Source organism: Oryctolagus cuniculus, chromosome 5 (assembly GCF_051225735.1).
Source record: "Oryctolagus cuniculus isolate XC-2025 breed Fujian yellow rabbit chromosome 5, ASM5122573v1, whole genome shotgun sequence".
In the NCBI taxonomy this organism is placed as follows: Eukaryota; Metazoa; Chordata; class Mammalia; order Lagomorpha; family Leporidae; genus Oryctolagus; species Oryctolagus cuniculus.
Genome location: NC_142871.1, coordinates 62,944,946 through 63,016,270, shown reverse-complemented (window position 1 = coordinate 63,016,270; position 71,325 = coordinate 62,944,946). Strand labels below are relative to the sequence as shown.

General features: G+C 46.2%; 1 protein-coding gene and 1 long non-coding RNA gene across 4 annotated transcripts; both read right to left on the bottom strand.

The window, feature by feature from the left end:
- Nucleotides 1–14,548: 14,548 nt before the first annotated feature.
- SNX3 (sorting nexin 3) lies at nucleotides 14,549–65,725 on the bottom strand. Of its 3 annotated transcripts, XR_016233373.1 has the most exons (6): nucleotides 65,484–65,725; nucleotides 24,189–24,284; nucleotides 19,620–19,744; nucleotides 18,035–18,146; nucleotides 15,228–15,286; nucleotides 14,549–15,017 (listed from the first exon to the last, which is right to left on the bottom strand). XR_016233373.1 is itself a non-coding variant. In XM_089332346.1 (5 exons), the coding sequence occupies exons 1-4, from the start codon at nucleotides 65,643–65,645 to the stop codon at nucleotides 18,041–18,043; spliced, it is 489 nt and encodes a 162-aa protein (XP_089188472.1). In that variant the 5' UTR covers nucleotides 65,646–65,725; the 3' UTR covers nucleotides 14,549–15,017; nucleotides 18,035–18,040. The 3 variants fall into 3 exon arrangements, 2 of the variants coding, with proteins under 2 accessions (XP_089188472.1, NP_001164795.1); XM_089332346.1 differs by lacking the exon at nucleotides 15,228–15,286; NM_001171324.1 differs by lacking the exons at nucleotides 14,549–15,017; nucleotides 15,228–15,286 and having other exon boundaries at nucleotides 18,041–18,146; nucleotides 65,484–65,645.
- On the bottom strand, nucleotides 45,827–48,743 carry LOC149126529 (uncharacterized). Its single transcript, XR_016234569.1, has 2 exons — nucleotides 46,862–48,743; nucleotides 45,827–46,112 (listed from the first exon to the last, which is right to left on the bottom strand). It is a non-coding gene; the product is annotated as an uncharacterized LOC149126529 (long non-coding RNA).
- Nucleotides 65,726–71,325: the final 5,600 nt, after the last annotated feature.

Genomic DNA, 71,325 nt, shown 5'->3' with positions numbered 1-71,325 from the left:
GCAGGCAGCAGCTTAACCCATTATGCCTTAATGCCGGCCCTAGGTGTTTCTATAATGCTTTGTTTTGTAAGAAAAACAAAAGAATCCAATACAAATACAAGATCAAAGACCAAAGGTGATGATGATGGCTCAAAGCTGTTCATCTACTTGTTAGTCAAGTTTTGCTTCAATAATGCTGAGTAACAAAGAAACTCCAAAGCAGGCAGCAACAAACTTGTTTCTTGCCCACAGGACTGCTGGCACCTGAGGCTCTGCAGGGCTTCTGGGCTCAGGTGGACCTGGCTTCAGGCTGTGCTGTGGGTTCCAGTGTGTGCCAGGGGTTCCTCATTCTGGACAGCCAGCTTCCCTAGAGTAGCTTCCTATCATGGGGCGTGCAGAGGTGCAAGAGGCTAAGCAAGTTCATTGAAAATTGCTACTCTGGGGCCAGCATTCCATGCAGGAGGTTAAGCCTCTGCCTGCAGCACCGGCAGCCCATATGAGCGCTGGGTCCAGTCCTGGCCACTCCACTTCTGATCCAGCTCCCTGCTAATGGTGTGGGAAAACAGTTGAAGTTGGCAAAAGTGCTTGGGCCCCTGCCATCCATGTGGGAGACCTGGAAGAAGTCCCTGGCTCCTGGCTTCAGATCAGCCCAGTTCCGGCCATTGCTGCCATTTGGGGAATAAACCAACAGATGGAAGACCTCTCTCTCCCTCTCTGTCTCTGTCTCTGTCTCTCTGCCTCTGACTTCCAAGTAAATAAATCAATCTAAAAAAAAAAAAAAAAAAAAAAAAAGGAGTGGAGGTGAGACTCGATCCCAAGCACTCAGACAGATTCCAGCCACTCAGCAGTGGCTTAGCTTGGTGCTACAGCAGATGCCTGCCCCTGAATTACTTTTAATTGTTTTTTTGCTACAAGGGAAGACAGAGAACAGGGGATGAGTTCAGGAATTGAGACTCCCAAACTATTTTACTCATAGTTGAAGATTTTAAAGGCAATTTAGGAACCCAAGAACTGAAGCCATTGGCCAGAGACTGTGGCTGCCTTCCTTAATCATTTTCTCAAAACGGAAGCACTCCACTTTCTGTGGATCTTTCGTTGTTGTTGTTCATGGCTATTTTTCCCACTAGGCACATACAGCTCTACCCCACTCCGTTTCACATCTGTAGAAGATTCCATTCTATGAATGGGCTACACTTTATCCAACTAATTCCTTATTGATGGACTTGGGTTTCTTTCCTTCTTTTTAAAGATTTATTTATTTATTTGAAAGTCAGAGTTACACAGAGAGAAGGAGAAGCAGAGAGAGAGGGAGGGAGAGAGGTCTTCCATCTGCTGGTTCACTCCCTAATTGGCCGCAACAGCCGGAGCTGCACCGATCTGACGCCAGGAGCCAGGAGTCCATATGGGATGCCAGCACTGCAGGTGGCGGCTTTACCTGATGCCACAGCGCTGGCCACCCCCCCCCCTTTTTTTTAAGATTTAATTTTATTTTTTTGAAAGAGTAACAGAGGTGGGGGAGAGACACACAGGGAGATCTTTCATCCACTGGTTCACTCCCCAAATGGCACAATGACTGGGGCTGTACCAGGCCAAAGCCAGGAGCTTCTTCAGAGTCTCCCAGGTGGATACAGAGGCCCAAACACGTGAGCCATCTTCTGCTGTTTTTCCCAGACACATTAGCAGGGAGCTGGATTGGTAGAGGGGCAGCCAGGACTTGAACCGGTGCCCATATACGATGCCAGTGTCACAGATGGCAGCTTTATCTGCTATGCTTGGGTTTCTTGCAGATTTTCACCAAGATAAATTTACTGAAAAGAACCCATCTTGTACGTACACTTTGGTGGATTTGCAGGACTGTTCTGTTGGACAAGTTCTTCGAAGTGGTCTTGCTGGGTCATGGATATGATGCATTTTTAATTTTGATGCATCCCAAGACCCTCCCAAAGGCTTGTACTAACTGGTGCCCCTCCCTAGAGGATATCAGAGAGCCCCCTCATTGCTCAGAATTTAAAAGTGCTTGATCAGACACAGGCTTTATGGATGCTTCAGAAGCTGTTAGAAAAACGCAGAGGAAGTAGGGTGAGCATTGTGGTGCAGCAGGTTAAGCCACCGCTTGGGACTCCTTTATCCCATATTGCAGTGCTGGTTCGAGTCCTGGCTCCTCTGCGTCTGATCCTCCTCCCCACTTATGGGTGTCCTAGGAGGCAGCAGATGATGGCCCAAGTGCTTGAGACCCTCCCACCCCAGGTGGAAGACTCAGATGTTGAGCTGGGCTCCTGGCTTTGGCTTGGACCAGCCCTGGCTGTTACAGGCATTTGGGGAGTGAACCAGTGGATGCAGCATTCTCTTGCCCCTCTCTCTGTCTCTCTGTTACTCTGCCTCTTAAGTAGATGAAAACAATAAATTTCTTTTAAGAAGAAAAACACGGGGCCAATGCTGTGGCACAGTGGGTTAACACCCCGGCCTGCAGTTCTGGCATCCCATATGGGTGCCGGTTTGAGTCCCAGCTGCTCCTCTTCCGATCCAGCCCTCTGCTATGGCCTGGCAAAGCAGTAGAAGATGGCCTAAGTGCTTGGGCCCCTGAATCCCATGTGGGAGACCCGGAAGAACTCTTGGCTCTTGGCTTCAGATCGGCGCAGCTCCGGCTGTTGCGGCCATCTGGGGAGTGAACCAGCAGATGGAAGAGCCTTCTCTCTGTCTCTACCTCTCTGTCTCTACCTCTCTCTGTAACTCTTTCAAATAAATAAAATAAAAATATTTTTAAAAATAAAATCCTTAAAAAAAGAAGAAAAATATGGAGAATGCATATGTTTCTACTGGGACTATGTCCCCACTACAGTGCCCACTGGACTAGGTAAGTAGGTCTCTTCCCTGTCCCCGTGGGTCAGGATTGGTTTCCCACATTTATCAATTCAACCCACTTCTGTGAACTGCTGAGAGCAGCCGTATCACAGTGAAAAAATCGGTGGGTGAAAATGTAAAATCAGCTCAGCTAATGCTGTCCACTTCCAGGCTGCTTGGCTAAGAATCTTACATTGCCCATTATACAACTTTAAACTTTTTTTTTTTTAGAGAGAGAGAGACACACACACACACACACATACAAAAAGAGACATAGAGACAGAGAAATCTCCTATCTCCTGGTTCACTCCCCAGATGCTTACAACAAAGTCAAGAGCCAGGAATTCAACCTGAGTCGCCCATGTGGGTGGTAGGGATCCAGGTGACTGAAGCATGGACTGCTGCCTCCCAGGCTGTGTGCTGGCAGGAAGCTGGATCCGAGCAGAGTTTCCAGGACTTAAATGAGGCACTTTGATACGTGACGCAGGAGTTCCAAGCAGTGGCTCAACTGCTGTGCCACTCACCTCAACTACTTTCTTTTTTTTTTCCCTAAAGATTTTATTTATTTATTTGAGAGGTAGAGTTAGTTACAGTGAGAGGAAAAGACAGAGAGAAAGGTCTTCCTTCCTCTGGTTCACTCCCCAAATGACTGCAACGGCCAGAGCTGCGCCAATCCAAAGCTAGGAGCCAGGAGCTTCTTCCAGGTCTCCCACACAGGTGCAGAGGCCCAAGGGCTTGGGCCATCTTCTACTGCTTTCCTGGGCCATAGCAGAGAGCTGGATCAGAAGAGGAGCAGCCAGGACTTGAACTGGTGCCCATATGGGATGCCGGTGCTGCAGGCAGAGGGTTAACCCACTGCACCATGGCACCGGCCCCTCAACTACTTTCAAAAAATAATCACTTCTAGGGAAAGGCATTTGGCACAGCAGTAGGGCAGCTGCTACTTGGGAGGCCCACATTCTGTATTGGAAGGCCTGGGTTCGAGTCCCAGCTACTCTGATTCTGATCCAGCTTCCAGTTAATGGATAACCTGGAAGGCAGCAGATGATGGCTCAAGTACTTGGGTCACTGCTACCCATGTGAGAGGTCAGGACTGAGTTCCTGGCTCCTAGTTTAAGCCAAGCCCAGCCCCTGCTGTTGCTGGCATTTTGGAACACACTAGCAAATGCTAACTCTCTCTCTTTCTCTCTCTCCCTCTCTTGCTCTCTCACTCTGGGTTTCCCTTTTGAATAAAATGAAAATAAAAATAATAAAACAATCTCTCCTTTGATACTGAAGAGCGAGATTCTGTAACTGAATTACTCCAGCATGCATTCCACAAATGACAAATGGTTTATTTTCTACATGGCCTGCCCCTTAGACAGTGCCTGCAGATTTCTGAGATCCATTTTGTAGGGTGAAGTGGCTCTTTTCTCTGGATACTGCTGAGTGGCACACAGGCTGTTCCGGAGGCTTGTCCGCATTTTTAGCTGAGCGCGGCGAGACAGCTTGTGAGCAGCACGGCAGGAAAGGTGCTGATGAAGAAACCAGGATGTTGCCACATATCCTGGGCCTCTTCCTGACATGCCAAAGTGCTCAGTGCTCTTCTGGGGAACCATGAGTGTGTCAGTGCCCCGAGAAGGTCAAGGTCATGGGCTCGGTCCCCAGGCAAGCCAGGCAGCCTTCTTCCTCACTTGGCACTTGTATCTCTAACATCTGCCAATTGCTGAACGAGAGGCAGGGGAATCCCGGGATCCTGTCCAGAGTGTGTCCACCCCAGCGGCAAAGGCTCATGGTGGGATCTTGGCCCAGAAGAGGCTGTGGTCTGGTGGCGAGCCATGTGACCTCAGGCAGGTCAGTTACCCTCTCTGCACCTGTGAACAGCCCCAGGCTCAGCGATGCCTGCTTGCGCTCCTGCTCCAACTTCTCATCGTCATTATCCCTCCTGGGGCTAGGCGACCAGGAGATGAAAGTGGTCCTGGTGGCAAGAAGGGACCTAGAGATGAAGCCCCTCTCCTAGTGTGCTGCATCTCCTGGCTATGTGCCTGCCAGGTCCTTCCAGCAGGCAAGTCCTTCTTGATCTTGGCCGCAGGTGGAGCCGCCTGGGGAGCTTTGAAGACACCCCGTGCCCAAGCTGCATCCCAGCCCCATCACAGCAGCATCTCGGGGCTGAGGCTGGGGCAGCAGCGTTAGTAAGGCTCCCCGAGCAAGTCCAGCCTGCAGCTCTGGATGAGCGCTGTGGCCGCCAGGCCATCTTGAGGCTCCAGGGCCCCCTGCGCCTGGCAGCTCTGCCCGTCCTCCGCGGTGACCTTTGGAGGAAGTTAACGCTGCCCCCTCTTCTCCCGCACTGGCCTGTCATTGAACTCCCCCGGCTGATTGTGGCGCCTTTGATTGAGAACCTCTTCTGACCGCTTCCCTTTCCCCAGAAATTAACGTGATCATTAAGGCTTATAATTTTACTCACCAGTGCTATCAATCAAGGGGCTGCAAAGCGGAGTTAAGAGTCCTTTTGTAATTGGCAGAAGCCTATGATTCTGAGCAGAGCATCCAGGGTCTGTGGGGAGGCTGGAGGAGGGGAGAGCCTGGTGTGCAGGGAGGGCGGCACCCCCTGCGCTGACTTCCACAGCTTTCCCCCACCCCCAGAGGCTAGCGAGCACAGTCTTCCCGGATCGTGGAAATGAGGAAGCCGTTTCCTGCCAACAGGGCCCTGGCCCGCCCCCAGCTCCCTGCAACTGAAAGGAAGATCTGGCCACATCTCTGGAATGGAGGCAATCAGAGGATTCTTCTACTCTCTCTTTTTTCACTTGAAAGGCAGAGGGACAGAAACAAAGAGACAGGGAGAGAGGAGAGACATCTCGTACCCACTGGTTCACTCCCTAAGCACCTGCAAAAGCCAGGACCCTGCACCCACGATGCGCATTAACAGGAGCCTGGAATTGGAAACAGAGCCAGATGTGAGACCCAGGCACTCTGACAAGGGATGCAGGCATCCCAAGCAGTCTCTATCCTGAACGCCTGCCCCAAAGGATTCCTTTGAAAAAAAAAATATGTATTTTATTTATCTGAAAGGTAGTTATGGGGCCGGCGCCGTGGCTCACTGGGCTAATCCTCCGCCTTGCGGTGCCGGCACACCAGGTTCTAGTCCCGGTCGGGGCGCCGGATTCTGTCCCGGTTGCCCCTCTTCCAGGCCAGCTCTCTGCTGTGGCCAGGGAGTGCAGTGGAGGATGGCCCAAGTGCTTGGGCCCTGCACCCCATGGGAGACCAGGATAAGTACCTGGCTCCTGCCATCGGATCAGTGCGGTGCATCGGCCACAGCGCGCCAGCCGTGGCGGCCATTGGAGGGTGAACCAACGGCAAAGGAAGACCTTTCTCTCTGTCTCTCTCTCTCACTGTCCACTCTGTCAAAAAAAAAAAAAAAAAAAAGGCAGTTATGTGACGGGAGGGTGGGGAGAGAGAGAATCTTCCACCTGCTGGTTCACTCTGCAAATGGCCACAACGGCCAGGGCTGGGCCAGGCCAAAGCCAGGAGCCAGGAGCCAGGAGCCAGGAGCTTCTTTCGGGTCTCCCACGTGGATGCAGGGGCCCAAGCACTTGCGCCGTCCTCCACTGCTTTCCTGGGCACAGAAGAGGAGCAGTTGGGACTCCCCCCTCCCCAGAGGAGTCTTTATCTTGAGTAGTCCGAGTGTGGTCCTGTGGGGACCGGATTATCTGTAGCTCAGAAGTGGGGTTGAAGCTGTCAGACCCAAGCGGGTGATATATTCCTATCCAATCTGCTTGTTTAGAGGAAACTTAGAACCTCATAAACAGCCCCGCCCGGAACAAGGCCTGCCATGCCTGCCTCCCCAGCCCCGGTAACTGCCAGCCTCTCCCAGAGTGCAGGGAGCTGTGTGTTGAGCGTGGCCTTGGACAAGGCAGACTTTCCATCTGAGACAGCTGGGCTGATTCTAACACATGCACAGCCCTGTGCAATATTTTCATGGTAGGTTGTATGTGGACCAAGAGTGAGCAAGTGGTTACCTTATTTCAAATACAGCATTATAACAACATTAAAAAAGTAACTTTCATTTTTATTTATGTATTTGAAAAGCAGAGAGACAGTCAGACAGAGATCTTCCATTTGCTGGTTCACTCCCCAAATGTCCGCAACAGCTGAGGCTGGGCCAGGCCAAAGCCAGGAGCCAGGAGCTCCACCTGGGTCTCCATGTGGGTGCAGGGGCCCAAGCACTTGGGGCATCTCATGCTGCTTTTCCAGGTGCCTTAGTAGGGAGCTGGATTGGGAGTGGAGCAGTACCCATGTGGGATGTTGGCTTCCCAGGTGGCGGCTTTCCCTGCTCGCCATAGTGATGAGCCCCCTGCAGCCCCCCACCTTTAAAAATTGATTTATTTTACATTTTATTTATATTGAAATAAACTATACAAAAATCATTTTTCTTCATTGAAATAGCAACAATATTTTCTGTATTGTTTCTAAATAAACCACAAAACACTCCTTTTTGTAGGTTTTCCAGGTCTTGTTTATAAATCGAGGCAACGTGGTAGATATACAGTCATGGAAAAAGATGGAAAACAGACAAGTCAGTTCTTAGTATCCATGGCCTCTGATTCCCTCCTGATCAAATCACAATTTCTAATCAGTTTCCTATCCCTCACATTGTCTTAATTTTGACTTTCTTTTTTAAAGACTTATTTACTCATTTGAAAGGCAGGGAGAGAATCTTCTATCTGCTGGTTCACTCCACAAGTGGCTGCAACAACAGGGGCTGGGCTAGGCTGAAGCGAGGAGCCAAGAACTTCAACTGGACCTTGCATGTGTGTGGCAGGGATCCAGGTACTTGAGCCGTCACCTGCTGTTTCCAAGGGTGCGCATCAGCAGGGAGCTGGATCCCAAGTGGAAGAGCTGGGACTTGAACCAGGGATGACAATGTGTGATGCAGCCGTCCCACGTGGCACCTTTGCTCCTCCACACGCCTGCCTTCACATTTACCATCCGTCTCTGGGGCGGGCGATCAGAGACATGGAGGCATTGGGACCCAGACCCCAGATTCTGAAGAGGTCGGGCCTTGTGCCCATGGGACCACCCTCCTAGAGAGAGGGGCACTTGGGGAGGTTGGCTAGCCAGGCAGACAAGGTTTGGCCAGTTTGGATGTTTTTCTAGGGTCAACCTAGCATTCTCCTCTCCACGAAGAATAATAGGAGGCGCTCCAACGTCTTGTCACTGAGGAGTTCGTTGGAATTCATAGATTTTACTTTCAAAATGCAAATTCCGGGGCTTGTGTTGTTGGCACAGCAGGTTTAACCACAGCCAGCAATGCTGCCATCCCATATGGGCACCAGTTCAAGTCCTGGCTGCTCCCCTCCCAATCTAGCTCCCCTCTAATGGCCTGGGACAGCAGTGGAAGATGATCCAAGTCCTTCTGCACCCATGTGGGAGACCTGGAAGAAGCTCCTGGCTCCTGGCTCCTGGCTTCAGATCGTCCCAGCTCCAGCTGTTGGGGACAGTTGTGGAGTGAACCAGTGGATGGAAGACCTCTCTCTCTGACCATCCCCCCGCCCCCGCCCCGCCCCATGTAACTCTGCCTTTCAAATAAATAAATAAATAAATAAATCTTTTTTAAAAAACGCTGGTTCCCACTGGTGGGGTGCACCCCACGGCTGAGGCTCGCTGAGGACTACGGTCGCTTCCCTTCCCCTCCGCCCCTCTCACCAGGCTCCGGTACACGGCGGCTACAGGTGCTCTCGGTCTGCAGCTTTCGGTGGGGTCTGACCATGAGGGAACCGGGGAGCTGGCGGGAACGGGGACTGTGAAGCTGGCTCTTCTCTGACGGCGGCTGCATTTCACAACCTCAGGCCACGGCTCCCTGGGATGGTCCTCTCCATGCAGGCTCGTCTCCCAGAACCCGCGCGTCCTGCTAAGAGGTGGCAATGGCCACCCTAGACCCAACGTCAGGGCCTAGCCCTGTGACTTCTCCCATCTTGTCCTTGTCCTTGTCCATAGTCTTTTTACTGAACAAGGTGGTGGCCAGCTGCCTTCCACTGGAACCCTGATGCATGTGGGGGGTATTTTGAAATGGATTCAGTTTTGTGTTTGCAGCCTGCCTGAGCACTTTGCCCTTGCCCTTGTCTGGCTGAGAGATCCATTTGTCTAAAAACAAAAAAAAAACAAAAAACAAAAAAACAAAACCTATATTGTTGGAAAAGAAATGAAAAAAAAAAGCGGAAAAATCCTCTTCTCATATTAATAATCAGTTTGAGGGGTGGGCTTTGCGGCACAGTGGGCTAAGCAGGGCTCGCCCCACCCACATCCCCTACTGGAGTGCAGGTTAGAACCCTGGTTAATCCATGCTTCCAATCTAGAGTCCTGCTGATGTACCCTAGGAAGCAGTCAATGATGGCGAGGGTGCTTTGGCCCCCACACCCTATGTGAGAGACCTAGATGAATCTCCTGGCTCCTAGCCTTGCCCTAGCTCTGCCCTGGCCATTGTAGTCATTTGGGGAAGAAAGATCTCTCTGTCTCACTTCTGTCTCTTTCTGTCACTCTGCCTCCCAAATAGATGAAAATAAATATACATTTGAAAAATAGGCTTGAGGTACCAGCATCCCATATGGGCACCAGTTTGTGTCCTGGCTGCTCCACTTCCGATCCAGCTCTCTGCTAGGGCCTGGGAAAGCAGTGGAAGATGGCCCAAGTCCTTGGGCCCCTGCACCTATGTGGGAGACCCAGAAGAAGCTCCTGACTCCTGGTTTCAGATTGGCCCAGCTCCAGCTTTTGCAGCCATTTAGGAAGTGAACCAGTGGATGGAAGACCTTTCTCTCTGTTTCTCCCTCTCTGTCAGTAACTCCACCTCTCAAATAAATAAATAAATAAATCTTAAAAAAAATAGGCTTGAACAATAATCTTAGAAAGCCAAGCTACTATTCTAAGCATTCCAAATTCCTTTATTCTCTCCTTTTTCAAAGGCAGAACCCAAAGAACTAAGTGCACAGAGCTCTTGGACCATCATCCATTGCCTTCCCTGGTACAGTACTAGGAAGAGGGATGAGAGGTGGAGGAGCTGGGACTTGAACCAGCACGCTGATACGATGTGTAGCTCTTCCCAAGCCACATAACCTGCTGTCTCACAATGCCATCCCTGTTTTGATAATTTTTTAAAAGATTGATTTACCTGAAAGGCAGAGTTACAGAGAGGCAGAGGCAGAGAGAGAGGTCTTCCTTCCACTGGTTCACTCCCCAAATGGTCTCAGTGGCCAGAGCTGTGTCAATCCGAAGCCAGGAGCTTCTTCTAGGTCTCCCACGTGGGTGCAGGGGCCCAAGGACTTGGGCCATCTTCTGCTGCTTTCCCAGGCCATAGCAGAGAGCTGGATCGGAGGCGGAGCAGCTGGGACTTGAAACGGCACCCATAGGATATGCCAGCACTACAGGCGGCGGCTTTACCTGCTATGCCACAGCGCCAGCCCCCACCCCCATTTGGTTTTTAAAGGGTATACAGCAAAAGCCGTTCCTCTCACCTCTGTCTTTGAGCCACCCAGCTCTCCCCCCCCCCCACTAGGCAATCAATGTTCCCTGGGTATTTATTTTTTTCTATTTATTAGAGAGAGAGAGAGAAATAAAGAAACAAGTTACTGTCCAGTGGTTCACTCCCCAGTGCCCACAATAGCTGGGGAATGGGGCTGGCAGCCAGGAACTCAACCTCCATCTCCCACACAGGTGACAGACAGAGACCCAGCTACTTCTGAAACCAGCACCTGCTGCTTCCCAGTGTGAGCATTAGCAGGAAGCTGGGATCAGGAGTGCCACTGTGACTGTGACTCTGATGGGCGATGTGGGTGTCCTGACCGCTGTCTCCACTGTGAAGCCAACCCCCGCCCCCCCAGTCTGTTTCTCAGGTTCCAGAAACATTCAATCAATGCTCAGAGAAAACATCAACACTCTCTCCAGAACATTCCTCAGAGAGAAAGCAGGGCTGTGAGTCCCTGGCAGTGGGATTGCGGAGTTCATGGTCTAATTCCCACCAAGTGCCCTCCAGGGAGGCTGCACAGTGCATCTCCTCACCAGGGTCCCACAGCAGGTTTCACCCCATCTCGGAGTGTTGGTTCAGTTCCCGGCTCCTCCACTTCCCATCCAGTGTCAGAGAGACCTGTTTGTTGTCTAACAGCCCAGTGCACGCACTTCAGGCTCGGCCACGCTGCCGCGGGAGCAGAGGCCAGAAACCATCCAGTGACAAACACGCCTGACAACACCGACTCTCTCGAAGGCCACTGCCTCTGCGGCACGGCACACAAAGGGTCAAGGCTCACTGAGTGTTCAGATTACCGGGCCAGGAAAGACAGCAACTCAGGACCCAAATCTCCTCACCTCCTGCCGGTGAGCAAACCGGTTAAACACGGCTCCGACTTGCTGAACGTGAAAACAACTGGATTAAAGTATCATCTGGCTGCAGGGGCAAGGCTGTGCGCTGGGAAAGCCCGGGAGGGAGAGAGCTGCTGTGTGCACCTGCCAGGCAGGCCTGCTCCTTCCAGGCTCATAGCAAGTTCTTTTCCTTTAGCACAAGACAGCCAAGTCCCTGCTCACTGGCTAACGCTGGCCTCCAAGGCACCTGTGTGGCACTGGGGGCAGTGGTGTTCACAGGCACCGGCCGCCAGGGCGGATGTTCCGGCATGGGCCCTGGCCAAGCTGATCCGTATCAGGGCAGCATCCATGGCATGTGTGGGTTTGTGCGGGTGGGAGGGCGGGTAAGGTGGGAAGAATCACTATGTTCCTAAAGTTGTATTTATGAAATGCATGAAGTTTGTATTCCTTAAATAAAAGGTTCCTGGAGGAAAAAATAAAAAATTTGGGTTTGAATCCCCATTCCATTTATTGGCTATAATTTGGACAAACGAAACTCTGCCCCGGTTCTTGTCTTGGCAGAACAAGGAGAATACCCATCCAGCAGGATTATTTTGAGAATTAAATGAGATAATAGGGGTCAAGGGGCAAGGCTGAAACCTAAGCCACTGTTCCTTTTCCTCTCCTACACCCACACCCGGAACGCAGAGCCAAGGCTGCTCCCTATCAGGCTGGCTCGGCACACCCAAATCTCACTCCGTGACAGGCAGGAGTTTCACACCATGGGTGCTTCACCATTTTGTGCCAAAAATCCCTAGTCACGTATCAGTTTATAAAAGCGTAAAACACATAAGATTATATAAGAGGGGCCGGCGCTGTGGCGTAGCACGTAAAGCTGCTGTCTCTCATGCCAGCATCCCTTATGGGCGCTGGTTCAAGTCCTGGCTGCACCGCTTCCATTCCAGCTCCCTGCTAAAGCTCCTGGGAAGGCTGTGGGAGATGGCCCAAGTGCTTGGGGCCCTGCACTCATGTGGGAGACCTGGATGAAACTCCTGGCTTCAGCCTTGCCCAGCCCTGGCCATTGAGGCCATTTGGGGAGTGAACCAGCAGATGCAAGACCTCTATCTCTTCCTCTCTCTCTCCCTGTAACCCTGCCTTTTAAATGAATAAACAAATCTTTTTTTTTTTTTTAAAAAAAAAGTACACAAGAAACCAATTTGTTGAAATCCACTATAAACTAGTTTTCAAGAAGTGATCAAAATCTAGTACAAAAATGTGATATAATTAATATACCTGCACTTTTAAAGATTGGTGAGAATCCCAAGTTCCGCTAGTACTCCTGTGGTCTGCTCCTACATTCATCATTGAAGAAGTGCTAAATTTAAGTTGCACAATACTGAAGGTACAGCTTCTTTTCCCCCTCCAAATGAGTCTCCAGGCTGGGAAAGTATCATCCCACCTTCGGTTTCAAGACTACTGATAAAGGTTTTGAAAGCAAGCCAGGGGCTGGTACTGTGGCATCGCGGGTAAAGCCACCGCCTGCAGTGCCGGCATCCCATATGGGCACCAGTTCGAGACCCGGCTGCTGCACTTCCGATCCAGCTCTCTGCTATGGCCTGGGAACGCAGTAGAGGATGGCTCAAGTCCTTGGATCCCTGTGCCCACGTGGGAGACCTGGAAGAAGCTCCTGGCTCCTGGCTTCAGATCTGCACAGCTCCAGCCATTGTGGCCATCTGGGGAGTGAACCAGCAGATGGAAGACCTCTCTCTCTCTGCCTCTCCTTTTCTCTCTGTGTAACTGTGAGTTTCAAGTAAAATTAAAAAAAATAAAAAAAATAAAAAAAAGGCAAGCAAGCCAGGACTCTTGAATTTTACTTCTGACTTCAAGATTTTCTCTTGGCTTTGGTTTTCTGCAGTCTGAACACCCTGGGCATAGGTGTATTTTTTCTATTCGTGATTCTCGTGCTCTCTCAGCTTCCCTAACCTGTGGCTTGGTCAATGTTCTCAGCCATTCACTTCCCTTCCACCAGCCCCATCCCATTTTTCCTTATCTCAGTTAGATGCATGCTATGCCTTTTTTTTTTTTTTTTTTTAAGATTTATTTATTTACTTGAAAGGCAGAGTCACAGAGAAGCAGAGGCTGGTTCACTCCCCAATTGGCCGCAAAGGCTGGAGCTGCGACGATCCGAAGCCAGGAGCCAGGAGCTTCTTCTGGGTCTCCCACGTGGGTGCAGGGGCCAAGGACTTGGGCCATCCTCTATTGCTTTCCCATATGCCTTTCTTAACCTTGGGGTTCCCTGCAACAGTGATCCACCACCGTCATCCTGGGGCCCCACTGGGGCGGTGCTAAGGCCCGGGGCGGGGCCTCCCACACCAGCGTTCCTGTGAGCTCGTGATCTTCCCACGTGTTTGCAGTGGAGCGGCTTCCCCTCTGGCTCACCCCTTCCCAGGCTGCAACAGTCCAGATCTGTGCTGTTGGCGACTTTTCCTCAGGTAACATAGGAAGGCAGCGGCATGTGCTGTGGCATAGCAGGTAAAGCCGCCGCCTGCAGTGAGTCCTGGCTGCTTCACTCCGATTCAGCTCTCCGCTGTGGCCTGGGAAAGCAGCAGAAGACGGCCCAAGTCCCTGGGCCCCTGCACCTGCGTGGGAAGACTCAGAGGAAGCTCCTGGCTTCGGGTTGGCCCAGCTCTGGCCGTTGCGGCCAACTGGGGTTCCCCCCCACCAATTTTTGTAGTAAGACTTTGGTGTGGGTGTTCTGAACACATGGCGGCGGGGGGGGGGGGGGGCGGAGGCGGCTCCTCCAAGACTATTAATCCCCAGGGATGTCTCATGCTCCACCCCAGCAATTCACCCACACTTCCATGAAAAGTATTCCCAGTTTCTGGCTCCAGCAACTTGAGCTCCTGGTAGGCGGTTGCTGGCTGCACCTTTTGATTTTGGCATGGTGTGCCCTACAGCTTCAACTCTCCAACGGGCCCGTCTTTGTCCTGCTGTAAGCTCAAGGGGGCCAGCTTCTAAACCCTACCCGCGCAGGCGCTGAAGTAGCAAGAGTTCACTTGGAATGGTCACCCTCTTCCCTCCATAGAATGCCATGCCCAGGCAGGTTGGCCACAGCCCAGCTGTGCCATCAGTGAGTCTTCCCCGTGACAGTGTCCTAAGCCAGGCAGAGTGGAGAGGACCGCTGTCCTGACCTCTCCGTGCGGGTCAGCACTCTGCGCATGTATGGTGCCGGGCTGCGCTGCTGGCTCACGTCCACTTAGGGCACGCACTGACAGGAAAGAGCATCATCAAACTTCCCTTTGTACTTCCGAGTTGATGTTCCTGGCCCCAAGTCAAGGTCTTACTTCCTTAGCAAGGCTGGACTATGGCAAGCTGCACTTACTGATCGACTTACAAACACAGCATCTCAAGAACTGACAAATCCTTTTTCTCAATTTCCTGGTTTATTTTTGTGATGACTGACAGCCAGTAATATTAAATCTGACCAAATTCTTGGAAACCAAAAGGCCTCCAAGCTGAAGTGCCCAAATGGCTATTTCAGAAACAAAGGAGAAAGAGAGAAGGGGGGCGGGGGAGGGGAGGGAGGAAAACCGACCATCCCGGACCCAGTCTTGGAGAGCAACAGGTGCACAGATACATTCAGGACAAGATGGTAGTTCATTAAGCTAGCTCTTCACTCTACAGGAGCTGTCTGCACCTAAACTCAAAAAGTGAGACAAAAGCACATTCCACTTAGCCAGAAGACGCGGGAAATGGTACTGGAAAGTCACCCTTTCATTCAGTCAGTAACTGTGCTAAAAGCCAGTGGGCCCAGGCACAACCTGGAGTCTTGCATCTTTCATGTAAACCCAGTGTGTGCCTCCTGGTTCCATGGCGAGCCTCAGTCTTCTCATCTGTAAAGGAAAACACGACCTACTTCATGAACTTGTGACAGAGATCATAGTGGGAAAACTGAAGACGTACATTCTCTTGTCCTAAATTGGTTTCTAACTCCTCGCCCAGTCCAAACACTGGCATGTTGTACCCATCACGGCCAGCATCTGCTGAGCGCTGAACCCACATGCCACGCAGTATGCAAGCAGACGGAGACACACGTGTCGCACCTGTAAAAGCCTAGGGGCCAGCAGCCTCCTGCTTTCATTGGGCATGCCCTTCCCCACTCCTGTAACCAAAACAAAGGACATCGAGGCAACAGTTCAAGCAAACCCATAGGATGTAGTAACATGGAAATGCCCTGCCCTTAACCCCTCTTCTGCCCTCCTGAGCAGGAAACCAGGTACCAGAAACTACCATGACAATAGGTTAACAGGCCTTTTTTTTTTTTTTTTTTAAGATTTGAAAGTCAGAGTTACAGAGAGAAGGAGAGGCAGAGAGAGGTCTTCCATCCATTGGTTCACTCCCCAAATAGCTGCAACAGCTAGAGCTGAGCTGATTGGAAGCCAGGAACCAGGAGCTTCTTCCGGGTCTCCCATGTGGGTGCAGGGGTCCAAGCACTTTGGCCATCAGCAGGGAGCTGGATCGGAAGAGGAGCAGCCAGTACTCGAACCAGCAGCCATACGGATGCCAGCGTCAAGGGTGGCAGCTTTACCTGCTCTGCCACAACGCCAGCCCCAGGCAGACTTACAGGAGCTTAAGGGCTTCTAATCACCAACCTCCCCCTTCCCGACCCCACCACCATGCGTGCAGTTAAGAGCACCTGCATTTTTCCTTCAGAGGTTAAAGGTGTAGTTTTACTATAGACCATGGTCTCAGTTTAACACTGAAAAGCATCCTCCCCTAAATTAGGCAAAAACACATTCTCTGGAATAAGCAACGTTTTGCTGAATTTAAGTCCCATTCTCTCGCTTTGTTCCAAGTGATCAAAACCAAAAGAACTCCCAGCCGGCGCTGCTGCTCACTAGGCTAATCCTCCGCCTTGCGGCGCTGGCACACCGGGTTCTAGTCCTGGTCGGGGTGCCGGATTCTGTCCCGGTTGCCCCTCTTCCAGGCCAGCTCTCTGCTGTGGCCAGGGAGTACAGTGGAGGATGGCCCAGGTGTTTAGGCCCTGCACCCCCATGGGAGACCAGGAGAAGCACCTGGCTCCTGCCATCGGATCAGCGCGGTGCGCCGGCCGCAGCAGCCATTGGAGGGTGAACCAACTGAAAAGGAAGACCTTTCTTTCTTTCTCACTGTCCACTTTGCCTGTAAAAAAAAAAAAAAAAAAAAAAAGAACACCCAGGCGCTATGGACATTGTTGTGCCGTGGGAGGCTGTCCTGGACACTGTGGGAGGTTTAGCAGCATCTCTGCCTCCCACCTCAGATCCCAGCAGCATTCCCCAGCTGTGACAATGTATTTCCAGACGCAGTGGAACGTCCCCCAGCGGCAAACTCATCCCTGGTTGAGAACCACTGCTTTAGCGAAATTACACGTCTAGCAGCCTTACCATCCTCCATGCCCACATGCAAACGGCCAGCCCTGAGCTTATTTCTCCAGCTCACTGCAATGCAATCAGTATGCCGCTTAGCTTTGTGCTTCTTCATGTGTCGGAAGCACCCAGAATTCGGGAACTGTGAAATACTGCTTGGGCAACAAAGGGCCTAATTATAGTGCAACTCTGACTTCTTCCCATGACTTCCCATCTCCACCCTTGGGGAGCCACAGCCTAAACCAGTTTGCTCTCAAATGGCTGGGGCTGTGTCCAGGAGGCACCTCTGAAGTGCAGGATCCCCCCTCTTTGCCGGGGGGTTGTGCCGACTCGTCTGGAGACCACAGCCCCGGCTGCAAAGAGCTGGCAACAGCACAGGTCAGGGAGCAGCAGTCGCGTATTTTCTGACCTAGTCAGGGTAGAGCACTTCTCCCCTAAAGAGGTTAAGGTGTGCCACAATCCTGCGTCGAATTAAAGCAAGCACAAATGTGCTAAGGAAAGGCTTACTCCACCCCTGTGAAGATTAAACAAGTCACTCAGATAAACCAGGAAAAAAAAAATTCTTCTGAAAACAAGGAGGCATGGGGCGGACCTATCTTAGAGGCCTTTGAAAGAATCGCTTGAGATTTTATTTTTCAAATGCACAAAGTGCTTCCTAACAACCCAGAAGCTTTAAGGAATGCTTGTTTTAGTGCATCACTTTTTTTTTCTTGTCTAAAAGAAAATACCCCATTGAAAGGGTGGAGGCACACTTGATATCACCACTGCTGAAAGAGGAATGGAGTTACAGGAATGAGGAGTGTATAATTAGTAAATAATCCCTCTCAACAAGTGAGTTAAGTAGGAAAGCCAGGAGGGAGGAAAGTCGAAGGCAACACAATCGGTGCATGTCAGAAATGCATTTTAATTTTTATTTGAAAACAACTTAAATTTTTAGACAAATGATTTTAGTATATAAATTTTATTTTATTTTTGTACAGAATATAAAGATTTCCCTCATAATCTTCCATGTGAAGGGTATTACAGGCCTGAAGGAAGAAACTTTTTGCACACAAATGTGTATCTCACGTGGTTGGTTCTGGAAACAAATGGTGTAGTGCTCCTACACATAAATAAGTGACACCACACATTAAGAAGGGGGAGAAAAATATTCTAGTTAATCAGATTCAAGAAGCAAACATGACACAAAAACTGTGCAAATAAGACAGAGTAACTTTAGTTAGGACACTGCAGATTGTACTGGAAGGCTGGTGAGGCTATAGTGTGCACCACATTAAAACAGCGAGGGAGAGTCATTTATAGAGAAAGGCGGGGATGAGGGATTTTCACTAAAGCAAATTAACTTCTTGTCAACTGCCAAAACAAAAGGAAACAAAACTGAGCACATGAGTGTTAGTATACTGAAGGCATGTTCTACCAGTTTCTGTGCAGCATGCTGAAGTTAGTTAGAACTTCTTCACTGGTGCCCACGAATCACGAATGGTCACATTTTTGCCCCTTCTCACCAAATTTCAGGCATGCCTTATTTTAGAGGGAGTATAGCTTTTATCTATGATTTCATCCTGTAAAAACATGTGAAGACAACGTTCATTCTGTGCCAGAGGATGACCAGCGACCCTGGGAATAAAAAGTGCAAATTTAGTACAAGCGTTTATAAAAGGGGTAGCACTAGTAGTGGTCCAAACACACGCATATACAGTTTACTACCAACAAGTGTTGTTCTGGGCTGCCTATAAAGCTAGGCTCCTTCAACTAATGGTATATGCGCTTTCCTTTGGTTCACAAGAGTAATTCAGAACACAGTTAATTGCAGATTAACTTTGCATAGCTTCTGGCATGTGTACCCAATTAGCTTCTTAACCATTAGCTGATGTATTCACGAGAAATTTAAATGGATTGTAATGTTAAAAGTGAAATACACTCTAAAAATTCATTTTAAAGAGGAGGATATAGGACTGGAATTGGAAATACAGTGAAGCTTAGTGAAAGCCTAAACAACTAAGATACAGGCACAAACGTCCAGGTGTGTGCGTGTGTGTGTGTGTGCGTGTGTGTAATATATTTACTTGCTTTTAAAGGTTTCCATCCCTGCCTAATACAAAAGCAAACTGGGCAACCAGACTTCTAATATAACATTGCCTTTCCCCAAAGGAAGCTATATGGTCACAAAAAGACAAATGAAGATTGTATGCTACAATAGATAATAGTGAGTTAAAGGTTTTGTGTAGCTCCTTTTCTTCTATGAACCACTCACAGATCTTCAAATTACTAAGTAAAAATTTAAGTGTAGGCTCACACAACAATATTCTCTAGGCTTTGACTTTACTTGGTCAAACAAGGCCAATGTACAATTACAGTGAGCCCTTTCTTGATGTAACATTGGCTGTTACTTTGGTTTCTTGAAAACAGGTAGAAAGTATCTTCAAAATGTTCACTGACAAATGCATATTATGGTTAAAAATAAAAAGCTTTCAAATTTCTTTGCACCCAAGTAAACTTATCTTTTAATTCAATTTTCTCCAAGTGTTTTGAAGTCCCTTGGTCTAATAGTTCAAGTGGGGATGAACTAAAAGCTAGAAATACTGGCTTGGGTTTATCAAGAGTTTCTAACCTGAAAGACAAATAATCCTAAGTCTTCTTACATTTTCAAAAGAGCACATTTTCTGCGAAAATTAAAAATGTACACCTTTTACACAAGACGTGCTGATAATAACCTCGATCTGCAATCAAACAAAATGATTGCAAGTATATTGTTAGCTTTATTGTTCATGCTAGAACATACCTTAAATCAGAAAGAATCATAAGTAAAACTATTTTTTAAATGCTGTAATTTTAAATGCAATTTGCATAAATTACCCAAGAAAAATAAATACAAAACTTAGGCCAACACAAAGCTATTCATTTCAATTACTCAGGTGTGTTAATATTTATCACATGATATTCAACTTGTCAGATACTTTAAGTAATTCTGAAAAGTTAGGAAATGGCCAAAAGGAAAGGCATGCTCACAGCTGAGCACAGCATCTGAATGACCAGTAGTCACTTCAAGACTCTGTTCACACTGATCCTTGTAGAGTAGAAAGCACTTACTTGTTTATAAACTGCTCCAGTCCTTGCTTCCTTTCCTCAATAAAATTGTCATCAAATATTCCGTCATCTCCTCTAAAAGGAAGTTGGCGCAAAAATGCTTTCCCAGGGAGTGGGGGAACTACAACCTAAAAGACAGAAAGAACATTCTTGACTATGTTGGCTGGGCACAACGTGAAGGAAAGCTAGCGCACTCTCACACTAGTTCAAATACAGAAGAAAATGAATTTCGAAACAACGCTGAAAAAAAGACAGCATTTTGGAAGCAAGATAAACAAATGCAGAAAAACCCATTGGGTCAAAGCTCCTCAAAGGCTAGGTCCACAGCTTGTCTTGGACTCATCAAAGCAACAGTATTCACAAACTCAAACGAAGGGCTGCTGGTGCTCCTCCAGGACTGAGGACACGCGGGAATAAAACGCTGTGTGTTCTCACTGCGACATGGGTGGGTCAGAGTTCTGCACTTTCTTCAGCCTCTAACCATCTGCAAGTTTCGGATTTGTGCTTGAGGTGAGACAAAACATACAATCCCATTTGTCACCACTCTTCCAACTTCCTCTCCTATCCCCTATTCTGGATCTTTCCCTAACAGCCTGTCATTTTTTCCTTCCCTCACTGTCAGAACACCCAAATTACCCCCTGCAAAATCCAACAGAGGACCAAGGCACGCTGATCTTTCCCTTCTGGAAGCTATCTGAAGATCAACTCATTTCAGTCAGCACTTAGCTCTGCAGTTCACAGGTTACTGGGCTTCTCCATCCTAGGGTTCTCAACCACGGCACGGCTGATGTTTTAAGCCAGGTGACTCTGTCCTGGGGCGAGGGGCTGGGGACTGCCCAGTGCACTGCAGAATACTCCGCTGCACTCCTGCCGCCCTCTGCCCCACAGACGCCTCCAGACATCCTCAAAGGCCTTCTGGAGGGAAAGTGTCCTACTAATACCTTCAAACCAAGGACTCTGTTTTAGGTTTCTTATGGGCCAAGAAAAGGTGAGCATACAACAGAAGTTTAAATATCTTAAATGACCAGCCACTTAGCTGGCTCCTTATATCAAAACAGAAAAGGTTTAAGTGAACAATTAGAACAAGGAGAAATGAAAATAACAAACATATATTTAAAACATTTCTTTCACTGATAACACAAAGTATATCTACTCCAAGAGAGTAAAAACTTTAAGTTCTTGCTGTAATTTTTGTATCTAGAAATTTATCCTAAAACAATGATTTTACAGAAAAAAAGGAAAATTTCAGTTCAACTGCATACAAACGAGCAACAAAAATGACAACAAAGACAACATGAAACCAGATGCCTGACTTAGACATTATAATCTCTTCTGAGATTTATTACTCCAGGAGTCCAGTGATTATAAACATCTAAGGTTTTATTTCCTGAAGTCTCCTTTAATATTCATCAATTGTTTAGTTGAGTGTTAAAATCTACAGGGATCTTACAATTGAGAAATAAAAGGATCCTGACCACTGATCACTACTTGGTGGGCAGCAGAAAACACCTCTATCTACAAAGCTATAATATAAAAGCTACTACATAAAAAAGGACTCTATGGGGCCGACGCTGTGGCACAGTGGGTTAACGCCCTGGCCTGAAGCGCCGGCATCCCATATGGGTGCCAGTTCGAGACCCGGCTGCTCCACTTTCCATCCAGCTCTCTGCTATGGCTGGGAAAGCAGTAGAAGATGACCCAAGTCCTTGGGCCCCTGCCACCCACGTGGGAGACCCGGAAGAGGCTCCTGGCTTCGGACTGGCGCAGCTCCGGCCATTGCGGCCATTTGTGGAGTGAACCATTGGATGGAGGACCTCAATATCTCTCTCTCTCTCTCTGTGTGTGTGTGTGTGTGTGTATAACTCTGACTTTCAAATAAAATAAATAAATCTTAAAAAAAAAAAAAAAAGACTCTAGAGGGGGCCAGTGCTGTGGTGCAGTAGATTAATCCTCCATCTGCCGCCCCTGCATCCCATATGGCTACTAGTTCTAGTCCGGGCTGCTCCTCTTTCTCTCCAGCTCTCTCCTATGGCCTGGGAGAGCAGTGGAGGATGACCAGGAAGAAGCTCCTGGCTTCGGATCAGTTCAGCTCCAGCTGTTGTAGCCATTTGGGGAGTGAACCAGCAGATGGAAGATCTCTGTCTCTCCCTCTCACTGTTTGTAGCTCTACCTCCCAAATAAATTTAAAAAAACAAAACAAACTCTAGAATTGGTGTGCTAAATAAGTGACCATTATTAACTCATGGTAGAAATTGACAGAAAATTTAGGAAAAAGATCACTATGTGGGTAAGATACATTCAAAACAGTCTTTCAAATGGATGCTAAGACTGCATACAACAGGAGTAACAATCAACAAAAATCATGAGCGCTAAAAAGATCCTCTTCAACATTAAATTATTTTTGCTTAAATAGTCTGAAAAGATCTCATTAGAATTCTTACACCACTTTAAGTCATGTGTGAGAGACAGGAAGACACCTGGTAAGCCTAATACACTGAAAGCAAAGCACTTGAATAAAAGTTGAGGGACCGAACTATACTCCCCAGTAAAGACAACCAAGGTCACCTAGTTTAGAGCAGATCTGATCCACCTCAGTTAAAAGTATTAACATATGATAACGTGATGCTGTCGCCCTTGGCAATACTCTAACGTGAGTACAACTTTCACAGGTTCAGTCCCCAAGATACTTACCTGGTCTGTTAAATGGGAAGCACTGTGCTTCAAAGGACACCATGAAGAAAGTGAAAAATAACCCACAGACTGGGAGATTTTGGCAAATAATGTATCTGATAAAGGACCTGGACCTGTGAGAGTTCCTTTGACTTTCTATGTACAACTCCAAATAAAGAGGCAAATGGCAAAATAAATGGGCAAAGGACTTGAATAAACATTACTCCAAAGAAGACACCCAAATGGCCAATAAGTACATGAAAAGATGATCCACATCATTAGCCATCAAAGAAAATCAAAGCCAACAACAAATGAAGACAGCATTTCCAAGGCACTAGGACAGCTGTACTGAAGAGAAGGTGTACCAAAGTGGGACTCTCACATGCTGCTGGTAGAAATGAAATTGGTGCGCTGCTCTGGAACACAGCCTGGCAAAAGAGTTATGCCTAAGAGCAATGAAAACCGGTCCAGAAAAAAACGTGCATAAATGTTCTTCAGAGTATTGTATTTATATATATATATACATATATATATACACACATATATATATACACATATATATATATATATAATGTAACAATCCAAAAGGTCACTAAATGATGGACAGATAAAATATAGTATATCCACACAACAGGATGTTACTTACCAGTGCAAAAAGTACTGATACATATTACAACAGGCTGATCCTCAGGAACATGCAAAGTGAGATAAACTGCACACAAAGGATCACATATCCTGTGATTTTCCAGTTATTTTAAAAAAAGTTGAGCAAACAACAAACATAAGCTAAAATATTTGCTACATGCCATTTATATGCTATGTCCAGAGAAAGCCAGTTAGTGGATGCTGAGAGCTGGTAAGGAGCAATTGGGAAGAAATTGGAAGTAACTAATGGGAACAGGGCTTCTTCTACAGGGTGATAAAATGCTCTACAACTGATTACAGTGATGTTTGCAAGCTCCGGGAATACACTAAACACCACTGAATGATACACTTGAAATGGGTACTGCGGGGTAGACACCTGGCCTAACAGTTGAGCTGTCAGTGAGAGAAACAGACACACACATACTCTCATTCACAGCAGCCGGGGTTGGGCCAGGCTGAAGCCAGGAGCTGAGAATTCAACCTGGGTCCCCACATGGATAGCAGGGACCCAAGTACCTGAGCTATCACCTACTGCCTCCCACAGTATGCGCCTACTGCATTTTAGTCCTAAAGTCACTTTTCATCCTTCTGAGCATCCCATGCCCTTCATGGCTCCAGGTCGCGATGCCACTCTGGAACAGAGCTGAAATGAGGGATTTTAGGGTGAGGCTTCACTCCATTCAATTTATTTTGCAGCCAAAGCCATCAAAGTTTCTTCTAAGAGAAGAAATCCAACAGTGTTGTTAGACCACAGGTGACAACCTACTAGCAGGTCAGGGCCACCACTGAGGAAAAGCTAATCTAAAGAACATCTGCCTATATTACACAAAGGTAATTACTGTTTCATGAAAACTGTCACATGTACATATGTGTGGTAATGAAAAAGCATACTTGTGATGAGTCAATAAAACAAAACTGGAAATACACTGACATGAGATGTATGGAAGAAGAGAAACTTGGCCAGAGGTGCAGAGAGGGTGAGGTGGGGTAAGATGACAGAAAGGAAGGAAGTAAAGCAAGAAACTTCAAAGAAGTATCACTCCAGTGTGGGTTAACAAAGGCCTTGGTTGGCACTGAAGAAAACAAAAAGAGTTCCAAGGAAAAACTACAACAGCTCCTCCCCAACACCCATGAAATAACTGAAGATTTGAAAAAAAGAAACTGTGTCTGCTTTAACCCTACTTCGGTCAAAATCATTTTCCTGAAAGGTCTTCAACAATAAAACTTGAGATGTTTTGTCTTAAAAACAACTCTTACCTTGCTCTCTCTTTCTAATTCACTTCGCAGCCATTCAAAGTCACTGTATCTTCTTCTAACGGTAGATTCCTTCAGCTTGAAAATTGGAAGATTTGTCTGAAACAAAAAAGTCACCCCTAAGTTGAAACAGGTTAAGGAGGCTTCAAAAGAAAATGGTTGGGGGTAGAGGGGCAATCTGTCAAATTGATAATGTGAGTCTGGCTACCTTAGATTAGAAAATCATTAACTTAGTAAGACATTTTTACCTATAGCAAAACTTAGGGAAAAAAAGTGTATTGTTTAAACTAGAATACAACTTTTTTTTTTTAATTTAATTTTATTTATTTGAAAGACAGAGTTACAGAGAGAGGTAGAGCCAAAGAGAGAGAGGTCTTCCATTCCACTGGTTCACACCCAAATGGCCGCAACCCTCGGAGCAGCACTGATCTGAAGCCAGGAGCCAGGAGCTTCTTCCAGGTCTCCCACATGGGTGCAGGGATCCAAGCACTTTGGCCATCTTCCACTGCTTTCCCAGATCATAGCAGAGAGCTGGATCAGAAGTGGAGCAGCCAGGACTTGAACCAGTGCCCTTATGGGATGCTGGCACTGCAGGCTGGGGCTTTAACCCACTGCACCACAGTGCCAGCCCCTAGAATACAACTTTTAAAACATACCATTACATGTATGCTTCTGGATATCACTCTGAGGTTAGTCACATAAATATAGGTCATTTTCCCCCTTATTATTGCAGTGAGTAGGGGTAAGCAAAGCTAGCTCTATTATCCAGCTCAGCTAGTACCTTGGTACACAGTGCTCTGACAGAAAATACATGCTACCTACTTTTACACAAAATACAAGACACTGTTATTAGAACTAGATTAGAGCCAGAACAATAAAAGACACGAGTAAGGCTTTAAGTTTTACTTCTTAAAAAAGTCACAAGTAAGTATATATTTATGGGGCACAATACACGTACACATTGTGGGGTGATCACATCAGAGAAAAGAGTGAGAACGTTTACAGTTCTTTTCCTTGTCTGCAGTCACCAGGCCATGCATCGGCACACTAGAACTTACACCTGCTCACCATCTGTGAGGTTGCACCCACTGACCAGTGTCTCCCCTCTTTCCCTGTCCCATCCTGCTTCTGTTTGTTTGGCTATAAAGCATTATTTTTTTAAAGATGTATTTATTTATTTGAAAGTCAGAGTTAAACAGAGAAGAAGAGACAGAGAGAGAGAGAGAGAGGTCTTCCATCTGCTGGTTCACTCCTCAAATGCCTGCAATGGTGTGATCTGAAGCCAGGAGCTTCTTCTGGGTCTCCCACATGGGTGCAGGAGCCCAAGGACTTGGGGCATCTTCCACTGTAAAGCATTACTCTTAATGGCCTTCTAAAGAATGCCAACAACCAGGGAAGTGTTGCAATGCACATTCTCTTACCATTAGAAGGAAATTAAGAATCAAAAAAAAAGGGTTCAGCATTGTGGCATAGTAGGTAAAGCCACTGCCTGTGACACTGGCATCTGGCTGCTCCACTTCTTATCCAGCTCCCTGATAATGGCCTGGGAAAGCAGAAGATGAACCAAGTGGCCCCTGCCACCCATGTGGGAGACCTTGGTGAAGCTCCCGGCTTTGGCCTAGTCCAGCCCTAGCTGTTGTGGCTATCTGGGGAGTGAACCAGCAGATGGAAGATCTCTCTGTCTCTTCCTCTTGTAACTCTTTCACAATAAAAAATAAATCTCAAAAAAAAAAAAAAAAAAAAAAGTCAAACAAAAAAACATTTCCTGACAGGAAAAAAAAAAAAAAAGGAGAGGAAGGGAGAGAGGGAGGGAGGGAAGAAGGAAAAAGGGGAGGAGAGAGGGAGGTAGGGAACATAAAAGGAAATGAAGGGGGGCTGGCGCTGTGGCTCACTAAGTTAATCCTCTGCCTGTGGTGGCAGCATTCCATATGGGCGCCGGTTCTAGTCCCGGCTGCTCCTCTTCCAATCTAGCTCTCTGCTATGGCCTGGGGAAGCAGTAGAAGATGGCCCAAGTGCTTGGGCTCCTGCACCCACATGGGAGACCAGGAAGAAGCACCTGGTTCCTGGTTTCAGATAGGCGCAGCTCGGGCCATTGTGGCCATTTGGGGAGTGAACCAGCAGATGGAAGACCTTTCTGTCACTCCCTCTACCTCTCAAATAAATAAAATCTTTAAAAAAAAGGAAACAAAGTCATCCTCATAGATTCAGAGTTTTCCAAATAGAGGACAAGGTAAACATGTACTCTTTGTTCTTTTTTCTTTTGAAAGGCAAAAGGACACGGACATACACACACACACACACACAGAGTGAGAAAGAGAGACAAAGAATCTTTTACCCATTGTTCACTTCCAATATGCCCCAACAGCCAAGGCTGAGCTAGGCTGAGGCCAGGAGCCCAGAACACATGTGGGTTTCCTATGTGGGTGGCGGGAACCCAAGTACTTGAACCATCATCTGACTCCCAGGATACAAATCAGCAGGAAGCTGTATTACAAGTGCAGGAGCCAGACTCAAACGAGGAACTCCCACGTGGGATGTGGATGTCCCAGGCAGCAACTTAACTGCTGTGATAAATGCCTGCCCCACACCCTGCATCCCCCCCAACTTCGTCCTTTACAAGAGTGCAAACACTAATTGTTACCTCTTCTGTCAACTTCCAAAAGTAAAAAACAAGAAACATTTGTATTATCTTCTAGTGAGTCCCTCTGAAGAAAAAATATGCTAACAAGTCCAGTAAAAAGATTTATGACTAAAGACTATTAGAACTGGTATAATGCCATCATTTTATTATCAAAAGATTTAAGGAGAAGAAGGAGAGGAAGCTGGGGAGGGTGGCGGGGCCTGAGGAAGCCCCAAGGGAAGCAAGCCTGGGCTGCCTGTGCTGCTGGAAGGGACAGGATCACTGCCGCGTGGAAGGGCACATCCTCTTGGTGACTGCTGGCCACACCTGCCCTGCCTGGCTGCAGGTACCCAGGATGAGGCTTCCCTGAGGGCACTGACCAATGTCACAGTCAATGGATAAAGAGGAGAAAATGAAATCTCTTACAACACAGGTGTCAGACATGTCTTGTGATGACTGCTTTGTTGTGCTAACAAAGTATGTTTGGCGTTTTCATAAAAAATTTTTTAAAATGCATATGCATGGGTCATCGCTGTGTGCAGGTTAAGCTGCCTGAGATGCTGGAATCCCACATGGGCACTGGTTCATGTCCCAGCTGCTCCACTTCCAATCCAGCTCCTTCTCAATGGCCTAGGAAAAGCAGCAGAAGATGGCCCAAGTGTTTGGGCCCCTGCCACTCAAGTGGGAGACCAGGAAGAAGCTCCTGGCTCTGGCCTAGCCCAGTGCTGGCCATTGCAGCCATCTGGGGAGTGAATGAGTGGATGGAAGATATATCTCCTGCTAACTCTTTCAAAACAAATAAATATATCTTTTAAAAAAATGCATATGCATATAGCATCACGAAGGTAACACAATGCCGTATCTTACTAAAAATGCTACTTAACACCATATATTCTTTTAGACAATATATTTTGTCCCTTGATTCAGTCTTTATTTCCAGAACTGCAAGATATTTTATAGTTGAAAAGAAAAAAATGCCAGCTGTAGGGCAAGACAGGTGTCCTGCTTTGTACAAAGGGACATCACCGTCCTGTAAAATTCACTCCAAGGAACATTCCTCTCATTTGTTAAACCTAATGCCACTGGTAAATAGTTGTCATTCAGCAAAAGAAAAGCTCTTTATTCAGGACCTTAAATCCATTTTGTAGTGCCCTCAATTTTTTTCCAAAGTGTATTAACTCCTCTATGTTGTATACCTTACAGCCTGGAATCTTCTACCGATGCTATTGGGCGTAACAGTGTATAGGTTTCAAGCGCGAAACCTAATCTCAAAAGAGGTTTAAAGCACTTGAATTTTCTTTCCCAGGTAACCACAACATTTGTTCATTGTATTAATGACTAAGAGCAAAATTGCACCTAACAAGACTCTTATTATACTAAAAGTCAAGCTTATATTTAGAGGTGCTGGCTTGTTGTACAGAGAGGTATTCTCATTCCCCACAGGGAATAAAATCAGGTCCCCTGGAGAGCAGGATGATAATTCCAGAAAGAAAGCACTGGATTATTTCTCTCTAATTTCACCCATTGGCTTTTTAACCAAGTTCACCCTTCCGCATTAAAATATTAAGTCTTTGTAAGTGTCTAAAGATAGAAAAGCCTTCACAGAGCTGAGTGTTTTCTGCAGGTGAGATTTTACATTTAGAATCCCCTCCTCTCAAATTACTTTACAAAAGGGATTAACTGCTCTCTTTATTCAATATGTTAAGATCAAGCTTGTGAAAAGAGTTCCTTAAGAATTTTCATACTTCTGGGCACGGAAGTCTATAAAGTTAATCTCTGAAACAACATATCAAGCTTACAGGTACAACGTTGAGGGAAAAGTGCCAATTCAGCTCATTTTACCTCCCATTTTCCCTTTTGAACTTTTGACACAATCATGATTATATCTGATTCCCCCTAGTGGAGGGGGAGTGAGTGAGGGAAAAGTCCCTTCCCTCCACGATTAGTTAACAGTCTGATAAATTATACATTACAAACAGGATCATAGTTTAAGAAAATTCCTTTCAGTGTTTTAAGGTGGCTATGATGAGGGCTGCTTTAGAGTTCTGACAAAGTCGCATCACACCCTTTACATTCAGAGTGGTAAATCTGCCTTGAAACTTCTTCCTGGGCAGCCTCAGTTAAACGGCGTCCCACACTGCAGCACCTGCTTCCATACTGGTTCCCGATTCTAACCAACTGCTAATGCAGACCTTGGGCTGGGGCACCAGTGTTGAGTCCAACAGCTGAGTTCCTGTCACTCACATCAAACCTGGACTGAGCTCTCAGTCCTGGCCTCAGCAGGTTCCCTGTCACCGTGTGGCTATTTGTGGAGTGAACCAGGGGATGGAAGATTCTCTCTCTCTCTGTCTCTGTCCCTCTGCCTTTCAAATCAGAATGAAAATAAATTTTTTAAAAATTTACGATGGAAATGACAAAGAAACTACTATAAACCATAAACAAACTTGAAAGACAAATAACAAATTATGGACAAATATTTGTAATATACAACAAAGGAATTAAGTTCATTAAAATGTAGAGAACTTAGAAAACAATTCAAGGGGCCGGCACTGTGGTGTAGCGGGTAAAGCTGCTGCCTGTGATGCTGGCATCCTATATGGGTTCTGGTTCAACTACTTGCTTCTCCACTTCCCATCCAGCTCCCTGCTAACGTGCCTGGGAAAGCAGCAGAGGATGGCCAAAGTCCTTGGGCCCCTGCACCCACATGGGAAACCTCGAAGAAACTCCTGGCTTCAGATTGGCTCGGCTCCTGCTAACCAAGACTGGTGCTGAGGCACAGCCGGTTAAGCTGCCGTCTGTGACAGTGGCATCCCATACGGGCACTGGTTCAACTACTTGCTTCTCCACTTCCGATCCAGCTCCTGGCTAATTGCCTGGGAAAAGAAAGCAGAGGGAGATGGCCCAAGTGCTTGGGCCCCTGCAAGCATGTGGCAGACCTGGACAAAGCTCCTAGCTCCTGGCTTCAGCCTGGCAGAGCCCTTGCCACTGTGGCCATTTTGGGAGTGACCCAGATGGAAGCTCTCTCTCTTTTTCTAACTCTGCCTTTCAAATACATAAAAGTAAATATAAAAAAGACTAACCAACAAAACTGAAAGAACACAGAAAAACCAGTAGCCAATAATGTTTAAAATCACTCACATATGACATGCTAATTGAAACAGCAATATTCCACTTTCACTTATTAGGCAGGCATTAAATTCTAAATGCCCAGTGTTGTTGAGAGGAGATACAGTCTTATTTATTTATTTTTGGACAGGCAGAGTTAGACAGTGAGAGAGATAGAGAAAGGTCTTTCTTCCGTTGGTTCACTCCCTAAATGGCCGCCACGGCTGGCGCTGCACTGATCCGAAGCCATGAGCCAGGTGCTTCCTCCTGGTCTCCCACGCAGGTGCAGGGCCCAAGCACTTGAGCCTTCCTCCACTGCACTCCCAGGCCACAGCAGAGAGCTGGACTGGAAGAGGAGCAACCAGGACAGAATCCGGTGCCCCAACTGGGACAAGAACCCGGGGTACCGGCACCACAGGTGGAGGATTAGCGCTGGCCAAGACAGTCATTTTAAAAATCATTTTAAAAGCCTACTGGTGGCCGGTATGGGCTGTATGGGAGACCAGGAAAAGCACTTGGCTCCCGGCTTCAGATTGGCACAGTGCGCCAGCCGCAGCGGCCATTGGAGGGTGAACCAACGGTAAAGGAAGACCTTTCTCTCTGTCTCTCTCTCTCTCACTGTCCACCTGTAAAAAAACAAAAAAACAAAACAAACAAAAAAAACAGTGGGCCAGAGCTGTGGTGCAGTGGGTAGGGCTGCTACCTGCAGTGCCAGCAACCCATATGGGTGCTGGTTCGAATCCTGGCTGCTTCACTTCTGATCCAGCTTTCTGCTATGGCCTGGAAAAGCAGTAGAAGATGGCCCAAGTCCTTGGGCCCCGGCACCCACGTGGGAGACCTGGAAGGAGCATCTGGCTCCTGGCTTCGGATCAGCTCAGCTCTGGCCACTGCGATTATTTGAGGAGTGAACCAGCGGATGAAAGACCTCTCTCATTCTCTCTGGCTCTACCTCTCTCTGTAACTCTTATCTTTAAATAAATAAAATCTTAAAAAAAAAAAAAAGCCTACTGATGGTATTGAGAACTGGTTTAGCCTTTAAATAGAGCATACTGGTAGATTTATAACTCTTTTAAATGCATCTTTTTTTTAAAAATTATTTTATTTCTTGGAAAAGCAGAGTTACACAGAGAGGAGGAGAGACAGAAAAAGAGGGAGAGAGGAAAGAGAGATCTCCATCTGCTGGTTTACTCCCCAGATGGCCCCAACGGCCTGGGCTAGGCCAGGCCAAAGCCAGGAGCTTCATCCGGGTCTCCCACATGGATACAGGGACCCAAGGACTTGGGCCATCTTTAGCTTTCCTGGGCATATTAACCGAGAGCTTGATCAGAAGTGCAGTAGCCAGAACTCAAACTAGTACCTGTATGGGATGCTGGCACTGTAGGCCGTAGCTTAATTCACAGTGCCACAATGCCAGCCCCAAATGCATCTATCTTTTGAGCCAACAATTCCATTAGGAATTAAACCTACAAATATTTCTAAATATGTGATAAGGTATAAGTGAATAGAAATTTACTTTAGCATTGTTTGGTAACACCCCCCACCAATACAAAAAGAAAACCAGAAATACAAAAAATTTAGAAACCTAATGAAACTGATAGAAACACGAAGTACTATGCAGCTTTTATACAATATGACTTAGCCAGAGACTGATGAGAAAGGCTACTGAGATGTGTTATTTCAAAACAGTACATAAGGCAGAGCATCTGAATAGTAACAAAGAAGCTTAAAGGAACTGATAACGGATTTGGCCAGGTTTAACACAGGGAGCTAGCCATACCACAGGATGACAGTTGAAAATGGTGTTAATAGTATGAACTAAATGCAGAGAAAAAGCAGGTGCAGCAGAAACAGACTTAGAGCTGGCAGGGAAGCACAGTGCTGCAGCTTGTGATACAGCATTCCACATCAGAGCTCCAAATTACGTCCCATATGCTCCGCTTCTAATGCAGTTTCCTGCTAAAGGGCCTGGAAACCCATAGAAGATGGCCCACACGTACTTGGGTCCCTGCCACCCATGTGGGAGAACTGGACACAGTTCCTGGCTCCTGGCTTCTGCATGGCCCATACCTGGCTGTAGCCATTTCAGAAGTGAATCGGCCAATGGCCCATCCTTGCCCCACCCCCTGCCCGTCACTCTGCCTTTCAAAGAAAAAATAAAGACTTAGTAATTCTTAATTCTTATATAGCCTAAAGTATAGAGACAATGGGAAATAAGACTATAAAGGTTAAAGTCATTGAGTGTCTGGCAAAGATACTTATCTGTGAGCATCAGGTATTAATAAACACCTTTGAGCAAGAAAATGGCATCTTTCAACAGAAAATAGAAAGGAGATGTTACCACAGAAACAGAAGCTAAAGAATGTGGCAGTTTAGCTGCAGGTGCGTTTTAGGTGTAGCCATAGGACAGCTGGTCCTAAGGTTTATCTGCTCAAAGTAAAAGGACAAGAGTCAGACTACTCAAGTAAATCATAGCCAAAATCCCTTAGAAGTTTTACTTTGGATGTCCACTTAAAATATTTTAGGATTATCCAGAGAGAAATAAGAGTACTGAATTCTAAAATTAAATGTAAGTCAGGCTTAAATATGACTGACTTTAATATGATAAAAACTCTGGAAATTCAAACAACAACACTTAGTATTCTCACTCTGACATTCACATATTTCCCCTGATCTCAAGAGACAGGCAAAAATATTCCTAAAGTCTAGCATAGGAAAGCAGCATCAATTTGTATGGGTGTTTATTTTTCTTTCTTTTTTTTGTTTTGAGAGGCAGAGTGGACAGTGAGAGACAGACAGAGAGAAAGGTCTTCCTTTGCCGTTGGTTCATCCTCCAATGGCCGCCACGGCTGGCGCACCGTGCTGATCCAATGGCAGGAGCCAGGTACTTATCCTGGTCTCCCATGGGGTGCAGGGTCCAAGCACTTGGGCCACCCTCCACTGCACTCCCTGGCCACAGCAGAGAGCTGGCCTGGAAGAGGGGCAACCAGGACAGAATCCGGCGCCCCGACCAGGACTAGAACCTGGTGTGCCGGTGCCGCAAGGTGGAGGATTAGCCTAGTGAGCCGCGGCGCTGGCTTTGTATGGGTATTTCTTAGTAAATGTCAGAAAAGGTAAACGGGGTAATCTTGGTCTACTTCTGATTTCTCATTTTCATTCATGGTGTTAGTGAAAAGTTCTACAAATCATATTTCATTATATACTTGAAGCAAAAATGAGGTTCAAATAAGCCAGACTGATCTCAGGACCTGTATAAGAAACTCACTATAAACAATCATTTAAATTTATATCATGGTAATGGCCAAAATTAATATTTAAAAAGCAAAGAATTGTAATTATAGGTAGCTCGAAAAAGTTACCTGGTTGCCTGGAATCTATGAAGTCCATAAACCTATCACATTTTTTTCTATACACCCAAAAGTCTTTATTTTCATATGCCAAATGATAGTTAATTTGTTACCACTGTTTGCTAACATAAACACTGGAAAACTACAAAATAATTATCAAGAGAGACAGAAGCTGAGAATATAAGAATATTTGTATCTGGCACAGAAAGGAGCTTCTAATTTTTTTTTTAAAAAAAGGTTTCTTTATGTGTTTATTGGAAAGGCAGAGTGAGAGAGAAAGAGAAGGGGGGGAGATGGGGGTGGAGAAAGGGAAAAAGGGAGAGAGGGAAAGAGAGAGGGCGAGGGAGGGAGAGGGAAGGAGAGCAAGAGAGCGAGGGAGAGAGCGCTTCCATTCGCTGGTTTACTCTGCAAATGGCCGCAATGGCTAGGACTGGGTGATATGGAAGCCAGAAGTCTGGAACTCTAACTGGGTCTCCTACCTGGGAGGCAGGGGCCCATGTATTTGTGCCATTTTCTGCTGCTTTCCCGGGCGCATGAGCAGAGAGAGCTAGATATGAGGTGGAGCAACAGGGATTCAAACTGTGCTCTTATGGGATGCCAGTGCAGCAGGCCACAGCTTAACCCACCAACAGCTACTAAAATCACATCTAACCCAGGTCTGGCCCAGATGTTGGTCTTTCTTTGTTTCTCTCTCTGAAATTCTGCCTTTCAAATAAATAAATCTTAAAAATATTTTTCTAAAAAGCCACACCTAATCCTGGCAAGAAGTAAGTGATAGTTTCAAGTAGTTGGGTCCCTGTCACCCACATGGGAAACCTGGGTTCAGTTTCTGGCTACTTCCCTGGCTGTTGTACACATCTGGGGACTGGACCAGAGGATGGTACATCTAATAAACTCAATAAAATTAGATAAACATTATTCAATTAAAAATCCCCACCTTCCATATTCTGCTACTACCACTAAAATAAAAAAGATATCAGTGGGGCCGGTGCTATGGTGTAGCAGGTAAAGCCACTGCTTGTGATACTGGTAACCTATGTGGGTGCCAGTTCAAGTCCGAGCTGCTCCACTTCGATTTGGCTCTCTGTTATGGCCTGGGAGGGCAGTGGAGGATGGCCCAAGTGCTTGTGCCCCTTCACCCATGTGGGAAACCTGGAAGAAGCTCCTGGCTCTGTATCATCCCAGCGGATAGAGGACCTCTCTCTCTCTTTCTCTCTCTGCGCCTCTGTCTCTGTAACTTTCAGGTAAATAAATAAATCTTAAAAAAAAAAAAAAAAAGGTGGTGAAAAACCAAAAAGGTATCAGTGGCTCTTCCACCTGGTTATATTGCAGAATTACCTGGGTTATCTTTTTTTTTTTTTTTTTTTTTTTTTAAGATTTTATTCATTTGAAAGGCAGAGTTACAGACACGCAGAGGGGGAGAGGGGGAGAGAGAGAGAGAGAGATCGGTCTTCCATCCACTGGTTCACTCCCCATCTGGCCGCAACGGCTGGAGCTGTGCTGATCCAAAGCCAAGAGCTTCTTCTGGGTCTCCCACAGGGCCTGAAGATTGGGCCATCTTCTATTACTTTCTCAGGCCATAGCAGAGAGCTGGATTGGAAGTACAACTGCTGGGACTCGAACTGGTGTCCATATGTGATGCCTGCACTGCAGGTGGCGGCTTTATCCACTATGCCATAGCGCCGGCCCTTACCTGGATTATCTTAAAATTACTTTTTTTTAAATGGAGGTATAACACAAATAGAGAAAAACACACAAATGCATCAAAGAGACAGTTTGGAGGCTGGCATTGTGGCACAGCAGGCTGGGTCATTGCATGCAATGCCAGCATCCCACAGGAGTGCTGGATAAAGTCCTGGCTGCTCCACTTCTGATCCTGCTACCTGCTAATGCCTGGGAAAGCATCAGAGGATGATCCAAGTGCTTGGGCCCCTACTACTCACATGGGAGGCCAGGATAGACTTCCTGTCTCCTGGCTTCAGCCTGGTCCAGCCCTGACCATCACAGCCATTTAGGGAGTGAACTAACAGATGGAAGATCTCTCTCTCTCTCTCTCTTTACCCACTACACCACAGCACAGGCCCCAACCTACTCTTTATATAAAAGAATAACCACCCATTTTCTACAAAAAGTGTAACTAACCACACAAGATCAGATCATCAGGAATCCACATGGACATAGTCACAGAACAGATTTTTGAAACCATGGTATGGAAGTCTAAAACAAGTGCTTCCTTGCAGTCCAAGCACAGGAAACTCCCACACTATGGTCTCCAAAAAGCTAAGTCTGAAATACTTAGACAGGCTGACCTATTAAAGTCAGCAGCTCACTGATACCCTATCTGTAACCTGATTATCTCTGATAGCCAAGCAGGAAAATCAAGCCTGAAAATGTGATCACCTGAAATAGCTTGACAATAGATACTAGAAAAATGTTTACAAGGTGTGTCTAGTATTTCTTAAGATAGTGTCACGTGTACATTTAAAAAAGAGACTGGCAACAACATCAAAAGTATACTCAATAGGCCATACTCTATTCACCCAATCCTAAGAGATGTAAATGGATGCCCACTACAGTTCTCATTAAACAGCTGCATTTCTCCAAATATCTACATCTAGAGATAAAGGATAAGCTGAGAAGTGCTTAAGCTATTACCTCTCTCTTCAATACTTTTGATACTTGTTTTACGCTATCTGGAACAGCATGAAAAACTGGAGATATGGTTTATAACCTAGATGAACTCTAAATATGGCTAGAGAGAAGTCATTTACAGGAAGAATAAGCTTTTAGTCTGGAGAACCTTTGAAATGTAGATTGTCACTAGGCCAAGGTATTTAGTTTCTTTCTTTTTTAAAAAATAAGGACATAGCCTTGCAGGGATACAATTCCTCGCTATTTTAAAAGAAGTATCCTTTATGGTGTTATTTCTAAAACAGTAGAGAATGAATTATCTAGATTAGTTTAATGCATAAACCAAGTAATTCCATATACCTTTTCTACTTTTGCCCATAGTCTTCAATTGTGGATTAGCAACAAGAAACATTTGTGAGCTTGTGCAAGATTTTCATTGAACAATCTTCACCTGAACTGTGCAATAGTTATTCTATGGTAAAGAAAAATTCATTCATAACAGTTCATGAACATTTACTAATCCTACAGGCTTATGGTAAAAGAAAACTGCCTAAGACCTTTTTTCTACAATTTTTGTAGTGCAGAGTATTTTCTTTATTTCTATTTCCAACTTGTGTAATCCCAGAAATCATAACCCTCAAGTGCTGTAATCTGGAGAATCTCATTCAACTTCTCAGAGTAGAGTTTGAACACCAGTATTTTATTGACAGGCACATGGAGAGACAGCAAGAAAGAGAGCTCCCACCCTCTGGTTCACTCCCCAAATAGCTGGGACTGGGCCAGGGGCCTGGGAGCCAGGAACACAGGAGAGGTCTCCCACATGCGTGGCAGGAACTGAGCTACTTCAGCCATCACTGCTGCCTGCTGGGGTCTGCATTAGCACGAAGTTAGAGTCAGGAGCTTGGAATTAAACCCTGGTGCTCTGACAAGGGATGCAAGTGTCTTAACCACGAGGCTAAACACCTGCCCTGGACATCAGAATTTTGAAAATAATTTTAATTAATTAATTAACTAATTAGAAAGGCAGAGTGATGGAGACAGAGAGGGAGACAGAGATAGAGAGAGAAGTCAATCTTCCATCTGCTGGTTTACTCCCCAAACAGCCATAACGGCCAGAGCTGGGCTAGGCCAATACTAGGAGCCAGGAACTCCATCCAGGTCTCCCATGTGGATGGCACAGGCCCCAGTACTTGAGCCATCATCTGCTGCTTTCCCAGGCACATCAGCAGGGAGATGGATGGGAAGTGGAGAAGCCAGGACTCCAACCAGTGCTCAGATAAGGGACGGCAATGCCAGTGTCACAGGTGGCAGCTTAATGTGCTGCACCACAATGCCAGCCCTGAACATAAGCACTTTTAAGTGATTCTAAGATGTAGCCAGAGTTGAAAACCATTGCCCTAGATTAACATCCCTAAGACAGAATAGACGCTTAGAAAGCTGCATGATCACCAAGTGATTCTGGTTTAGCTGAGATGAATATGGGAAATAAAGTCTTACTTCCTCAAAAATAGCGACTTGAATCTAATACTATGAGAATATTGACCTGGGAATGGTATGCAAAGACATTCTAAGTAAAACCATGAGGTGGAAATCAGTGAAAGAATATCACTTAAGAAGCTCTTTTCAACAATCATAAATTTCACATGGAACCTGAATTACCAATGTAATTCTGAGGGGTAAAAAAACAAAGTTGGCGGCATCACACTTTTTGATTTAAAATATTACAAAGCTATAGTAATCAAAACCATATGATCCTCGCATAAAAATGGACTCCAAGATTAGTGGAGCAGAATAAAGAGCCCAGAACTAAATCCAAACATACCTGAGTATGGTCATCTAATTATCAACAAAGCACCAGTTAGACATACTAGGAAAAGGCCAGTCTCTTCAGTAAATGGTGCTGGGAAAACTTGATTTCCACATGCAAAAGAATTAGATCCTTATCTTAACACTATACACTATCAACTCAAAATAAATAAAAGACCTAAATGCTAAGACCTGAAACCATGAAACTTTTAGAAGAAAATCTAGGGGAGAAGCTCTTCACTTTGATCTTAGCAATGTCACACCAAAAAGTCACGGTACAAAAGCAAAAGCAAATTAATGGGACTGCATCAAACTAAAATGGATCTGCGAGCAAACAATGAAACAGAAAGGTGACCTAGAGATTTTGAAAAAATTACAATTGCAAACCATTTATCAAATAAAGGGTTAACATCAAAGATTTAGAGAAAACTCATGCAACTCAATTTAAAAATGGGCAAAGAACATGAATAGACCTTTCTCCAAAGAGGACATGATCCAGAAACCCCTCTTCTACGTATACACCCAAAAGAAATGAAATAATCACCTCTAAAGATATGTGCACTCCCATAGGCACTGCAGCATTATTCAGAGTGGTATGCCTGTACAACTGAGTATCGTCAGCCTTAAAAAAGGAGATCCTGCCATTTGCCAGAACGTGGGTAGATCTGGAGGATACGAAGTGAAATCAGACAGAAAGAGGAAAATACTGTATGACCTCACTTATAGGTGGAATTTTTCAAGACTTATTTATTTGAAAGTCAGAGTTACACAGAGAGGGAAGAAGAGGCAGAGAGAGGTCTTCCATCCACTGGTTCACTCCCCAATTGGCTGCAACGGCCAGAGCTGCGCCAATCCCAAGCCAGGAGCCAGGAGCTTCCTCCGGGTCTTCCCATGTGAGTGCCGGGGCCTAAGGACTTGGGCCATCTTCTATTGCTTTCCCAGGCTATAGCAGAGAGCTAGACAGAAAGTGGAGCAGCTGGGTCTCGAACTGGTGCCAATATGGGATGCTGGGACTGCAGGTGATGGCTTTACCCACTACACCACAGCATTGGCCCTAGGTGGAATCTTTAAAAATGTAAATTATATATACACACACACACACACGTGTGTATATATATATATGGTTACCAGGGTCAGGATGGGGAGGAAGAAATGGGGAGATATAGGCCAAAGGATACTACATGGTAAATAAGTAGGATGAACAGATCAGATGTGCAACATGAAAACTACTGTTAATAATAATGTGCTGCAGTCAGGGCATCTGCTGAATAAGTTCTTACCATAGGGGGGAAGTTAACTATATGACAGATCAGTCCATTAGCATTACTATGGTGGCCATTTTACTCTCTGTGTATGTCTTCTTAAAAAGATGTATGTATTTTTTAAGATTTATTTATTTGAAAGGCAGAGAGAGAGGTAGGTCTAGGATGCCAGCCTGGCAGGTGGCAGGCCTGCTCACTACGCCACAGCACTGGCCCCAAGATTTATGTATTTTAAAGTCAGAGGGTCACTCCCCAGATGGCTGCAATAGCCAGAGCAGGGCCAGGCAGAAGCCAGGAGTGCAGAAAAATGGATGATAGCCAGATGATGTCTTCATATATATGATCATATATATGATCAACAGTCTCGGCTGAGCTGCCAGCCAGGCCTACCACTGGATCATCTTGGAACTCCTCCGCTCAAGCTGCCCAGCAGGTACAAGTGGTACAGAGATAAGCCATCCCTTCACAAGGTCTCACCCAACTGCAGAACTGTGATGAAGTCAATACTCGGCTGTTACTATTAAGTCATCAATTGTTGGGATTCATTGTTACACAGCAACAGATCGACTGAATCAATAACTTACCTCTGACAGAATTTGGTTACACAGTAAGATTATAGAATATTTTATATATAAAAACTTGGTAATGCAAAAGTATACAGACATGCTGTTTAACTCTATTTACTCCTTTTTGCTTCCTCAATTAGCTTTTGACTATGTTCTGAGTAGATGAGATTCCCCAAAACTCCAAGGTTTAAATTCATTCGGGAATATTAACCAAGGAAAGTATCAACTCTTCCATAATGACCTGATCAAAAGAACTGATTTTTTTTCTTTGTAAATGGAGTTAGGTTTTGGTCCATCTTTTTCTTTACTATTAACTTCCTGTTGATAGCTTGTTGAAACACAACAGTGTTTATTTTTATTAGATTATCTATTCGTAGAAATCAGGTTTGCAACTGATATCTGAGGGCTCTTCAAAACATTCATGGGAGGGACCATCACAGTGGTGTAGCAGGTTAAGCCACCACCTGCAATGCTGACATCTCATATGGAAGCTAGCTGGAGTCCCAGCTGTTCCACTGCTGATCCAGCTCCCTGATAATGCACCTGGGAAAGCAACAGAAGATGCCCCAAGTGCTTGAGCCCTTGCACTCACACGGGAGATATCAAAGAATTTCTGGGCTCCTGGCTTCAGCCTTTAAGGCCACTTGTGGGAGTGAACAAGTGGACAGATGATCTCTCTCTCTTTTTTCTCTCTGTAACCCTACCTTTCATACAAATGAAAATAAATATTTAAAAAGAAAAGTTCATGGGAAATGTGTAACATGGAAAACTATACAGATTTCATACTTTTTATACCAAAATAAACATATTTTAATTCCATTTTCTATGAACTTTTGTTTTTGTTTTTGTTTTAAAGAGTATTTATTTGAAAGACAGAGTTAGAGAGAGAGGTAGAGACAGAGAGAGAGATCTTCCATCGGCTGGTTCACTCCCCAGATGGCCGCAATGGCCAGAGCTGCACCGATCTGAAGCCAGGAGCTTCTTCCGGGTCTCCCACACGGGTGCAGGGGCCCAAGCACTTGCACCATCTTCTACTGCTTTTCCAGGCCACAGCAGAGAGCTGGATCAGAAGAGGAGCAGCCAGGATACAAACCAGTGCCCATATGGGATGCCGACGCTTCAGGCCAGGGCTTTAACCCACTGTGCCACAGTGTTGGCCCCATTTATGAACTTTTAAATTTATTTATTGGGGCCAGCACTGTGGCGCAGCAGGTTAAGCCACTGTCTGCAGTGCTAGCATCCCATATGGGCACTGGTTTGAGTCCCAGATGCTCCACTTCTGATCTAGCTCCCTGCTAACGTGCCTGGGAAAGCAGTAGAGGATGGCATAAATGCTTTGGCCCCTGCACCCACATGGGAGATCCTGAAGAAGTTCCTGGCTTCAGCCTGCCCAGCCCCGGCTGTTGCAGTCACTTGGGGAGTGAACCAGAAGATGGAAGCTCGCTCACTCTCCCCTCTCTATTTATTTTCATTTACTTGAAAGGTAGAGCAACAGAGTGAAACAGAAGAGACATCTTCCATCTGCTGGTTCATTCCCCAAATATACAAACAGCCAGGATTGGGCCAGGCCAGGCAAGAACTCTATCAGGGTCTCATGCATGGGTGGCAGGTGCCCAAGCGCTTGAGCCTTCATCTGCCACTCCCCACCACAGTGGCAGAGTCCAGCAGCTTTAACGCCCTGAACTTTCTCTTAAACCTGCTGCATCAGATCCCAGGCATGCTCCACCATGTAAGACGAGGCAGTGAGCACCAACTCCAAGATCACCACCCAGGACTTCAAGGAGAAGGAGGAAGTTGTGGAGGATGGAAGAGATGCCCCGTTAATGGGAATGCTAATGAGGAAAATAAGGAGGCAGCAGCAGACACTGGAGGTAGATGAAGAAGGGGACTTGAAGGAGCACTCCAACCCCATTAAGCAACAATGCCTGCCTCTACATGACCATTTTTTTAAAATATTTATTTATTTATTCAAGAGGCAGGGTCACAGAGAGAGGTCTTCTAACTGCTGGTTCATTACTCAAATGGCTGTAATGCCAGAGCAGGGCTGATCCGAAGCCAGGAGCTGGGAGCTTCTTCTGTTTCTCTGACATCACTGCAGGGGCCTAAGGACTTGAGCCATCTTCTGCTGCCTTACCAGGCCACCAGCTGGGAGCTGTATGAGAAGTTGAATGGGCGCCCATATAGGATGCTGGCACTGCAGGTGGAAGCTTAATCCACCATGCCACAGTGCCAGCCCCTCCATGAACTTTTTCTAATTAATTAATTTATTTTTATCTGAAAGGCAGACTGACAGAGACAGAGAGAGAGAGATCTTCATCTGCTGGTTCACTCCCTAAACAGCCACAACAGCCAGAGCTGGGCCAGGCTAAAGCCAGGAACCTGGAACTCCACCTGGGTTTCTCACATGTGGCAGATGCCCAAGCACTTTGGCCACCTTCTGCTGCTTTCCCAGGTGCATTAGCAGAGAGCTGGATCAGAATTGGAGTAGCCAGGACTCAAACAGTACTTATGAGATGCTGGCCTCACAGGCAGTAAGTAGCTTAACCTGCTGTGTGGCACAACATTGGCCACTCCATGAACTTTTTTTAGAAGTATGTTCACATAAAAGAACTGCATTAGACATTCTCACTTTTAGTTAATGGCTAAGCTAAACCCAAGAGCATTTTAAAAAGTTCATGGTAAAAAAAAAAATTTAAAAACAATACGCATGTTTTCTATTACCTTTTTGAAACACCCTGGTAGTAGTAATAATATCTTGGTTTACAATGAGGTTCTCCTGGGCAGGATATTGTACATGTAAATTAGGAATTATTGATAAGTTATTTGTAAATGGTTAGTTACAAACAAAATCGGCAGTTAAACCCAGCCTCCCCCTCCAAAAACATCCAATTTTTCTCTAATTCCTTTTCCCTAAAGATTTATTTATTTTACTTGAAAGTCAGAGTTACACACAGAGAGAAGGAGAGGCAAAGAGAGAGAAAGAGAGAGAGAGAGAGAGAGAGAGAGAGAGAGAGAGAGGGAGAGAGAGAGAGAGAGGGAGAGAGAGAGAGAGAGAGAGAGAGAGAGAGAGGTCTTCCATCTGCTGGTTCACTCTCCAATTGCCACAACAGCTGCAGCTGCACTGATCCCAAGCCAAGAGCTTATTCCGGTCTCCCACACGGGTGCAGGAGCCCAAGCGCTTGAACCATTCTCTACTGCTTTCCCAGGCCATAGCAGAGAGCTGGATAGGAAGTGGAACAGTCGGGACTCCAACAGGCGCCCAAATGGGATGCCGGCACTGCAGGCGGCGGCTTTACCTGCAATGCCACAGCGCTGGCCCCTCTAATTCTTCCTTTCAAATAATAAATAAATAAATCTTTAAAAACAACAACAAGAAAGCGGAGCTGTTTCTTCAAAGCATGAAATTTTACCTGGAAACTATAAAAAACATGAAAAAGGAATCTTCTTTAAAACATGAGTGATATATATATTAATAGACTCCTTTCTCTTCTAATCAGTGATTAGGTATAATTGGAGCAACCAGACAATGACATTAAACACTATACACATGCACACTTTAAATCTGCAGACTGACAGCAGTGTCACTGCAATACTTATCCTTTCATAAAGTCCCACAAAGGGTGATTATTGTTCTAACAGCCTGACAGAACTCAAGTCATAACACAAAAATCTTTTTATTACAAACAGGAAGTAACTCTTTGTCTAAGAGTTTTTATAATAAACCCTGCCTAAGAGTACAAGTCACCAGAGGAGCTGCAACTTGCTATCAAAGGTTTCCAGACATAATTAGCTCAGCAGGATTTAAAATATTTTCAAGACAGGGGCTGGCATTGTGGCCCAACGGGTTGAGCCCCAGGGAATTTAGAGTGAACTGATGGGAAATCTCTCACTGACTTGCAAATTAAATAAAAAGCTTTAAAAATAATAAAATTAAAGTTAAGGGGAAAGTCAGAGTTACACACAGAGAGAAGGAGAGGCGGGGGGGGGGGGTGTCTTCCATCTGCTGGTTCACTCTCCAATTGCCACAACAGCTGCAGCTGCACTGATCCCAAGCCAAGAGCTTATTCCGGTCTCCCACACGGGTGCAGGAGCCCAAGCGCTTGAACCATTCTCTACTGCTTTCCCAGGCCATAGCAGAGAGCTGGATAGGAAGTGGAACAGTCGGGACTCCAACAGGCGCCCAAATGGGATGCCGGCACTGCAGGTTTTGATGCTCATCTTTGTGGGTGAAGAGTTTTTAAGCTCTGTTTTTCCATTTGCCTAAGAAATTCAAGGTAACGATATTAATGTTGTACCTTAAGACACACGGCTCAAACTGTTACATCACTTTCTATGGAAGTTATGGATACAGTGCATTGTTGGAGGAAAAAGTACAAGTAAATATGAGTACAATTCAATACTTACTTTGTACCATGACTATAGATTTAGCTTAAAAGGAGCTAATCACAAATTTATGACACCATTTCTGGTTCCTTGAAGAAGCAAGGAACAGATACATTAGTCAAGCTGACCTGGGTTCAAGTCCTCCTGTAAAAATTGTTCACAGTATATCAAGTTACTTTCCTTTTCTGAATCTGAGTTTCATTACATTTATTTAAAAAATTATCAAGGATCTATTTTATTTATTTGAAAGGCAGAGTGACAGAGAGGAAGAAACAGATCATTCATGCACTGGTTCATTCCCTAAATGTCCAAAACAGTCAGGATTAGGCCAGGCCAAAGCCAGGAGCCCAAGTACTTGAGCCATCTTCTGCCTTCTCAAGCACTTCAGCAGGAAGTTGAACTGGAAGAAGAACAGATGGGACTAGAACCAGCACTCCAATATGGGATGCTGGTGTTGTAAGCAGTGGCTTGACCCACTGTACCAGATGGCCAGCCCCATGAGTTTCATCATTTTTAAAATGAAAATACTGGGAGGCCGGCGCAGTGGCTCAATAGGCTAATCCTCCACCTAGTGGCACCGGCACACCGGGTTCTAGTCTCGGTCGGGGCGCCGGAATCTGTCCCAGTTGCCCCTCTTCCAGGCCAGCTCTCTGCTGTGGCCAGGGAGTGCAGTGGAGGATGGCCCAAGTGCTTGGGCCCTGCACCCCATGGGAGACCAGGATAAGTACCTGGCTCCTGCCATCGGATCAGCGCGGTGCGCAGGCTGCTGCGGCCATTGGAGGGTGAACCAACGGCAAAGGAAGACCTTTCTCTCTGTCTCTCTCAATATCCACTCTGTCAAAAAAAAAAAAAAAAAAAAAGAAAATACTGGGGCCGGCGCCGTGGCGCAGTAGGTTAATCCTCCACCTGCCGTGCCAGCATCCGATATGGGTGCCGGTTCTAGTCCCAGTTGCTCCTCTTCCAATCCAGCTCTCTGCTATGGCCTGGGAAAGCAGTAGAGGATGGCCCAAGTGCTTGGGCTCCTGCACCCGCATGGGAAACCAGGAAGAAGCTCCTGGCTCCTGGCTTTAGATCGACGCAGGCCAACAATTGCGGCCATCTGGAGAGTGAACCAGCAGATGGAATACCTCTCCCTCTGTCTCTCCCTCTCACTGTCTGTAACTCTACCTCTCAAACAAATAAATAAAATCTTAAAAAAGATAAAATGAAAATACTGCCAATAATTAAAGAACTATTACTATTTCGCACAAATTATCACTTATTGGATACTTACTGTAGGGCAAACATTATGCTTTATGTCACATTTAATTCTCCTAAGTTTTACTTTATGGCTGAAGAAATTCAAAGAGAGAAGTAACTTGTGCAAGGTCACATGTTTACTAACAGGCAGAGAGAATTCTTGCCCATGTGACTCCAAAATCAATGCTCTGAAGGCATTCTATTCTTACAATGCCTGATTCAAAGCAGACATTAAATAAATAAATAAATAAAGCTTTCAAACTACACTAAGATAACATTTAATAAGTATCTCCGCCACTGGCTTTTCTGAAAAGCCACCTCTGTACTGTTCTGGGTCTGCCTCCCTACTGGCCATAGCCACCATCGCAGCAGAGTCCAGCAGCTCTATGGCCCTGAACTTTCTCTTAAATCTGCTTCATCGACCCAAGATCCAAGATCACCACCCAGGACTTTAATGAGAAGGAGGATGTTGTAGAGAATGGAAGAGATGCCCCGCTAATGGGAATGCTAAAGAGGAAAACGAGGAGCAGGAAGTAGACACTGGAGGTAGATGAAGAAGGGGAGGAAGCAGAGGAGGAGGAAGAGGATGATGGTGAGGAAAAGAATGAAGATGAAAATGAGGAGGCCAAGGCAGCTATTGGCAAACAGGCAGGTGAAGATGATGAGGATTGTGGTGGAATGAGAAGGCCATGCCAAGGTGGCCACTGGCAAGCGAGTGTCAGTTACTCAGGAATGGCTTTGAAACCCACCTGGCAACGGAGCCTGCCTGGCAACAGGCTGTGATTGGTTGGGGCATAGGCCGCCCCTTGACCAGATTGGCTGGTCTTGGCTATATAAGATGTTGTTCCAACTGTAATAAACGAGTCTGCGGGCTGCTCGCCTCAAGCCTGCTTTCACCCGACTCCCGGGGTCTGTGTGGTGACTCTGCGCCTTTTGCCCCCACCACGCTGCTCCTCTCAGAAACGAATCCACTGCAACATTGTTGAGAAATCAACGGCAACAGAGGATGACAATGCCGACCCCAAAAAACAGAAGACTTATAAGAATGACAGCAAAAATGAAACATTTTAAAAGAAGTTAAAAAAAAAAAAAAAAAGGTAGCCATGATCTCTTCACCCTCCGATTCCTGTCTCTGAGTCTAAACCTGGTCACCTTCAAGTAGCAATGAAAGGTTGCTACACTGGGGAAAGAAACAGACCAGCAGACTTTAAAGTACAGCAAGGAAATCCATACTATCACACAACCCTGGTGACCTGGTGGTATGAAGAATTGTGTGCTTTGCACAAAGCTGTACAGAAGCCCAGGAAAGACTGAAGAGAGCCTTGGTTATCTACATATCCATGGCTGAATATGAGGCCTTTAATAACTTAAAGGGCCATAGACATGAGAAGACTCAGTACAAAGTAAAAGCTGGGGAAAATTTGTAGTATGTCTGAACAATGAATGCATTTCCTGGCCTATACGCAGACCTTACTGGCTCAGAGTATTCAAGCATATGCTGTGACTGGCTGATCACTAAGCTAAATCAACTCAGGAGTGACCCCTAGGAAGTGAGGTTTTAAAAAAATATGGCCCACATTGTGGCACAACAGGTTAAACTGCCACTTATGATACTACCATTCCATGTAAGAATCCCTGTTCAAGTCTTGGCTACTCCATTTCTGTTACAGCTTCCTGTAATTGTGCCTGGGAAGGCAGAAGATGGCCCAGTGGTACTCACATGGGAGACCTAGATGGAGTTCTTGGCTCTTGTGGCCACTTGGGAAAGGACCCAGCAGATGGAAGATCTTTCCTTCTGCCTTTCAAATGAATCAAAAAAAAAAAAAAAAAAAGGGAGTAGATGGGAAATTATATATGCTGAATATGACTATAAGAATGCTGGATGGTGTGGGCATTGCAGTGAGGCAGTGAGTTTAAATGCAGCTTGCCAACACATACATCCCATACTGGAGTGCTTGGTTTGCATACTGGCTACTCTGCTTCCAATCCAGCTTCATGTTAATATGCTTGGAAGGGAGCAGATGATGACTCAACTACTTGGAATCTGGAAACCCACAAGAAGACCCAGATGCAGTTCCAGGCTCCTGGCTTTGGCCTGACCCAGCCCTGGCTGTTGTAGGCATTTGAGGATTGAACCGGTGGATGGAAGATCCCTCTAGTTTGCCTCTCCCTCTCTCTGTTGCTCTGTCTTCCAAGTAGATGAAAACAATAAGTAAACAAACATTTAGAGAACAAAAATGCTAGAATGGCAATGTTTTATGCATAGCAGGGTGACCACAAATAACAATAATACATAGTTCAGGCCGGTGCCACAGCTCATTTGGCTAATCCTCCACCTGCGGCGCTGGCACCCCAGGTTCTAGACCTGGTTGGGGCACTGGATTCTGTCCCAGTTGCTCCTCTTCCAGTCCAGCTCTCTGCTGTGGCCCGGGAAGGCAGTGGAGGATGGCCCAAGTGCTTAGGACCTGTACCCTCATGGGAGACCAGAAGGAAATACCTGGCTCCTGGCTTCGGATCAGCGCAGCGTGCCAGTCATAGCGGCCATTTGGGGGGTGAACCAATGGAAGGAAGACCTTTCTCTCTGTCTCTCTTTCTCTCACTGTCTAACTCTACCTGTCAATAAATAAATAAATAAGAATTTAAAAAATAATATAGTTCAAAAAAGCTGGAAGAAAGGCATTCCACGTGGGACGAATGTTTTCACCATCATGTCTCAGGACAGATATGCTTACCTTGATTTGAACATTACATAAAACACATATATATTAAAACATCAGTCAGTACCTAATATGTACACTTTTTGGTTTGTCACTTAAAAATAAGTAACTTGGAGTAGCAATATTAGCATCAGGCTGAGGGCATTATGTTTCATGAAAAAAGTGAGGGAGGCCAGCACCAGCATTGTGGTTTAGCGGGTTAAACCATCGGACTTGCATCAAGTCCCAGCCATTCCACTTCTGACCCAGCTCCCTGCTAATGGCCTGGAAAAAGCAGTGGAAGATGGCCCACGTGCTTGGGTCCCTCCCTGCACCCACATGGGGGATGAAGCTCCTGGCTCTTAGCTCCCGCCCAGCCCGGCCCAGCCTTAGTAGCCATTTTGGGGAGCCTTTTTTTTTTTTTTTTTTTTTGACAGGCAGAGTGGATAGTGAGAGAGTGAGAGAGTGAGAGAGTGAGAGTGAGAGAGAGAGAGAGAGAGAGAGAGAGAGAGAAAGGTCTTCCTTTTGCTGTTGGTTCACCCTCCAATGGCCGCCACGGCTGGCGCGCAGGAAGATACTTCTAATTCTGCCTTTCAAATAAATAAATAAGTTAAAAAATTGAAATAAGTCAGATAAATACCACATGTTCTCATTTATATGTGAAAGCTAAAATGTTGATCCTATAGTGGTTACCAGAAAGGGCAAAGGGGAGAGGGAGGTGGGCAGAGGGGAAAGGGATGGTAGTGGGACAGTGGTGCAGTTGTATAGCAGGAATAACTTCTAATGATCCACAGTGCAAGATAACTGGTTGACACAACTGGATGTTTCTAAAGAGCTAGTAGAGAGGATTTTGTTCCCAAAACAAAGAAATGGTAAATATCTGTGAGGTGACAGGTATGCCAACCACCCTAATCCCATTGTTACATTAGATACCAGTATTGAAAAGCCACACTGTACCCCAGAACAAGTACCATCACCATGTGTCAATTAAAAAAAGTTTTAATCTGATAAAACAGACTTTAAGACTTGATAAAGAATAAGCATCAGGGCTGGCGCTGTGGTGTAGCAGGTTAAGCTGCCACTTGCAGTGCCAGCATCCCATATGGGTGCCGGTTCAAGTCCTGGCTGCTCCACCTCCAATCCAGCTCCCTGCTATGGCCTGAAAAAGCAGCAGAAGATGGCTCAAGTGCTTGGGCCCCTGCACCTGCGTGGGAGACCTGGAAGAAACTCTTGGCTCCTGGCTTGGGATCCGCACAGGTTCAGCCATTGTGGCCATCTGGGGAGTGAACCAGGGGATAGAAGACCTCTCTCTCTCTCTGCGTCTGCTTCTTTGTAACTCTGCCTTTCAAATAAATAAATACATGTTTTTAAAAAAAGTACTAAGATTCTTGATAAAAGGCCATAAAGAACTGTTCTCCTCCCTTGCTTTGGTTAACTTGAAGGGCAAGATTATCTAACTTAAGCAATTGCCTTCCCCATTATTTGTTACCTGTTTTTTATTACTGCAGTGAAATATACATAACATATAATGTACCATTTTAGCGATTTTTAAATGTACAGAGCTCTATGGCATCAAGTATGTTCATAATAGTATGCATCCACCACCACCATCCATCTCCAGAACACCCACGTTTAAAATAATGTATTTTGTAAGCAGACAAGTAAGGGAGGGGCACCTTTGGTCTGCTGTAAATATACATGAGTCCCATATCCAAGTGCCTGGATTCACTTCCTAGCTCTGGCTCCAAACGCCAGCTTTTTGCTCATGTGGACCCAGGGAGACAAGAGTGATAGATAGCTCAAGTAGGTGGTCCCTGACACCCACGTGAGAGACCTGGACTGAGTTCCCAGCTTCTGGCTTCATCCTGGTCTAGTCCCAGCTGCTGCAGGCATCCGGAGAGTGAACCAGCAGATGGGAGATCTCTGTCTCTGTGTCTCTTTGCCACTGAAATAAATAATCAAAAGAAAAAAACCTGCCAAAGAAAAAGTGTTGAAGCAATTCAAACAACCTTTACAGAAAGTGACTCGGCAACAAGAACTGAAATTAGGAAGTATAAAAATGGAAGTTCTCTAGGGCATTTCAACAAAGCAACAACTGAAGTTATTTTTGCTTTGTAGCTTACTCAAGATGGCCCACCCTGATTCCTTACCAATCTCAGGTGTTTAAGAAAAGAACACATATGTGTCAGTGTACACATTTATGACAAAAATGACTCATAAAAGTGCTTTAAAATCTAAACTTAATACTCATGCTGACTAACCTTAGGTTTGCCTACGTGAGAATTTAAGACATAAGACTTCAATGTTTTGATCTAGCAGACTTTGAGAGGGGTGTGTGTAAACTGCAAAGAAACCCTGAGTAGGTGGGACAGGAAGGGACTGGGGAAGCACTTCCTCTCCCACTGGCAGTACAGACACAGAACAGGAAATTCCTTTGGGCCCTGAGCTGAAGTATCCAGGGACAGACTGGAGTCCTCAACAGAGCAGACCTAACTGAAATCCATCTAGGACCAGGCACTTTCAAATCTTCACCATCTAACTTGGACTGAAAAGAAAGGAGTGAAGATACTGTGCACTCTGAGAGGTGCCATTTACTCTCATCCTGGTTCACTTTTAGCTAAGCTACAGTGTCAGCAGACTATGTAAAATGATGTTTAATAGCCTAACAATAAAATATTATGGTCAAGAAAATAAGTCTTTAACTTCGGGTTAAGAAATCTTTTCTCCTCTGTCTTGATCTACACAGAATGGGGTGTGTGTATAGTCAGTGTGTACATAAAATGTGGCACAAAGGTAACAGCGACTGGACTGAGTGATCGGTAACGACAGTCACAGTGAGATGTGGCAGACTGGTCACAGCAGCTCCGGAGAAAAGGTCCTGCACCGTACACTGGCCCCTTCCCCTAGGAGCAACCTTGTATATTCCAGAGAGGCCAGTGTCACTTACAATCACTAAGGACAAGTCTAGCAAGTCAGCTTCAAGTTGAGGAAACTGGACAAACAATGTCTGGAGGCCGGAGCCCAACATTTCAATCCAAATAGCCATGTGCGGCTAACGGCTTCGGTATTTAGGGCAGTTTTAAAGGAAAGCCGATCAATGAACATGCTCCTTCTAAACAATCACATAACTAAATCCAAAACTGATGGCCTACTTCAGCCTTTACAGCTTTTCTCAATTTTATGAATGTTTTATCTAATTCTATATAATTATAAATCTATATCTACAATGGTCCTATAGCCTTTTTTGTTTGTTTGTTTTGACAGTTAAGAGAGAGAGGTAGACACACAGAGCAAGAGACAGAGACAGAGAGAGAGAGAGAGAGAGAGAGAGAGAGAGAGAGAGAAAGAGATATCTTCCATCTGCTGGTTCACTCCCTAGACGGCTGCACCAACCAGGGCTGGGCCAGGCCAAAGCCAGAAGCCAGGAGCTTCTTCAGGTCTCCCAAGTGCGTGGCAAGGGCCCAAACACTTGGGCCATTTTATACTGCTTTTTCCAAGCCATTAGCAGGGAGCTGGATCAAAAGTGGAGCAGTTGGGATGAGAACTGGCACCCATTTGGGATGCCGGTGTCACAAGCAATGGCTTTACTTGCTACACTACAACACAGGCACTATTGTTCCCTCAGCTTTTTGACATTCCTTAACCTTCTCCATATAGAATCTCTGGGATCCTTATATATTTGATATACTTCATAAAATTTTTTTTCTTTCTTAAAACATAGCTGATAGCTGTCAATAATCTTTTTTCCTGAAAAAGAGGTAAAGGGGAAAGAGAGGCAGAACAAATTCCCTCATCTGCTGGATTACTGCCCAAATGCCTGCAATGGACAGGAGCTGAAGCCAGGAGCCAGGATCACAACACAGGTCTCCCATGTGGGTGGCAGGAACCCAATTACTTGAGCGGTCACTGTTAATTGCTAGGGTCTAAATTACGAAGCTAGAGTCAGGAGCTGGACTGGTACTCTGATGTGACACTCAGGCACCTCAGCCAGCATCTTTTTTAAAAAGATTTATGTTATTTACTTACTTGAAAGGCAGAGTGACAGAAAATGAGAAAGAGAGACCGATCTTCTGTCTGTTGGTTCACTCCCCAAATGGTTACAACAACCAGATCTGGCCCAGGCAGAAGACAGAAACCAAGAACTCCATTCAAGTCTTCCACTTGGGTGGCAGAGCCCAAGTACTTGGCCATCTTCTGCTGCCTTGCCAAGTGCATTAGCAGGAAGCTGGATGCAAAGTAGAGCAGCTGGAACTCAAACTGGCACTCCTAAATGGGACGCTGGAGTCACAAACAGCGGCTTAACATGCTTCTCCACAATGCTGGCTCCTGAACTAGTATTTTATTTATTTATTTTTTTTGACAGGCAGAGTGGACAGTGAGAGAGAGAGACAGAGAGAAAGGTCTTCCTTTGCCGTTGGTTCACCCTCCAATGGCCGCAGCGGCCTGCGCACCACGCTGATCTGATGGCAGGAGCCAGGTGTTTCTCCTGGTCTCCCATGCGGGTGCAGGGCCCAAGCACTTGGGCCATCCTCCACTGCACTCCCGGGCCACAGCAGAGAGCTGGCCTGGAAGAGGGGCAACCAGGACAGAATCCAGAGCCCCGACCGGGACTAGAACCCCGTGTGCCGGTGCCACAAAGCGGAGGATTAGCCTAGTGAGCCGCGGCGCTGGCCTGAACTAGTATCTTAACCACTAGGCTATTTATACGCCTACCTCCACAGTATTTTCAATTTTTTTTTTTTGAAGATTTATTCATTTATTATGCAGGCATTTTGGACTGACCTACCAAACAGACTCAATCGCTCTTTCTTCCTCTGCCTTTCAAATAACCAAAATAAGTAACTATTTTTAAGTGCAAAGGAAGATATTTCATAAAATAATCAACTAAGGCTGGCACTGTGGCCAAGCAGGTAGAGCCACAGCATGTGATGCTGTCATCCCATATGGGTGCCAGTTTACATCCTGGATATTCCATTTCTTATCCAGGTCCCTGCCAATGACCTGGGAAAAACAGTGGAAGATGGTGCAGGTACTTGGGCCCCTACACCCAAACGGGAGATCAGGATAAAGCTCCTGGCTTCTGGCTTTGGCCTGGTGCAGCCCTGGCCATTGCAGCTATGTAGGGAGCGAACCAGCAATGGAAGATCTGGGGTGGGGGGGGTGGGGGTATTATGTAGTAGTAAGTTATGCCTCCACCTGTGGTGCCAGCATCCCATATGTGCACCGGTTTCAGTACTGGCTGCTGTTCTTCCAGTCCAGTTCCCAGGCCGCAGAGGAGAGCTGGATCAAAAGTGGAGCAGCTGGGACTCAAACTGGTGCCCATTTGAGATGCCAGCATTGCAGGCAGCAGCTTTACCTATTATGCCACAGAGCAGGCCCCAGTAAATCTTAAGAAAAAAAAAATCCCAGGACTGGGATTGTGGCACAGTAGTTTGGTTAAGCTGCTTTCAATGCCAGCATCTAGTATGGGAGTGCAGGTTGGAATCCCAGTTGCTCTGCTTCAGATCCAGCTCCCTCTCTTGCCCCAGTGCACCTGGGTAAACAGCAGAAGATGGCCAAAGTACCTGGGTCTCTGGCTCCTGTCTTTAGTCCAGACCAGCCCCTGCTGTTGTGGCCATTTGAGGAATGAACCAGCAGATGGAAAATCTGCTCTCTGTCACTCTGCCTTTCAAAAAAAAACAAAAAATATTTTTTTAAAAAAATTTCAAAGGATTTTTCTCCTACTGTGTGTAGTAAAAGGAAGACAATAGGGGCCAGAGCTGTGGCACAGCAAGTAAAGCCACCAACTACAGTGCTGGCATCCACTATGCGCACCAGTCGAGTCCCGGCTCCTCCACTTCCAATCCAGCTCTCTGCTATGGCCTGGGAAAGCAGCAGGAGATGGCTCAAGGCCTTGGGCCCCTGAACCCAGGTGGCAGACCTAGACTGAGTTCTGGGCTTCTGGCTTAGGATCAGTGCATCTGTGGCTGTTGTGGCCAGCTGTGGAGTGAACCAGCAGATGGAGGACCTTTCCCTCTCTCTCTGCTTCTGTCTTTCAAATAAGTAAATAAATCTTTAAAAAAAAAAAAAAAGGAAGACAATATATTGCTTCTAACATCTCTTTTGGAATTATGATGGTTCAAAGGATTAATAAAAATATGAGGGGCTGGCGCTGTGGCATAGTGGGTTAAAGCCCTAGCCTAAAGCGCTGGCATCCCATACAGGCACTGGTTCTAGTCCCGGCTGCTCCTCTTCTGATCCAGCTCTCTGCTATGGCCTGGTAAAGCAGTAAAAGATGTCCCAAGTCCTTGGGCCCCTCCACCCACGTGGGAGACCCGGAAGAAGCACCTGGCTCCTGGTTTCAGATCAGCACAGCTCTGCCGTTGTGGCCACCTGGGGAGTGAACCAGCAGATGGAAGACCCCTCTGTCTCTAACTCTTTCAATAAATAAAAAATAAAAAAAAAATGAAAATATGAAATCTTTCCTAAGTTAAAATTTAATCAACAGTCAATGCTGGCCTCCCATGTGAGTCCCGGTTCAAGTTCCAGTGCTCCACTTCCCACCCACCTCCCTGCTTATGCATATGGGAAAGCAGTGGAAGACGGCCCAAATGACTGGGCCCCTGCCATCAATGTGGGAGACTGGATGGACTCCCAAGATCCTGGCTTCAGCTCAGCTCAGCTCAGCTCTGGCTGTTGCAGCCATTTGTGGTATAAATCAATGAATGGAAAATCTTTCACTCTGTCTCTCCCTGTCATTCTGCTTTGGAAATAGGGACTAGTGTTGTGGCAGAGCAGATAAAGCTGACTCCTGAGACATCCCATATGGGTGCCAGTTCTCATCCCAGCTATTCCACTTCTGATCCAGCTCCCTGCTAATGACCTGCGAAAAGCAGTGGAACAATACCCAAGTATACGGGCTCCTGCACCCAACTGGCAGATCCAGACTGAGTTCTGGGCTCTTGGCTTCGTCCTCACCCAGTACTTCCTGGCTTGAGGGGTGAACTAGCATATGGAAGCTCTTTCTCTCTCAAATAAATAAAGTAAATTTTCTGTGTCACTAGTTCAACCAAAACCAACTTAAGTAATAAAAAATCACTGATATTGGGGCTGGTGCTGTGGCACAGTGGGTTAAGCCGCTGTTTGCAGCACCAGCATCCCATATGGGCACCAGTTGGAATCCAACTGCTCCACTTCAGATCCAGCTCCTTGCTAATGCACCTGGGAAACCAACAGAGGATGGATCAAGTGCCCGGGCCCCTGCACTCATGTGGGAGACCCAGATGAAGCTCCTGGCATCAGCCTGGCCCATTCCTGGCCACTACAGCAATTGGGGGAGTGAATCAGCCAATGGAAGATCTCTCTCTCGCCCTCTCTCATTCTCTTTCTCTATAACTCTGCCTTTCAAATAAATAGATAAATCCTTAAGGAAAAAAATTCTGTTAGATACTATTCTTCAGTTTTATCACTGGTTTGATGACCGACTCTAACCACCATGAATCTAGCTACCTGTTAGCTTTATCAGCACCAACTTTTGCTACTTTACATGGTTATTCAGAGTTTATAAGAGGTGTGAGAAAACAAGTTTTGTAAACCGAAACAGTAGAGTAATAATACAAAGTCTACAAAAGACTTAGATCTCTATTAGAACAAAAAGCGGTGACTAATATTTCATTCACCCAGCAACAGGTCTATGCATCAAGATCGTCATGGGTGGGTAGTTTGGCACAGGACCCTGTATCAGCATGCCTGGCTAAGTCCCAGCGCCTCCATTTCTGATCCAGCTTGCTGCTGATGAGCACCCTTGGGAGCCAAAAGATGATGACTGATGACTCAAGTATTTGGGCCCCCAACACCCACGTGGGAGACCAGGATTAAGTTCTCAGCCCTGGCTGCTGTGGGCACTTGGGGAGTGAACCCGTAGATGGGAGATCTCTCTCTCCCTCTGCCTTTCAAATAAAATCATAGCTGATAAATGTATTTTTTTAAAAGAATTATTTTATTTGAAAGTCAGAGTTACATAGAGAAAGAGAGAGAGAGATCTTCCATCCTCTGGTTCACTCTATTTATTTATTTATTTAGACAGGCAGAGTTGGACAGTGAGAGACACAGAGAGAAAGGTCTTCCTTTTCCCGTTGGTTCACCCCCCAAAATGGCCGGCACTGCGTGGGTCCGAAGCCAGGAGCCAGGTGCTTCCTCTTGGTCTCCCATGTGGGTGCAGGGCCCAAGGACCTGGGCCAGCAGAGAGCTGGACTGGAAGAGGAGCAACCGGGACAGGACTGGTGCCCCAACTGGGACTAGAACTTGGGGTGCCAGCGCCGCAGGTGGAGGATTAGCCTAGTGAGCTGCGGCGCCGGCCCCGCTGGTTCACTCTCCAATTGGCCATAATGGCCGGAGCTGTGCCTATCTGAAGCCAGGAGCCAGGAGATTTTTCCAGGTCTCCCACAAAGGTGTAAGGGCCCAAGGACTTGGGCCATGTTTTATTGCTTTCCCAGGCCACAGCAGAGAGTTGGATCGGAAATGGACCAGCTGGGACTCGAACCGAGGCCCATATGGGATGCTGGCACTGCAGGTGGAAGTTTTACCTGCTACGCCACAGCGCTGGCCCCTACAATTTTATTTAAAAATATACTTATTTTGAAAGAGTTACATGGCGGGAGTGGGGGGAGGTAGAAAAAGAGATCTTCCATCTGTTGGGTCACTTCCCAGATGGCTTCAATGGCTAGTGCTGGGCCAGGCCAAAGCCAGGAACCAGCTTTATCCACTGCTGCTTCCTGAGACACTAGTATCCCATGTGAGTGCCGGTTCACATCCTGGCTGCTCCACTTCTGATCCAGCTCCCTGCTAATGGTCTGGGAAAAGAAGCGGAAAATGGCCCGATTGGGTTCCTACCACCCAGGTGGGAGACCCAGATGAAGCTCCTGGTTCCTGGGGGTAAGTTAGGAGCTCCCAGTCAGACATGATACCAACCATGTACTGCACCAAGACTTTTTCATGTATAAAAAACAGAACAAGGCTGGTGCGCGGCTCAATAGGCTAATCCTCCGCCTGTGGCGCAGGCACACTGGGTTCTAGTCCCGGGGCGCCTGATTCTGTCCCGGTTGCCCCTCTTCCAGGCCAGCTCTCTGCTATGGCCCGGGAGTGCAGTGGAGGATGGCCCAAGTGCTTGGGCCCTGCACCCCATGGGAGACCAGGAGAAGTACCTGGCTCCCGGCTTTGGATCAGTGCGGTGCGCTGGCCGCAGCGGCCATTGGAGGGTGAACCAACGGTAAAGGAAGACCTTTCTGTCTCTCTCTAACTCTGCCTGTCAACACACACACACACACACACACACACACAGAACAAAAACAACCCTCTCTTCTTTACTTTGAGGTATCTGTGAGAAGAGCCCCAACAGTATTCTGATACAATCTTATTGGCAAGCTACAGCAAATGTTACATTCTACTAACATATCCAAATTCCTAGGTTCTAAGTTAAAGATATATTTTTAAGAAAGAATGAGAACTTTAGATGAACACTTTAAACCTTCTAGCTAAGAAATCAAATCGATAAACAGCTACTCCAAGATTTTCTTGGACACTATCTTTACCTGATGTTCAGAAAGTTGCTGACTCTTGCATGGCAATAGCAGAATATAGCACAAACATCAAAGAAACTAACAGTAACAGTCCAGTACTTGTTGAGGGGTGGGGTGGGCAACCATGATTACGAACGTGAGCAGTAAAGGAAAACCTCTATCACAGGCAATCACCAGGGTAGCTAACTTAAACATGTTTAGACTTTGCTCTAAAAGTAAAACTGTAAAGAATAGCAATATTTATAAAATATAGATTCCTTTCTTAAATGAACATTTTGTGTTTTCCTGACTTTTGGCTTACTTACATGATCCTTATATGGGTAAGACACGCATGTTCCAAGACAGGGGCAAATGATCTGGTTTGGCTACATACAGTCACTGGCCACCCTTTCCCAAACCTAAGCTATAGAAGTTGGCATGCTTGCAGCACATACTTAAATCCTCTGCCCTTCCAAAACAGTTCTGAAAAATGCCACTGGGTTTTCTCTCTGCTGTCAGGATCTGCTATTTTCTGGTTTTGTTTTATGTACTTACTACAATTTTAGAATCTGCTTTTTTAAACTCCATGAAGGCTTCCAATCACTGTGGCTCTCTATGTTCTCATTATTTCTCTATTCTATGTCATTTCTCAGTGAGACAGAAAACATGGCGCACATCAGAAGAAATTCTTGCTGTGAATCAGTCAATACCCTTACTGGGGTGCTCTTTTTAAGTTTCCATTGCCATATCTGACCTCATCCCAATTCAAAAATATCCAATGGTTTCAAAAGCTGCCCAGACAATCTGTTCAGTGAGGGTGAAAGAAAAATTATGGGTTTTTAAAAATTATTATTAAAGATTTATTAATTTATTTATTTGAAAGGCAGGGATACAGAAAGAGGAGGAGGACAAGAGAGAGAAAGAGAACTACCTCCACCATCAGCTGGTTCACTTCCCAAACGGCCACAACTGGGGCCTTACTAGGTTGAAGCCAGGAGTCAGGAACTTCTTCTGGGTCTCTCACATGGGTGGAGGGGCCCAAGGACTTGGGCCATCTTCTGCTGCTTTCCCAGGCCACAGCAGAGAGCTGGATCAGAAGTGGAGCAGCTGGGTCTTGAACCAGCACCCATATGGGAGGCTGGCACTGCAGGCAGAGGCTGAACCTTCTACACCACAGCACCAGCCCCAACATTATGGTAATTTTTTAAAAAAGATTTATTTAATTGAGAGGTTGAGTTACAGAGAGAGGGAGAGACAGGTCTTCCATTTGCTGGTTCACTCCCCAAATGGCCACAACAGCTGGAGCTGGGCCAATCCAAAGCCAGGAGCCAGGAACTTCTTCCAGGTCTCCAAAATGGGTGCAGGGGCCCAAGTACTGGGACCATCTTCCACCACTCTCCCATGCCATAAGCAGAGAGCTGGATTGGAGGAGAAGCAGCCGGGACACGAACTGGCGTCCACATGAGATGCCAGCGCCGCAGGTAGAGGATTCGACCCACACCACTGTGCCAGCCCCAAAATTATGGTTCTTAAGCTCAGGAGAATCCACATTTATATCACAGCTTTGCTGTTTAATGGCTGGGACCCTGCAACTTTTCTAAACTTCATCTTTCTAAGTGTCCATCGTGTGCTACGTAATATCAGGTGTTGTGTTCAGGTGATTGTTAACAGTCCCTGTCCTCTAAGAGTTTACAGCGGAAATAATATAGGAATTAAAGAAAGCCACAGACAATACAGCTGTGTTAATCCCAATACAGCTGTTGGTGCACACAGAAAGTCAATCCAGTTTGCAGCAGAGGTATTGGCAAAGCCTCTGAAATGGGGCCATTAAGACTGAGTACTGCAGGATAAGCACAGTAGCACCTGCTAAAGGCAGGCTGCTTTCAACAGAAGGGGAAGTGTGTGCAGAGGTCTGCAAGTAACAGAACTCAGCTTAGATGGCAGACTGTGGGGAGCAACTGAGACTAGACTAAGTTACTGGAATTAAGACTTATTCTATGCATCTGCTCTCCCATAATATGGCGCTGAGAGAGAGAGAGACCAAACAACCTCTACGCAGCTGCCTCATCAGTTTGAAGAGTTAAAATTGTATATGTGCGGGTGTAAAAAGTTAAGCTTAAGCTTACAGGTTTAAACCTTCCTGGTGCAGCTGTAAAAATAAGACAGAGTGAAGTAACACCTTGACAGTAGGGACTCCATTTTGGAGCACTTGAGACTCCATTCTGAGAAAGCACCCCCCCCACCGTGAGACTCTGGTCTGAAACTATGATCTCAAATAGTCAGACAATAGCAGCGCACTACATCACCCTTGGCAGAGCACAAAAACCCCCTAGCATGATTGCTCAAGCTTAAAAGTAGAAAGGTTGCACCTGGGTTACCTGGGCTAATAATAAAGATGTGATTTGTCTGTGTCTTACATTAATGTCAAGTCCTAATTGCTAATTGTAATATTGTAACTGGTATTGTCAAGATTATGATAATATTAATTTCACTTAGGTTTTAGGTTATGTTGACCCCAGTAACCATATATTCTCTTTTGATTTTATGTACTCTTTTGATTTTAGCAACTGTGTATAGCAACCATGTATTCCCCCCTTCCCGGTTTTGCGGTTTTTGCCTTTATAAACCCTAACCTTTGGTTATTCGGGGCTGCTCTGTTCATGTATGATCAGACAGCCCCAGCATGCTGGATAATCAATAAATCTTTAACCCTTTGCTGGTTGCATGAGAGAAAAGTCTCTTGGAGTCATTCCTCGGGCGGTGGGCTTTTTCAGACTCTAACATGACAAGCTGCAGGAGCTGATCCTGCTCATGATTGGAGGAGAGCAGTGTGCTCGGCATGTGGGCAGCAGAGCACGGATTGGTGGAAGAGGACTATAAAGGAGGAGAGAGACAACATGCACCAGGAACATCTGAGGGAACACCTGAGCAGCCCCTGAGAGAGCTGGCCGGCGGTGTGCCGCTCCCCCGCGGAAGCGGAGAAAGTGGCAGGGGGAGCCGCCCCTCCATGGAGTTGGAGGGGTCGGCAGCCAACCCGGGAAGGACCAGCAGCAAACCCGGGAAGGGCCGAGCAGACAAAAGAACAGTGCAGGGTCCTGTGTCGTGCCTCCGCGAGTGGGGGAGCGACAGCAGACTGGAGCATAAAATAACAAGGAAGGCACAAGAGATGAGGATCAATACTGACTTCAGAGGCCAGTGTTGTGCCTTAGCAGGTTAAGCCACCACCCTCAGCACTGGCCCCATGTGGGTGCCGGCTGAGTCCCGGCTGCTCCACTTCTGATCCAGCTCCCTAATAATGTGCCTGAGAAAGGCGGCAGCAGCAGATGGCCGAAGTGCTTGGGTCCCTGAATCCATATAGGACACCTGGATGAAGCTCCTGGCTTCAGCCTGGCCCAGCCCTGGCTGTTGCAGCCATTTGGGGAATGAACCAGCAGATGGAAGATATCTGTTTCTCCCTTTCTCTGTAACTCTTCCAAATAAATAGAAATAAATCTTAACAACAACAAAGAGCGCTTCAGCTTCTACACCTGCAAAATCAGGACATCCTGATTTTGGTTCCCTCAAAGATGGAATTATCTATTTCTATATGTATGTACACACATTAATATATACATATATGTAACAATGCCTTGCACAGAGTAGGTATTCAAATGACAGATCCCTTCTTGACTCAACTTTAATACAGAAAAATAACTTGCCTTCTACAGGCATCACTAGATAACCACTAGCACACCTTTCTTTTAGGTCACCTCACCCGAGCACAGAATTTAATGGTAAGCTTGCTCTTTTCAGCTGTTCATTTTTCCTGGGTGCATCTTACCTATCATGAATTACCGAAATGAAGTCAGCTTCCAGGTCTCAAGGGTGTCAACACTGATATTTCCTTCAAAGGGTTCAGACACTGGAGGGTGCCCCAAGACTAGGCTATATATAACACAGTTCTTAATGCACTGCTTTAATTAAATGAACTGCAGCTGTTGGCCAATTCCAAACCAAGAACAGAATACTTGAGCACTGGCTCCAAGACTAATTAGATAACTTACCCTGGGTGAGAGAAAACCATTTGTGCCTTGTTCCCTGGTAAGTTAAAATGAATAAAGAACAGAGTCCCTAATGGCTCAAAATAACAGAACAGAGTTATTTTTTATTTATTTTTATTTTATTTGAGAGACAGAGAAAGATGCTCCATCCATTGGTTCATTCACCAAATGCTTATAACAATCAGGGCTAGGCCAGGCCAAAGCCAGGATCCTGGAGCTCCACCTGGATCTCCCATGTGGGTGGCAAGGTCCCAAGCACTTGTGCCACAATTAGCTGCCTTCCCCGGTACGTTAGCAGGAAACTGGACTGGAAGCAGAGAACAAGGACATGAACCAGCACTCTGAGATCAGATGCAAGTTATCTCAAGTCATGGTTTAAGCTGCTGTGCCACAACACTGGCCCCAGGGGGATGTTTTAAAAAATCTAAACTTCAAAAGTCTATTTGGGGGCCGGCGCCCCGGCTCAATAGGCTAATCCTCTGCCTTGCGGCGCCGGCACATCGGGTTCTAGTCCTGGTTGGGGCACCGGATTCTGTCCCAGTTGCCCCTCTTCCAGGCCAGCTCTCTGCTGTGGCCCGGGAAGGCAGTGGAGGATGGCCCAAGTGCTTGGGCCCTGCACCCCATGGGAGACCAGGATAAGTACCTGGCTCCTGCCATCGGATCAGCGCGGTGCACCGGCCGCAGTGCGCCAGCTGCGGCAGCCATTGGAGGGTGAACCAACGGCAAAGGAAGACCTTTCTCTCTGTCTCTCTCACTGTCCACTCTGCCTGTCAAAAAAAAAAAAAAAAAACAAAAAAAACAAAACAGTCTATTTGATTAAGTACTAAAAGAGGTGGCAGCTTCTTTTTATATCACATTTGCCTCAGCAAAATGTATTTCCAGGCCAAGTAGATTTCCTGAAAGGAAATCTCGTGATTTTAGTAGTTCAACTGCATATTAACACAGAAAATATACCTGGGTGCTGAAGATTTTATTTATTTTAAAGGCAGAGTTAGAGAGGAGGAGACAAAGAGATCTTCCATTTGCTGGTTTACTCCACAAATGCCTGGAACAGCCAGGGCTGGGCCAGGCCGAAGTCAGGAGCTTCTTGTGGGTCTCCCACATGGGGCCAGGTGCCCAAGCACTTGGGCCATCTGCTGCTTTGCCCAGATGCATTGCCGGACAGCTGGATCAGAAGTGGAGCAGCCCGGACTCAACCTGCGCCCCTATGGGAAGTCAGCATTGCAGGCAGAGGCTTAACCTGCTCCGCCAGCACTCCAGAGGGTTGGCTTTAACCTTTTTGTGTGTGACAGTGCTCAAGGGGTTGGCTGTATTATTTCAGTCCTATGTATTAAGTACAATTATCAACAAACCTATTTCACAGAGGGGAAGTACAGCTTTGAGTTTGTACAGTATGCTGCTAGTATGTATCTATTCTTTGAACCTAGAACTAGCTCAGAGCTCCAGAAAGCTCTTTAACTCAATCCTGTTCAAAACATTGTCTCCAGGTAAAATAGCAGATCTTAATTAAAAATATTAGAAAATTAAAGTTACAACAGAAACTTCATAAAGAGTGACTGCATTTCCCTTTCAGCCTTCCCTTTAATATGCCAAAATAATTCTAGCCCCTGAGCTTTCCCAAACCTTTAATCATTTATGGTGCTCTGTGCTGTACCTACCCATTAGAACAATTAAAAAAAAAAAAAACCATGAACACTGTGCCAATTATTTTCAAAAGCCCAGAGATACCAATCAAGCGATCCTAATAGTCTTGAACACCATCCTCAAACCAAAAGATAAATGGAGATTGGGAAACTTGCATTCTAAAGTGCCACCATCCAGATAAAATTACCCTGTGAATTGGAGTAATTTCAATCAGATCCTATAAAATTGAACATTTTTCTCAAGACCAGAATTACAGAGTAACTATAAAATTGTTTAAGGGCCCAAACTCTAGAACAGAAAATGGTTTTCTACATGGCAAATTCAACAGCAAAACGCAGGAAGTAGGGGCTAAGGAGAGCAGCAACAGTTTAGGAAAGCAGTAATAAATAAAATTACAAAATGATTAACCTACTCATCTTATGGTCATTCCACCTTAATATAAGATTGTAATTATTCTCAAAAATCACACACACACTGATGAAATAAGGCTAATGTCTAACTCTCCTTTGGTATCCTGAATTTTAAGCTAACATGTTGCACATTAAAGGAAACTCCAATGGCATTTCATAAATGTTAAAAACTCAATTATATTTTCTTACAGGGCGACTGCATCTCACAACTGTAACAGTCATTAGTGAATTGGTTTACATAAAAATACAAACCAAAGTAGGAGTTTTTTAATTCCCTAACTCATAAATCACTCTTAAAAAGGATTATTCTCCCTAATATGCAAATGAAAATATCATAAAGAATTTCTCACATTATCTGGTAATACTGTATGAGATGTATAAAAAAAAAAGAGAGAGAGGATTAAATCATCACATTAGAATCCACTTAAAATAATGCATTCAGAAAGGTAAACACAAAGTTTTTAAGAGGAAGAAGTGGAGGCAGGAGACTCCAATTCAATTGTGTGACAGGAAGCTCAGGAATACCAGTTCTGTTTTAGTACAAGAATAAAAGGAAAACATGCTGGCAAATGAGAGCAAAAGAGGAAGTTCTTTTTAGTGAACCAGCTGCCACATATTAAGGACAATCCAAAATCATTCCAAAAGTTTTTGTATTAAAAAAAAAAAAAAAGAAAGAAAGAAAACCACCTCACTTTTTCAGGAGTCTTACATGAAAGGGTACTTCCCCACAGGGAACGGAGCCTGGACTTGAAGAAAGCCTCCAGGCGATTGGTAACAGCTTGTTATCTTCAAATACAATTAGATGATTAGCCTTTTTTTTTTTTAAGCAACGCTTTGTAAGGATTTTTTTATTTATTTGAAAGGCAGAGTCACAGAGAAGCAGAGGCAGAGAGAGAGAAAGAAAGAAAGAGAGAGAGAGAGAGAGGGAGAAAGAGAGAGAGTGTCATCCACTGGTTCACTCCCCAAATGGCCGCAACAGCCAGAGCTGTGCCGCTCAGAAGCCAGGAGCCTTCTCGGGGTCTCCCACGTGGGAAACCAGACACACATGCAAATGTTTAAGTTAATGAGAAATTATTCCACTTAAATGTTGATGGTAACTGTTTACATAAATTTTGATCACTCTAAGGCCGAACTGTTATGCTTCATTTTTAATAAAGTAACTTCTAATAAAGTAACTTCTTGATGTTGTCTTTAACGGCTGGATTAGTTCTACACATTAATTTTTATATACTTCCACACATGGGCAAAGGTCTTTAATCCTGAAATACAGAGCGAAAGGGAAGCACTCATTCTCAATTAGCACCTTTCAAATCATCTAAATGACTTACTGCCAACAAATACCAGGTATGAGATTCTTAGTGTGTCTCTATGTCTCTACTTAAGCAGACGCCTTCAATCAGTGAGGCGTAAATCGCGAAACGAAAAGAGTAAGATCCCTAAATAGGCTTTCCTTAAAGCAAGGGAGGCGACGGCCCCCACACCTCGGCCTTTGCGGCCACTGTGGTCACCGCGCTGCGGTCAAGGGCTTCCAAAGGCCCTGGGCGGCCGGTTCAGCCTCACCAAGAACCGGTCTGGCCTCCGTGAGCTCCCTCCCAGCTCCGTCCAGAAGGCTCCATGACCCAGGCTGGAGGGGCGGCCTGGGGCGCTCAGCCTGGCTGAGAACCATGGAAGGCTCTAACTTCGCGCTGCCACCCTCCCCGCGAAACGCTGCGTTCTCGAAAGATCTACCCGTTCCCAACTTAAATGTCATTCCCAGATCAGCTGCCTGAGGGCAAGCGGCGCTCAGCCCACGCCCTCTTCTTCGAGCACCTTCTTCAAGGGCCAGCGCCGGAGCCCCCAGAAAAGCCCCCCAACCAAGAGGGGCCCTGGCTCCTCAAGACCCCGGCCCGGAGACAGGGCTGCCCCACCGCGTCTGGAGGGGGCTCCAGGCCTGGGCGATGGGAGCCGACCCCAAAGCAGGGGTGGGGGCAACAGGGCCGGCGGGCGGAGTCTGGGGGAGACGGAAGACGGCCTCACCTTGACTCTGATTTCGTAGGTGGTGAAGCGGCCCCGGCCGACCCCCACGGTCTGTGGGTTGCTCACGTCGATCTCGAGGAAGTTGCTGGGCGGCCCGTAGGCGTCATTCAGGTTCTGCGGCTTGGTGATCAGCCGCCGGGTGTCCGCCACGGTCTCCGCCATTTCGCTGTAGCCGCCGCCGCCGCGGACTCCCTCCGCCCCCTCCGCTGGACGCCCGCCGCTGCCGCCCGCCGCGGGGACACGGGGCTCGCGCGCTGCGGTCGCGAGGGAACGAGCACGTAGGGCGGGCGTTCACCCCGCGCGCGAAGCTCCTCCCCACGCCCCTCGGGTTTTCGCCTCGGAGTCCAGGAGAGAAACAGCTGACTCGCCGCAAAGTCGCGCCCCGGGCCGGGAGGCCCCGCGTAGACAGGGAGGGGCTCTGCGGCTGGGGACTTGAGTCGCAGCGCCGTCACGGGACCCGTGGCCGGGCACAGGTTCCGGCCGGACTACAGTGCCCATAATGCACCGGGCGAGCGCGTCGGCGCCGGGCGGCGGCCTTGGGGCCGAGAGGCCGGACGCCCGGGAGCGAGCGTTTCCTGTGCTCTAGGCCTGGCCCAGGCTGAGTGCCCGAGAGGGTCTTCGCCGCTTGCTTTGGGGGCTGCGGGGCGAAATTTAATGAGAGGGCTAGGGAAGAAAAAGAAAAAACTGCCTCTGCTAAAGGCCACCCCGTCCAGCATCTCACCCTGAACCACAGAAATGTCTTTCCAGATAGCCTTTTTAACGGTACCTGTAATGATAATTTTAGCTTCAACCGGAGCTTTATCAGACAGGCTTCTGGTAAATCGAAGTCTGTAAATGAGGGAAGCGGAAGCAAATGTTTATAAACCTGGTGAGCTCCTGGCGCAGATCTGCCTGCTAAAACCACATGGAGTAGTGGGGCTGAAGCAGCCTCCAGTAGCCTGGGTCTGGGAGAGCTGCCACTGGTTTTCTTCATTTCCCACAGAGTCCCTTTTGTTAGTGTTTGAAGTGGTAAATGTGTCTCTACAGCACTTGAAATGCAACTCAGAAAAACCGGTATTAAAAAGGAAGAAAGAAAGATAATGAGATCCTAGTTCGTCCCTATGGGTTGAATGTTAGAAAAGCTAAATTTCTAGCTCTGCTTGGATAGTTATCTCCCTTGTAGTTATGGTCTCACAATGATTTGCGCATTTTTTATTTGCTGATTATCAGTAACTTCATTCACTGTGCTGTCTTTTACCCAAAAATATTTCCAAAAGATCAACAGCAGCCGTTCTTAGTAACACTAAGAAAGGGGGAGGCCGATGCTGCAGAGTAGCAGGTGGAGCAGCCGCCTGCAGGGTCGGCAACCCATATGGGAACCGATCCAGCTTCCTGCGAATGCACCTGGGAAAGCAGTAGAAGATGGCCCAAGTCCTTGGGCCCCTGCACCCGCGTGGGAGACCTGGAAGAAGCTCCTGGCTCCTTCCTGGCTTTGGATCGGCGCAGCTCCGGCCATTGCGGCCATCTGGGGAGTGAACCAGCGGAGGGAAGACTTTCTCTCTCTCTCTCTGCCTTTCAAATAAATAAATAAATCTTAAAAAAGAAGATGGGAATAAAAAAGTTATATAATACATATTAATGATGTAGATTATTTTCTAGAAAACTCAACATTCAATGAATATTTGTTGAAGGTCCAAGTGTTTTTTTATCTAGAGGTTAAAGAATAAATAAGTTTATAATCTATTATATGGCCTATCTTGAGGATACAACTATACCTGCCCTAATATGACTGATGCTATAAAGAAAATAAATCCTGGTGATATAACAGACTGCGACAAGCTTGTTAGATACTATTACCAGGGAAGTCCTTTCAGAACACCGGTCTTTCAAAGAGTAAGGGTAATAGCAGAATAAGTAGGCCCAGACAAGACTCTTCGCGCGATAGAAACCAGATGGGAATTTGGTCTGACTACAGCAGGGACCTGAAGAAATGCAGTATGTGAGAGCTAAGTCAGTTAGTGCATTGTGCTATCATCCATGACACATGTACACAGCAACTGGCACTGGCCACAGTCTGGCACTCCCATATGGAAAGGGGGTATCCAAAGTGGCAACGGAAGCAGTTGTGCAGGACCAACTGTCTCATTCTCTGGAGGCCCCCTTGGCAGCAACAGCAAATCCCTGTGTAAGGGAAGCAGCTATGGGAATATGGCAGCACAGCGTGGTAGTACAGGCATCCAGCTAAGTAAGACCTTCCTGATGTAAACCTTTGGGGGGAAAAAACCTTAATTTTTCAGGCACTAAGATTGTATCCCTAGGATACAAATCCAAAAATAATAAGCTACTAGAATTTAAAAGAGAATTTAGTGGCTGAATGGAAAATAATGTAATTAATAGCTTCTCTTTGCCTAGGCAGTATTTAGTTCGAATAGAAATGGGAAAAACATCCTATTTACAACAATCAAAAGTACAAAACACCTGGGAAAGAAGGCACAAGATCTATTGGAGCAAAACTATGAATTTTATTAAAAGACATAAGCCAAAACAAAGAGTCAATCTCCCTGGACATGGGGAATTAATGCCAGAAAAATGTCCCTTCCCCTGTCTCAGACAGGTAGGTGCTACAGGCAAGATGTTTCAAAAGTTTGTAAGTTGGGGAATACCCAAGAAAATAAATTTTTTAAAATTTATTTATTTGAAAGAGTTACACAGAGAGAGGAAGAGAAAGAGAGAGACAGAGAGAGAGAGAGAGATCTTCATCTGCTGGTTCACTCTCCAAATAGCTACAATGGCTGTGGCTGGGCTTGGCTGAAGCCAGGAGTCAGGAGCTTCTTTCTGATCTCAGGGGCCTAAGGACTTGGGCATCTGCAGAGAGCTGGATTGGAAGTGGAGCAGCCAGGTCTCGAACGAGTGTGCCCATATGGGACGCCAATGTCATGGGCGAAGGCTTTACCTGCTATGCTACAATGCTGGCTCCCTAGAAAATAAAGGATAAAATAATTATAGGGGGGACTTGCTTTACCAAATCCTACATCAGAACGCCAGCTACTCTGATACAATTAGAATCCCATGTACTTTGCTTCCAATCCAACTTCTGTTAACGCACCTGAGAGGAAAAAAAAATGATGGCTCAAGTACTTGAGTTCCTGCCATCCAAGTAGGAGATCTGGATGGAGTTCCTGGCTCCTGGCCTCAGCCTGGCCCAATCCCTGCTATTGCAGCCATCTGGGAAGTGAATCAGTGGGTGGAAGATCTATCTCTTTCTTCTTCTTCTTTTTTTAAACATTTATTTATTTATTTAAATGTCAGAGTTACAGAGAGAGAGAGAGAGAGAGAGAGAAAGGTCTTCATTCTGATGGTTCATTCTCCAATTGGCTGCAATGGCCACAGCTGTGCCAATATGAGGCCAGGAGCCAAGGAGCTTCTTCTGGGTCACCCACGCGGGTGCAGGAGCCCAAGGACTTGGGCCATCTTCTACTGCTTTGACAGGCCACAGCATAAGTGGAGCAGCTGGTTCTCGAACCGGCGCTTCGGGACACTTCGGGACGGGCATTAACCTGCTGCGCCACAGCACCAGCCCCAGATCTATCTCTTTCTACCTTTCAAATAAATAAAGTTTTTAAAAGGCATTATAATGGGCCAGCACAGCAGCTCAACAGGCTAATCCTCTGACGGCGGTGCCGGCACATAGGGTTCTAGTCCCGGTCGGGGTGCTGGATTTTGCCCCGGTTGCCCCTCTTCCAGTCCAGCTCTCTGCTGTGGCCTGGGAGTACAGTGGAAGAAGGCCCAAGTCCTTGGGCCCTGCACCCGCATGGGAGACCAGGGCAAGCACCTGGCTCCTGGCTTCGGATCAGTGTGTGCCGGCCGCAGTGGCCATTGGAGGGTGAACCAACAGAAAAGGAAGACCTTTCTCTCTGTCTCTCTGTCTCTCTCTCTCACTGTCCACTCTGCCTGTCAAAAAATAAATAAATAAATAAAAAGGCATTATAATGGAAAAAAATAAGAAATACAAATACAAAGCTGCTTCAAAACATACATGGAGGGGGCTGGTGCTGTGGCGTAGCAGGTTAAGCTACTGCCTGCAATGCTGGCGTCCCATATGGGTTCCAGTTCGAATACCAGCTGCTGCACTTCCAATCCAGCTCACTGCTAATGTGCCTGGGAAGGCAGAAGAAGATGGCCTAAGTCCTTGGACCCCTGCACCCACGTGAGAGACCTGGAAGAAGCTCCTGGCTCCTGGTTTCGGGTGGGCACCATTTGGGTAGTGAACCAGTGGATGGAAGATAGCTCTCTCTGTGCCTCTGCCTCTCTGTAACTCCACCCTTCAAATAAATCTTTAAAACAAAAGTTCGTGGAGGTTAACATTCCTGCACAACCGCCTAAGTTGCCACTTTGGATGCCCCTTTCCGTGTGGGAGTGCCGGATTGTGTCCAGGCAACTCTCGTTTCAAGCCAGCTTCCTGCTAATGCATCTTAAGAGGCAGCAGATGATGACTCAAGCGTTTGAGTTCCTGCCACTCGTTTGGGAGACACGGATGGAATTTCTGGCTTCATCCTGACCCAGCCCCGACTGTTGTGGCCATTCTTGGAGTGGACTGGCAAATGGAAGCGCGCGCTCTCTCTCTCTCTTACACACACACACACACACTTTGCCTTTCTAATAGATGAAAATAACCTTTTTTTTAGTTTAAGGGAAATGGAATTAAAAGATGTTTATTTTGGTGCAAAAAAATTGAAATCCTTGGCCGGCGCCACAGCTCACTAGGCTAATCCTCTGCCTTGTGGCGCCGGCACACCGGGTTCTAGTCCCGGTCGGGGCGCCGGATTCTGTCCCGGTTGCCCCTCTTCCAGACCAGCTCTCTGCTGTGGCCAGGGAGTGCAGTGGAGGATGGCCCGAGTACTTGGGCCCTGCACCCCATGGGAGACCAGGAGAAGTACCTGGCTCCTGCCTTCGGATCAGTGCGGTGCGCCCGCCGCAGCGCACCATTGGAGGGTGAACCAACGGCAAAGGAAGACCTTTCTCTCTCTCTCTCTCTCTCTCTCTCTCACTGTCCACTCTGCCTGTCAAAAAAAAAAAATTGAAATCCTTGCATTTTTCATAATATACCTTTACCATTAACTTTTTGAAGGCAATACACACACACAAAACATATACATAGGATAGTTAAACCTAATATTACTAATATTAGGAAATGTAAAGAGATAAGAAAAGACAACTCAATAGAAAAATAAGCAAACAATATGAATAGCTCTTGTTCTATGCATTTTTTGGATAATTAACATCAAATCCTCATAATCTATATAGGTATCATTAATACCCCTATCATACCTATGAGAAAACACCTGCAAAGGCTAAATTATTTAATTTAAATTAAATTATTTAATTAATTATGTAATGCAATAAATGGCAAAAGTATCCAAAATTTGTATATTTATTTATATATTTGCCAATATTTAATGCTACCCTCTTAGAAAAGGAAATTAAAATGGACAGGAAGGATAAAAGTTTGCTCAAACTCACTTATCAAATTAATACACTCTAAAGAAAACATGAAATACTGTTTTCTGTCCATCACCTTGGCAAAAATCCAAATTAAAAGAAACTGGCAGTATTAGGGAAAATGAGTGCTTAAACCCTGATGATGTGAGTATGAATTGTCATATCCTTTGGGAAATGTAATTTGATAATGTTTATCAAAACTAAACATTTGGGAGGCCAACTTTGTGGCGCCAGTTCCTGTCCTGTCTGCTCCACTTTCCATTCAACTCCCTGTTAATGCACTGGGGAAAGCAGTGGAAGATGGCCCAAGTACTAGGGCCCCTGCCACCCACAGGGGAGGCCTGGATGGAGTTTCTGGCTCCTG

Excerpts from the sequence above, each read along its gene's own strand:
- SNX3 (XM_089332346.1), bottom strand. The coding sequence starts at position 65,645 with ATGGCGGAGACCGTGGCGGACACCCGGCGGCTGATCACCAAGCCGCAG. Across the intron at positions 24,285-65,483 it reads CCTACGAAATCAGAGTCAAG|ACAAATCTTCCAATTTTCAA; the intron begins GTGAGGCCGTCT and ends TTTTTGTTTCAG. Across the intron at positions 19,745-24,188 it reads AATTAGAAAGAGAGAGCAAG|GTTGTAGTTCCCCCACTCCC; the intron begins GTAAGAGTTGTT and ends TCTGTCTTTTAG.